General features: G+C 36.1%; 2 protein-coding genes and 1 non-coding gene across 13 annotated transcripts; 2 read left to right on the top strand and 1 right to left on the bottom strand.

Moving 5' to 3' along the window:
• The first annotated feature begins 2,692 nt into the window (after positions 1-2,692).
• On the top strand, positions 2,693-9,007 carry LOC132627103 (protein ROOT PRIMORDIUM DEFECTIVE 1). Of its 3 annotated transcripts, XM_060342215.1 has the most exons (3): positions 2,693-4,801; positions 4,925-4,982; positions 8,335-9,007. In XM_060342215.1, the coding sequence occupies exon 1, from the start codon at positions 2,757-2,759 to the stop codon at positions 4,665-4,667; it is 1,911 nt and encodes a 636-aa protein (XP_060198198.1). In that variant the 5' UTR covers positions 2,693-2,756; the 3' UTR covers positions 4,668-4,801; positions 4,925-4,982; positions 8,335-9,007. The 3 variants fall into 3 exon arrangements, with proteins under 3 accessions (XP_060198198.1, XP_060198199.1, XP_060198197.1); XM_060342216.1 differs by lacking the exon at positions 4,925-4,982 and having other exon boundaries at positions 2,693-4,724; XM_060342214.1 differs by lacking the exon at positions 4,925-4,982.
• Positions 9,008-37,566: 28,559 nt separating this feature from the next.
• On the top strand, positions 37,567-37,671 carry LOC132629613 (small nucleolar RNA R71). Its single transcript, XR_009578378.1, has one exon. It is a non-coding gene; the product is annotated as a small nucleolar RNA R71 (small nucleolar RNA).
• Positions 37,672-59,857: 22,186 nt separating this feature from the next.
• LOC132627102 (protein DETOXIFICATION 54) lies at positions 59,858-64,391 on the bottom strand. 9 transcript variants are annotated; one of them, XM_060342209.1, is made up of 5 exons: positions 64,070-64,391; positions 63,892-63,962; positions 63,675-63,737; positions 62,711-63,583; positions 59,858-60,641 (listed from the first exon to the last, which is right to left on the bottom strand). In XM_060342209.1, exons 3-5 carry the CDS (start codon positions 63,726-63,728, stop codon positions 60,108-60,110), a joined length of 1,461 nt encoding a protein of 486 aa, XP_060198192.1. In that variant the 5' UTR covers positions 63,729-63,737; positions 63,892-63,962; positions 64,070-64,391; the 3' UTR covers positions 59,858-60,107. The 9 variants fall into 9 exon arrangements, with proteins under 9 accessions (XP_060198192.1, XP_060198195.1, XP_060198188.1 ...); XM_060342212.1 differs by having other exon boundaries at positions 64,082-64,391; XM_060342205.1 differs by having other exon boundaries at positions 63,675-63,784; positions 64,070-64,390.
• Between the last annotated feature and the right edge of the window lie 7,698 nt (positions 64,392-72,089).

Here is a 72,089-nt window from a genome sequence, read left to right as displayed (position 1 = left end):
GAACATAGTTTGTAGACTAGATCCAGGATCAAATGGAAACTCTAATCTGAATTGATCAAGTGGAAATAGATGCAAAATTAAGATAAGTGCAGCATGACCTATACCTCTGTTTATAAGGTGGTCGTATCTGCAAGTTGAAAACATACCAGACATCTCCTCCAAGCATTGGGCTATCCCAAGTCCATGTTGCATATTACACATGACAAGGTCTCCGAAACTAGAAACTATAGAACCAATCCATAATGGTATCCCTACAATTGCAGTTTTTCATTTTCAATGTTAATAATATCCTCTTCCTTATTATTGCCTTCATTTTCAACAACAATAGCATAGTCATTAACCTCATCACTCGGAGCGAGAGGATACTCAGGATCGTTAGGAAAATGTGCCTCAATAGTATCTTTGGTCATTGTACGCACCTTGTGTGGTTCCAGAACATCTTTAGACCAATTGGAAAGTTCATCGTGCACCTTGGGTGCCTCGTTGCTGTTGTATACAGATGGCTCAACAAAGTCTTGTGGCAAAGGGAATTCCACCTCCTTTTTGGTTTCAGCCAAAACCGAGTAACAGATCACTTCTTTCACTTAAGTAGCCAACATTTCAGCACCGTAATTGTTAATTAGTATTGATGCATTCTCATCACCACCCTATGGTTTCACGACACGTTGTTTCAACATGTACATTAATATCATGTTTCCTATCTGACTTTTCACCAAACACCTTGTGCGCATGGGTATTGCTTTTGCATTCTGATGAAACAACCTCAAAACAACTTGGGTACTCAGTCATGGAGGGTACCTGCCAGAGATTGGCCAAATGACCTTCCGGCGATTCGAGATGTCGTTTACGGAAGCGAATTAACACTTTCTCAGTAAAATGTTCCCAATCTACCAATTGTTTGTTCTGGAAAAGCCATTGGTACCACATCAAAGCTTTCCCGTCGAAATAGGACGAGGCGAGAGATAACTTGTGGTTTTCTGCAATTTCGTAAAAGTCAAAGTAGCGTTCAGCCTGAGAAATCCATAATTTAGGATTCTCGCCACAGAACCTCTGGAATTCTATCGGGGTAGGTTTACTCGTTGCAAGATTTCCAACCAAATCCTGTAACATTGAACGAATTTCAGCAAGATCCTTCAATCACGAATCTTTCACGCCCTTAATTGAATCTTCGATTGTTCGAGATATTTGGTCCTCCAGTGAAGACCTCTGGATGAAAGCACTAATGTAAGGAACTCAAATCCAATATAACAGTAACCAACTTCTCAACTATATTAATAAGACTAAAGTTATTTTACAATACAATAACTCAAATGGTAAAAGCCCCAAAGGAACATACAAAATTGAAAGTAAGAATAGGGATCGATAGACCGAAGAAGGGAGATGATGAGATACACATACTGAGAAGGGAGATGAGGAGAAACAGACTCTTGACTCAACAATACGCATAAAAACTACTCGTTCTAATCTATCTCTTTATAAACAATTTGCCAATTGGGTCTGGATCCCATATAAAACTCACCAACATTTTATCCGGTCCAATAATACCAACCAAATTAGTTTCTAGCCAATTGACCTTTAGGAATTAAGCTCGGTTCACAACACAAGGGACCAAAGAAAAACTCTCAGGTGCATTTCTCCTTGCTTTGATATGGTGAAGCCTATAAAGGTATAATGATTGGCTAATAACAACAATATACATAATGCAATCTCAGAGTCTTGGAAAGGAGCGTGTACACGGACTTAACATTAACTTTAGTTTAATATTTATATGTCGACATTCTTATCACTGAACATGTTCTTGTAAATACCCTGTTACCTTTATATGTTTTGCTCTACATACTGGAGTGGTTTGACTGTAGTATTGAAACAATTAATTTTATAATAAAATTTCGTATAAGATAATATAGTGTTTGATTGGCTCAAATTAATTATTTCATAACTAAAGTTAGTGTTTAGTGGTGATATTAAATGCTGTTTGTATTAAGTTATGCAAGAATTGATGTATTATTTTATGCAAGATATGATGTGTGTTAGGAAAAATCGTATAGTATTAACAAAAAACAATTGAAATAGAAAAACAATAAAAAATAACTTATCGGATTAACACTGCGTCGTGAAAGTAATCATGATTTTGAAAGCGATTCGACCCGATTGTTGTGCAAATTGTTTAAACCAATCGCTCCCCAAGATTCCACGGCACCCAACAAAACCCCAAAAACTTAAGGATGCTCAAGTTGCATTTCTTGGCATAACCTAAGGACGATCTTTGCAATAGTCTTTCTTATTCTTCTAACCTCAAAAGTCCCCCTTAAACCCTTGCAAACAACATCTCCCAAACCCCCCAAAATCAGCTAAACGCATTTCCTCCTCATCCGTCGAATCCACCACCACTAACAGCGTCAATAATGACAACCACTCTTTGACAATGCTCTTTCCATCAAACATGTCAGAGACCGAACTCTAGATAAATAAAAATTATAATAAAATAAACCTCTAAATGTGAGCTTTCGCTAATTTCATTTTTTCTTCATAATTTCTGTCAAATCTAACTGATAGAGATCAATAAATATTTGATAAATATTACATAACTTTTAACAAACTTAAAAGACCAAAACTATTTAATGCACATTTAAGGGGACTGTTTTGAACCTAACCTCAAACATAAGATACCATTTTTATCATTTTCTCACCTCAAAATCCACCCTTAAACCCTTGCAAACAGCCACAACCTCAAAAAACCCCCCAAAATCAACTAAATGCATTTCCTCTTCCGTCGAACCCAATACCACCGCCAACGTCAACAATGGCGAACACTCTTCAACGACACTGCACTTCCCATCAACCACGTTAGAGACCGTGGGCTCGACCACGTTGTCGAAAGAGAAAAAAACCTTAAACCCCTTCTCCAAATCAAGAATCTCATCAAATCTGAACCTTCAAAAACCATTCCTTTAAACGTCATAACTCAGTCCAAAGATTCACTACAAATCCCAATAAGACCCATTGAGTTTATCAGAAAATACCCTTCAATTTTCCAAGAATTCTTTCCTGCTGGCATAAATATACACCCCCATATTAAGTTAAGTCAAGAAAGTCTCAGTCTTGATGAGGATGAAGAGTTGTTTTATCAAAGTGTGAGTTATAAACAAGATGTTGCTGATAGGGTATTGAAGCTTTTGATGATTGGTAAGGTTACTAAGATTCCTTTATGTGTTCTTGATAAGCTTAAATGGGATTTGGGTTTGTGTGATAGTTTTGTGAAAAGTGTAGTGCCAGAGTTTCCTGATTATTTTCAGGTGAGTGGTAGTGAGTCTGTGTTGGAGTTAGTTTGTTGGAGTCATGAACTTGCTGTTTCTTTTATGCAAAAGGAAGTGATGAAATGTGAAGAAAATAATGAGGATTTGTTAGTTAAGTTTGCTTTGAAGTATTCGAACGGGTTTGAGGTGGATAAGAAGTACAAGAAATGGGTTGATGAATGGCAAAAGTTGCCATATATTTCGCCGTATGAGAATGTGAAGAACCTTCCTGCTAAAAGTGACGAGGCTGATAAGTGGGCAGTCATAATTTTGCATGAAATTCTTAGTCTTTGTGTCGGGAAGAAGGCGGAGAAAGATAGTTTGCTTTTGATAGGAGAGTGTTTGGGACTTCGTTCGAGGTTTAAGAAGGCATTAATGTTGCATCCAGGGATATTCTACGTCTCGAGTAAGAATGGTATACATACTGTGGTATTGAAGGAGGGCTATAAAAGGGGAATGTTGATTCAGAGGAACCCGTTGATGGAACTGAGGTATAAGTATGTTCATCTCATGAACAAGGTGATGGAGGATAAAAAATCGAAAGATATGCAGCAAAAAAGTAGTAAGGATGTGAAAGAAGGTGATGCGAAGGAAACTGATGATGATATGGAAGAAGAAGAAGCAGAAGAGGACGATGATGAGGATGATGAGGACTCTGATGATGTGCATAATGACTACAATGATGACGAGGCGGAAAATGAGGCTAGAGATGTGAAGCATAGCCAAAGATTAAACTTGAGGACAAGTGTTGATGATAGGAAGCCTAGCCAAAGATTAAACTCGAGGACAAGAGATGATGATAGGAAGCCTAACCGAAGATTAAACTCGAGGACAAGAGATGATGATAGGAAGACTTCAGCAACCTCTCCGATGACGTTCTCGGGAAGAAATTCCAACAGAGATGTGGAAAGAAAATCAAGAAGACCATCTCGGAGAGCAGAAAATAATAGTGAGCAAGATGGTCGAACAAGATATGAGGACAGAAGAAGTTCCAACAGAGATACGGAAAGAACATCAAGGAGATCGTCTTGGAGAGCAGAAAATAACGGTGGGCAAGATGCTCGAACAAGATATGAGGACAGAAGAAGTTCCAACAGAGATATGGAAAGAACATCAAGGAGATCGCCTTGGAGAGCAGAAAATAATGGTGAGCAAGATGCTCGAACAAGATATGTGGACAGAAAGCTTCCAATAAATTCAGCGAAGACTTGGGCAGGAAGAAGTTCCAATGGAGACAAAGAAAGAACCTCTCGATCTTCTAGGAGGCCGGAGACTAATGATAATCAATATGCTCACCGAAGATCAAGTAACAAATTAGATCCTCGTAGAAACCGGGGAACATCTGAACAGAGGAGGACCTCCACACCATGAAAAGCTATTTGCTCTGTGAAGGCAGTGCAACCATAGGCTTGCTTTTGATTGTTTTAGGTTTGTCATTTGTCACTCGCATATGCTGCTATAAGGCTGTAACAACATATTGCAGAATCTTGTCTCATCATATTTTGGTAATTTAAGTGGATTTTCCTCTGTGATTCTTAATTGAATGATGTGTATAGACTTTATTATCATGCTTCTTATTTGGTTTCAAGCATGATGTCTCACCTGATGACTTTGCCTACTCTCTATAGGCTGCTCTGTATAGGCTTACGTGAATGTCCTTTATCTTTGTTGCGGTTTCTCAAGATTGTAAGTCATCCTCCGATTAAGTCTTGGATTTCTTATACTCCCTCCAGTTCAAATTAAGTGTCCACTTAGCTTTTTTTACACCCCTTAAGAAAACACTAACTCCTATAAGAAAATAGGTATTTTGACTAAACTACCATTAATTAATAAGACTCTTGCCTTGAGTAAATAGGGGCAAATCTGGAAACTTAAAGTTAATTCCTTCTTGATTATGTAAGTGGACACTTATTTTGGACCAAAATAGAAAAGCTAAGTGGACACTTATTTTGAACCGGAGAGAGTAATGGTTTGAACACTAAATAGATCGATGTGTCGCGTGTTATTGATGTCTAATAAGTTAAGACACTTTTCATCTCCTTAATGAGTTTGGTGTTCTATTTCCTTCAAAAAGTTATCTCTCTTTTGTGAATGTACCCAATCTGCTTCTGTGTTATGGATATGTTCGCAGTTATTGCATTTTAACCTAAGTTACTCAGACTCTTCAGAATTGTTGCCGCACCCGTGTCGGATCCTTCAAAAATACACTACTTTTGAAGGATCCGACACGCACCCGACGACATTTTAGGAGAGTCTGAGTAACTTAGATTTTAACCCATTAAGACTTTGCTCATATGATCAATCATGGAGTAGAAACAAGCACATTTCTTGTGGACAAGATACAAAAAAAATACTCCCTCTGTTTTGATTTGTTTGTCTTAGTTTGACCGGGCACACAGTTTAAGAAAGTAAAGAAGGCTTTTGAATCTTGTGGTCTTAAACTAAAGATATGCATAATGTACCAAAGTTCCCTTTAATCTTGTCGTCTTAAGCATGCCATGTGGGATGTTGAAATTAAAGAGTTGCCAAATTAGGAAAGAGCAAATCTTTTTGAAACAGACTAGAAAGGAAAGTAAGACAAACAAATTGAAACGGAAGGAGTAAGGTTTAGACAAACAGATTGAAACAGAGGGAGTAAGGTTTATAGCACATAGGTGTTACTCTGGAAATGTTATGGACACAAAACATGCAGCTTAGCAATTTATCGTGACCATATGATAAAAGGCAAATTCTAGTATAATTTTAACATCTAATTCTCCCTAGAATTGATAACACAATAAGCACTGACCTTTTCTCTAAATGCAGTACAAACGCCCATCAGGTCCTTTTTAACTTGTTTAGTTACTTTTGCTGCTTTGTTAATTCTTTTTGCATCAATAAAAAATCAGAAAGAGCTTTTCTATCCCTCAAGCAAAAATATTGCTTCTGCTCGTATGTGTTTCTCTATCTCAATTACTTTGAAATCCTTCCAAACCATTGATTTTCAAGTAGAATGGTGAAGCGTTTAACCTTAAGCGAGGGCAACAAACAATAATTTTCAGCTGAAAGGTATCATCAGTTTTCTGGTTTAGGCCAGTCATTTAGATAAAATTTCTAGAAAGCCTGAAGAAGTTGAATTAGTGCAAAAATTAGTAAAATAGTTTAATCCTAAATTGAAGGGTGTTTAGTGAGGAAGAATTAGTTAATGTCAGGGATAGAAACATCTATTAAAGTTCAGTGGAGATAAGGCAATGGTGGATTGAATGACATGTATGTGCAGTTTGTTCTCATGACAACTATAATGATGCATCTGTGGACACCTCAAGGATGGAATTTCACTTTCAGAAGGCAAATCAATGATTGGGAGATACAAAGAGTGGCTGATTTTCTTAACATACCGGAACAATTTAAGGAACTTCGGATTGGAGAGGATGTTTTCTGGTGGTTGGGGAATGACAAAGGAGTGGTCAAAGTTAGTTCAGCCTATTGGATGATGAATCAATCAATTCAACAGATTACCAACTGCCCTGGAAACACATTTGGAGACCCAAAACCCCACATAAAGTTTGTTGCTTTGTGTGGCTTTTTGCCAAAGAAGCAGTTCTTACACAGGATAATCTTACACAGGATAATCTGATGAAAAGGGGGATAATTTTATGCTCTAGATGTTTCCTCTGTGGAGAAACAGCAGAGACAGTTAACCATTTGTTTCTACACTGTAAGTTTACACAACAGCTTTGGAGAATATTTTTAAATCTCAAAGGTATAGCCTGGACCATGCCTGGCAAGGTTTCAGAGGCTCTAAAGAGTTGGGAAGAGGCAGGATTACAGGCAAAGAACAGAAACAGATGGAGAATTGTCCCTGCTAGCATATGGTGGGCAATATGGAAGGAAAGAAACTCCAGATGTTTTGAGAGTATAGAGAATGGAGTGCAGATGATGCTATTTCCATTATTGATGTATTAGATTCAATATAGGATTAGAATAGTAGAGTCTTGGAGTACTTTTGTAGATATGGTTTCAGTACAACCTATGTACTGAAACCATATGGAATACGATACAGTTACCAGTTTAAAAAAAAAAAAAAAAAAAAAAAAAGTCTAATGTTCGGCATCGTGTCTGTATGTTACCAACAGAGTTAAGAAAAATGAGTAATGCCTTCTAAAAAAAAGAGCATTGACCTTCTTTTAAATGTTGAGCAACTACAGAGCAGGTCTGGAGTTAAGTAAAAAGAAATGCATGTGGGAATCCTATCACTGTTGTCTTAACAACTGTTACCTTCTTCGTCTTCAAAAATAAATGTGGCCTTAACTCCGTTAATGTAAAATTGGCCAGATCCTTGAAGTTCATTCTCTCAGTTTGATTTTTGATTTTATTAAGCTTATTGGAGGTGATTTTCTTTCATGTTTAGGGACTGCTTGTTTAACTGATGTGATTGGAATTATTCTCTTGCACTATGCTACTAACTCATTACAAGGACTATTTTAGGTTAAACTCATATGAAATTCTGTTGCTATGATGAACTATTTGGTTTATGATTTTAGCTTCGATATAGTCTTCAAGTTGATTGCATAAATGCAAGGTAAGGCTGCGTACAATAGACCCTTGTGGTCCGGCCCTTCCCCGGACCCCGCGCATAGCGGGAGCTTAGTGCACCGGGCTGCCCTTTTTTTTTTTATAGTCTTCAAGTTGATTGCATGACTCCAATTCATTTGAAAGCTTGTCATTAGTGAGGGATAATATAACGCATTTACCTCAGAGCAAAATGAACCATTTTATAATATTTTGCATTTGCATAAGAGTGAAATGAACCATTCACCTAAGAGTGAAATGAACCATAACTCCTTCATTTTTCTAACTTTTGGACCTTTGACCCTTGCTCATCTTTATCCTCTTAACTTTTGATATAGTAGTAGCTAGCTGCTTTATCTTTTTCTGGTTGAATAACATTGATAAAAACTATTAGCAAATATGATTTGCACATTGGGGTTAAACATGTTTATATTTTTGGCTGATGGGGGTGGTTTTTTCATTCCCTCTTTGATTAATGCTCTTTCAGGCTTTCTCTATGGGGTTGCAGCTAACTCAGCTATCCCTCTTTTCCGGAAGCTTGTTTTATACCTGGTGACTTCTTTTATGAACTCTCCAACTGCTCCAAGCCCGACCTCCTGTCCACACAAAAGGTTTGCACCATTGCCACAGACTGTGGTCGGCAACTCCAAAAAGGAAATATTGAGGATTATTAACTGTTTTTGCTTAGTAATTGTCCAGACCAACAACCAAACAACAAGTGAAAATGGTGCAGTATTTGTTGGAGCAGGTGATGATTGAGTTTTGTTTAAAGTCTTAACACATGCTCTGCTATGTTCAAGGATATGTCTTCTTTCTTCTGAGTGAGAGATTTCTTAGAGGATGCATCTCTTTCCTTTGGTGATTTGTCCTATTATCAAATGACTCTAGTTTGATCTTCATGCGTTGAGCTCTTCTTCAGATAACTTGGTTGCAAAATGATACTCTTACTGTTTGAACGTAAAAGGCACCCATAACTTGTTCCCAGTTTCTTTGAATTCTGGATTGTTTACATAGCACAAGGTTACGTTATCGGTGATTGAAGAAATTATATTTAGCCTTTATTACATTTTTACTTGCCTACTGTGTATCAACTTATTTGTCCTCTGTATGTTACAGGCTTACAGTTATTTCTTGTCAAGTAAAGTATCTGAAATTATGGATGGACTTTTTGTTTTATAAAGGATATGTTGTGATTTCTGTGTTTGGAAATGGTGTGTTTGCCTTTCAACTCTTCTGCTGAATCTCATTCTTATCAGTCAAATCAATGTCAGATATGGATCACGACCCTTTGCATCCCCTCACTTGATTGGTTGAGCATAAGATGATACTGAATTTTTGGCATGTAATTCTTTTCACTTAAAGTTCGCAAAGTAGCCGCTTCTTCAGTCTCATTCATTCATTCTAACATAATATGGTCATAAAGTTTGGGTTGTAACTTGATCATGAGTGAATCTGTTGATGTTTCCACGTTGTAAGGCTGGCGCCCTGCATGTCCTGGAAAAAATCATGTTGCATCCATGAAGTATGGAAAGTGCGATTCTTCTTTCCAGCACTTTCAGATTGATAATCTTTGCTTCAACAAGGCAAGCTTAAGAACGAACTGACAAATTTTTTGCTCTCTATTTGCTTGGAAGATTATGGTGGATGTTCCCATCATAGTTGTATCCTCTTTTCTGACCATTGTGTACACATGCACCCACGCACATACACATACGCACACCCACGCACGTACACGGAGTGTAGTGTGGTGGTTTATTTTAGCAGCACATGTTAAGCTTGTCCGCTAACCTTCTGACAAATTGATGACGAAGCTGAAAAGCCAGCTCTAATGTTATTCTGTGTATGTATTCTTCATATTATGAAGCCTTTTGCATCAACTTTGAGTTTCTTGTGGATGGAATGCAAATTGATGACAGCAGGGGGTGGATTTGGAAAGGCATTGAAATAGAAATAGACCAGAGTGTTGGTTGCAGGGACCACCTAATTAATTATAGATGGATATTGTGCATATATCATCACTATTGTTGAAAGGTAAGTTCTGAAGGACATAGAATTTGTGTATTGGTTATGTTTGTCAGAAGTTAGCTTTTAGTACAAGTTAAATAAAGAATATTTAGCTGTCAGGTGTAGTCTGCGCAACTGTGCATACAAGTTAGAAGAGTCCGCAACTTAATTGACCCACAAAGTGGAATTTTGATCCAAAATATCCACTAAAAAAAAGAGGTTACAATACTAGCTTTTGCGCAGGAATTTGCGCTGCAAAAGGACTTAACAGTTAACGGTGCTGTGAAGTCCTTTTGCGCAGGAAATTCCTGTGCAATAGGTAGTGTTATTTAGCAGCCCATGTTTTTTGAATGTCCACTTTTAGCTCATGTTTTTTCAAATTTTGGATGAGGTAAAGATTCGTCCATTTCATAAGTTTAAGTCATCTTTTTTCAAGTTCTTGAAAAAAAAAAAAACCCAACTCCAAAGTTCATTAAAAAAAAAGGCCTCTCCTCCTTCACTTATTAAGGTTTCTTTATTTTGGGATGAAGAGATTCTTCATGATAATAATACTGTTCATTATAGTATTAAACCACAATACCATGTTAAGTTTTCAACTACCTCGGATTACGAAATATTACTCAATTCCATACACAAAAGAATGAAAAGTAATCGTGAGTCTGAATTGTCTGTAATAGGCAGATATCCAATATCCATTACACTGTAAGGTTTAGTGCTTTATAAGGAGTGGAATATCATTGATATGATGAGTCTTTGAGGGAATATTTGAGGGCGCCGGAAGAATATAGGGGGTTAATCACCCTTAATGTTCTTGAAATGTATGTTGAAAAGATACCTCACAATCGTAGTGAAATCTTGGCAGGACTCGTCAGAAAGTCCCTTAAGTCCAGCCGACTCATGGTAACACTTATATGGACTTGAGTTGTTATGGAGACATTTTGAGTGGTCAAGTGCCACTAGAAACTTTAAGCCAGCAATTTAATCAAATTATGGGAAAATTGGTAATATCCATTTTTAATTCTTTTTTTGTGTAGTAGCACATGGTTATTATACGTATGGCAATAGTAATGTTTTTTTTTTTGTATCTTTTTGGGGGTTATACACCTGATATGAGTAATATTGGCAATCCTCTCAGTTCAGTGTAGTTGATTATTATCGATAGGTATACTTTTTATTAATTAAATAATATAAGTGTTTTGATGTTTAGTATTTATAATACTTGAACTGCCTCTGTAGTGAAAATTATTCACAAAACTCGCCAGTGACACCAAATGTTGATTTCAGTGTGGTTGATCTTTCTTCAAACCCTGACAATATTGATCATTATCAGTAGGTTTATCACCTTGATATTAAATAATCCATATATATTTGATGTTGGTATTTAAAATATGTTACCTATTTTTCATGTAGGAAGAGGCCTTTACTAGATGGTGATGATTATCCAAATCATATAAAAACATCATCGAGTGATAGCGATGATATACAGAATGCAGAGGTATCCGATGATGATAACGTAAATATATCAGATAATGAGGTTGATGTTCATCCTCATAGGCAGGAACAACAGTTAATAGAAATGATGTAAAGTCGGCCACCAGCAAGAACAGCTGGCAGGAAGCCCAATTCACTAGCACGAACCTATGGCAGAAAGCCCAATTTAGTGGCATTCTGACGTGATTCCATATCTTGACAATCTTCAAGGTCGTGCTGATGCCTTTGTCTTCATCAGAGAAGATGATACAATTCGCCAAATATTGTAGAAAGAACCGGTCGATCTTGTAAATAATGAAGTTCACCTTGCAAAAGGCATGATGTTTGAATCCAAAAAGGCATTGCAAAGGGCCGTCAAAATTTATAGCTTCAAGGAAATGAGGGAGTTTAGGGTTGATGATTTAACCCGAAAGATGTGGAGACTAGTTTGCAGACGATAGTATCAAGGTTGTTAATGGATGCTTCGGGGTATTGTTACTCACGATAGTATGTGGATTATTACAAAATTCCACCCACGTCACATTTGTGATATGGAAGAGAATCGAGCAGATCATTTTAATTTAGATATAAATATGATTGCTCAAGTGTTACTTGTTGACGTTGCCGAAATCCCAAGGTAACCTATTCGACCAAGTTAATTATAATTTTGACATGTATTAAATTATAATGGTGTCAAATTAAGGATCCCATTCCGAAAACTCGTATTTTGCGCAACATAAATGTGTCATGTAAAGAGGTCAAAAGCGAGCATAGTGTTGTCAAATCAAGGATGCCATTCCAAAAACTCATATTTTGCGCATTTAAATATTGTGCAATATAAGTGTCATATAAAGGGGTCAAAAGTGAGCATAGTGTTGTCAAATCAGGATGTCATTCCGAAAGCTCATATTTTGCGCAATATAAGTGTGTCATATAAAATGGTCAAAAGCGAGCATAGTGTTGTCAAATCAAGGAACCCATTCCGAAAACTCATATTTTGCGCATTTAAATGTTGTGCAATATAAGTGTGTCATATAAAGCGGTCAAAAGCGAGCATAGTGTTGTCAAATCAAGGATGTCATTCCGAAAACACATATTTTGCGCATTTAAATGTTGCGCAATATAAGTGTGTTATATAAAGCGGTCAAAAGCGAGCATAGTGTTGTTAAATCAAGGAACCCATTCTGAAAACTCATATTTTGTGCATTTAAATGTTGAGCATTATAATCGTGTCATTTAAAGCGGTTAAAAGCGAGCATAGTGTTGTCAAATCAAGGAACCCATTCTGAAAACTCATACGTTGCGCATTTAAATGTTGCACAATATAAGTGTGTCATATAAAGCGGTCAAAAGCGAGCATAGTGTTGTCAAATCAAGGATGTCATTCCGAAAACACATATTTTGCGCATTTAAATGTTGCGCAATATAAGTGTGTCATATAAAGCGGTCAAAAGCGAGCATAGTGTTGTCAAATCAAGGAACCCATTCCGAAAACTCATATTTTGTGCATTTAAATGTTGAGCATTATAATCGTGTCATTTAAAGCGGTTAAAAGCGAGCATAGTGTTGTCAAATCAAGGAACCCATTCTGAAAACTCATACGTTGCGCATTTAAATGTTGCACAATATAAGTGTGTCATATAAAGCGTTCAAAAGCGAGCATAGTATTTTCAAACCAAGGAGTAGTATATAACATGAATGACGAACAACTAACGTTCACATTAAAACGAGTTATTATGTCAATTTTGAAACCAATTTTCTGATATTTGTTCTATTACATGTTTTACCCCAGCAAACATATTCGAAGCAATGGGTAGGACATTGAAACTAGATGAGGATGATTTTAAATACTCAAATAACCTGAACCACAGATACAATCAAGAATTCAATAATACAATGAGAGCTGAGTGGAATCGGCGTGTTAGGGAGGTTGAAATGCTAGAACGAAACTTGAGGGCACTCGAACTCAAACGACCAAAAAGTCGTGCTACGTCAATGCCTCGTGGTACACCACAAGAGTTCAATTTTGCTCTTAACCGTTTTCGCGAATAGAACAAAAGGATGAAAATAAGTTGCCTCAGGGTAGAATTTGGTCAACATGGTTACGTCAGATTCAGATCCAAGTGGGATTCGGACTCTGAGATGTCCGATGAAGATGAATCCCCATGATCCTATTGATATTTTTTTTTTATAATAAAGTAGATAGGTAGGGTCATAATGATGACCCCAAGGGTACTTGGGGGTTTGCAACTGTATAAGTAGCTTTTCATTTGTTATTAAACTATAACATATTCAATGTCGAGTAGTAGAAATGTAGATTAGTCGGTATTCCTTCCAAATGATTCAAATAGCAGTGGTGATGAAAGCTCAAATCATAGTAGCTATTCCGGTGAATCGAGTTATCTTGATAACAATGAATTCAAGATAGACGATTTGAAACCCCACCTTCTTATAGAGCATAATGATGATTTTTGCAATATGAAATATTCAGATCCACGAGAACATTATTGCAGGTTATATCGAGAATAGGCATAATGGCATGCCGAATTACAACGTCTTGTTTGTGACTTGGAAAATCTCAACGCTCAAATCCCAACAAGGTTTTCGATGACCATGCCTCGAACTGATCCATATTCTTGTGAGGTTGCCGTACAAAAGATTATAAAAGAAAACAACAGAATTATAGCAAGACGTTGTAGATTTTACATGCTAAAGTTGACAGAAGAACAAGCATCATCGACGGGTAGAGAACTAGCATCTACAGAAAGAAGATATGTCTTAAGAAAGCCAAAATATTATTCTGAGGAAGATATTGAGGACTTCTATTCTGATGATGATTAGGGGTTATTTTGGTTCACTTGCTTAGTTTTTGGGTCATTTAAGTTCTGGCTCATGATTTAATTTGTATTTTTAATTTATGATGAAGTCATCAGTTTGAAGATAATTAGTTTGTTTTTAATTTGCTTTGATTGTTATAGTCTATTTGATAAGTTATGAGTTTTGATGATCGACATATGCATCAAGGACTAGGTCCCCTGGGAACTGTACGAATGTGACAGCTATAAAGCCGTGGCACTGTTCCGACTTGCAGAGTCACAGCAGGACAAACGGATCATTGCAATGTCTCTATCTATGTCACATGCGTCTCACATGTTGACACCCAATTTTGTCCCGCCTTTCCTCCATAATATCTATTTACGCTTCTAGTATTTTTTGGGCAACTTAAGAAATAATTATTTATATTTTTACTATAATTATTAGCTTTTATTAATACCGACATTTCATTATTCTATTGTAGTCACTAGCTATTGTTTTTTTTTTATTATTACCGTTATTATTATTATTATTATTACTATTACTATTATTACTATTATTATTATTATTATTATTATTATTAATATTATTATTATTATTATTATTATTATTATTATCATCATCATTATCACTTTATTACCAGTATTGTTATAATTTGCATTATAATCATTTCAGCATTTTTACTGCATTATGCACACACATCGCATTTATATCCGCATAATTAAATAATAGCGTTTATTTACTATTGAACTTTAAAAAATGTTATTGCACGGCTATTACGACGTCGTATGATTTTATTTTATCTGAGTACTAATAAATACATACTTTTATATTAGGGGATATTTTAGCACACTTAGTATATAATTAATTAAAATGGGTCTTTTATTTAAATTTAGAAGCCAAACTATTTCTTTCATTCAGCCCATATTTTAATTCATCAACCCAATCCCATAAAACCAACCCACAAATCATTTTAATACCCAGCCCAACATTCTATTCATCTACCCGACCCAACACCCTATTCGTCTACCCGACCAACCCACATTTTAATTCACCCCAGCCCACATTTAAAATCGACCCAGTCCATTAAATCGTTTAACCCGACCCGGCCCAAGCCTCTCATTTCACCCAACCTAACCCTAAAACAAAACAGATCAACGGATTCACCTCCCTCCCCTTTTCTCTCTCTTCCCGCTCCTCTCTCTCCTCATTCCCTCTCTCTTCATCGGCCAAAATGGCGATTCCACATTCGCCTTTCGCCTCCCCCAGGACTTGCATGGCCAAATTGGGGAATGAAATTAATGCCTGTACCTCCCCCATCTGGATTCAACCATGGAGAGAGGTTAAATGTTTGTTTTCTTCTTCTTCCTTTTTCTGTTGCATCTGAAAAAACATTTATGAGTTTTTGTTCGATCGTGAACTCGTTGTTTTCTTATAAGTTCCTTTTTCATATTTCGGGTACAAGTTTTAATGGTTTTGTTCTTTTCTTCGTGGTCTCTGTTGGTTGTCATAGCAAATCTGAACGTTTTGTGTTTGAAAAAATTCAACTAAAATCCTGCCCAATTTTCAGTTGTGAAACCCTAGCAAAACCCTAGATTTCCCCCCTATAAATAATCGTTTTTCGGAAGTAGAAAAAAAGGTCTTGAGCTGCCTGGAACCCCCCTGGAAAGAAGCCTTTCAGTCACCCAAAATTCCCTAAAAAATATATTAATTCTCAGTAGTTGCAATATTTTTTGAATATCGAGTCAAAAAATCTAAATCATTTTTTTTCCTGTTTTTGCCCTTGGTATTTGTTTGATTAGAGTGTATACGAATTCGGGATTCGTGTTTTTTCGAGGTAGATCGAAGACTCGAGGCCTCATTTCGCTGCACTCGAAGAAGGTAAACAACCCTTCCTTAGTTAGCTTAATTTCAGTTTTAGTGATTTATATGGGTTATATGTTCATATTAGTGTAATCTGATCTAGCTACATGTTGATTCGTCACTAGCTTGTTTATAGTTAGTTTAGTAGTTTGTACCTGATTAGTTGTTAGTTTAGCCTATTAGTGAATTTAGTATTAGAAGTCTGTTTGTTTAGTTTCATATGAAGTTCTTAAGTGTCTACATGTTAGTTAATGATTATTATGTGATCATTGCGGTCTAATTCAAGTTAGTTTAGTTTAGCATCTGTCAATATTGGTAAGTCTGATTAGTTATTAGCTTATTGATTAGATCTTATGTTCGGTTGCTATGTAGCAATATTTGTCATGTTTAATGGTCATTTATACTTGCAAAATAGTTGATTAGTAGTAGTTTAAGTCACTTACACCTATATGAAACTCCTTTACCGTTAGCCATCCTCCATATCAGTATAATTCCTCCTTAGTTTAGTTAATCATCAACCTGTTTAGCCTAAATTAATACATGTCCATTTATCTGTTGGCATAGTTAAATGACTTTATGTTAATATAAGTTATATATGGTTAGCCTGTTGGTTTTATATTGATGTTTGCCTTAGTCCAAGGTCATTAGAGATCATGTTAGAGTACGATTACCTTGGTATAGGTGATTTAGTCTTATTTCTAGCCCTTTGTGCGACATAAAGTGGTCATGATTAATCAAATCTTAAGCATATTTAGTCTAAGAGCTTTTGTATGCCTTATGTTAGTTTGGATTAGCCTTAAACTATTCCATCCATTTAATCATGTAAACATGCCATCTGTGTGCTGCAAAACAGATTTAAAATGCCAAGATTTTCCTATTCAAATCCATTTTGATGATCAGTTATTGACAACCTATTGGCTAACCTGCTTATCCTACCTTTTTGTTAATCAAGAAGCATGCTTATATGGTTATGTGTTTAGATCCACATATGGGCTTTAACTTTAAAAATGCTTGACCTCATACTCGCTGAATCATTTTGCTAAGTTCAGTGGAGATTGTTAGTCCAATTGAATTCTTGTGCAACTCATCATGTGCTAAGTCAATTCCTTTATGTCATTTACATATTTCCTAGTTTTCCAAAGTCTCTATGTGGTCCGAATCTTGTCTATGGGGATATTTGCTGGTGTGTTACTGTGATTAGAGACTTTTACTTGATCCTGTTTAGTTATATATCCGCAACTGCACAATCCCTTCCCCTTTCCCCTTTGGCTGTGCTAAAAAATGACATATTTGCCATAAAGGATCTGATTAACTCAAACTTAAGAATGCCACTGCTTGACAAAAGCTGAAATTCAATAACGGGATGTTGTCATGCCCCTATGTGTGAAGATAGGCTAGACAGTGATCTTGTTGAATTTGCCCAAGTGTGGTGTCCATTTTTGCCTATGTTTGTTTGATGTTGCCTACACTTATGTTTGATGAACAACATTGGCATTTCTTGTCAATCTCTACTGTTTTGGTTATTTAGCTCCCTTTAGGGATGTTTGAGATACTTGCTTCGTCCAAGCATTGATATACTGACAGTATACTTTACAAATATAAGGTTACAGCCAAGCTATTGTTGCCCAGATGCCCAATCTAGATTTTTCTATTCTGTTTCTTTCTGTTGGATTTTCAGTTTTTTTATGTTAGTTATGGCTAATGAACTGTATGATTACAGGGTAGAAGGCTTGATTAGTTAGGCTTAAAGCTAGGAAAGTATGGGTTGATGTCATGAGAAATAGGAATTCCTTTTGTGCGATAGAATCTCTTGTTGCGATAAGTTGCGCGCCACTGCTTGGCCTATTCTTGTACTGTCACCTGTTTGGGCCGTGAGTTATTTGTCTCAGCCCAAGTGAATTTAATTTTCTTATTGTTATGTGATGGTATTTGAAATTTCTTTCTTTGAGTTATGAACTTTGCATTATTATTTATCTAGACCCATACTAATCCTTATCTTTCTTTTTATGCATGACTACCGCATACGAGTCCGAGAGACTCGTTCTTCTCCCGCATTCGGAGTTGGGCTAAAAGCCCAACATAATCTCGCTCAAGTCGTCTCTGTCCAGTCCAGTCCGCAGTACCTAAAAAAATATTTTTTTTTGTTGGGCCGAAGCCCAACAGCAGCAGCCGATCCGCAACAGTTCTAGAAAATGGGCTGAACCCATTTGGTTATGCTTCTACTTTTATTTTTGCGTAGTTAATTTGTATTATACGACTAACCCTTTGTTTTATTTTTGTTTTGATAATCTAGATGAACCTTAGTGAAATTAAAGGGTTTAGTTTTAGTAATGGGTAGTTAATTTGAGGAAAACCAACAATTAATTCCATAAGTTTTGTTTTCTTCTTTTTATATTAAAGTTATTTATAATATCTTAATATTTACTTTCCGAATAATTGATTTTCAAAATAGCATGATTACATATTTTGAATTAAAATAATTGTGTTTTATTTTACTATCCTAAAATTTCAAACGTCCCTAATATATAAGTATTAATCCAAGTTATATTTATATATATTTTAGATTGATCCGATTATACATATTTAGCCAAATATAGCTAAATAAAGTTAAAAAAGAGAAAGAAAACTCACCTCATCTTATATCCTATTTATGGAATAAGTCTAAATTTTTTACATCACCATATGCATATAATATAATTTTATCCCAAATTTAAATTTGCTAAAGCCTTCTTTTAAAAGATTTCTACTTATATGCAAATCATTATATTTTGCAAATTTTAGTTCAAATGGCATTATTATTCAAAACCTTAACAACATTTATAAGTTTTATTTTAAATGGCATTTGAAGTTTCCTTTTATGCAAGATTATTATATTTGGTACAAGCCTTACTCTAAATAGCATTTTTAAAGTCTTGGCAATATTTATAAGTATTATTTAAATAGCGTCATTATATTCTTTCTTCAAAACCTTAACAACCTTTATAAGTCTTATTTTAAAATAGCCTTTAAAGTTCTTCTTTTATACAAATTATTATATTCTGTAAATCTTATTTTAACTAACATTATTTTCTTTTAAAAAACTTTGGAAATATTTGTAAGTCATTTTTAAAATTAAACACTATATTTGGCCTTAATTAACTAACCTAAGTTTGGCTGGATAACCGTAGTTAACGAATCCTAGAGGATGCCTAACCCCTTCCCTTCAGGATAATTAAAACCCTTACCTAGAATCATGCTAATTAAGCAGACCATTAATGGAGGTTTAGTTAGGTTTTATCTTAGTTAATAAATTAGGTGTCCTAATTCACCATTAAATTAATTAGGTGGCGACTCCTTAAAATAAATAAATAGGAATCTCCAATATGTTGTACTCTAATTTAACCCGTTTAAAATGGGGTGTAATAGCTTGGCGACTCCGCTGGGGAATTAGGTTCTTAACCATAACAACTTAGGTTAATTAATATTTTGTTGGATGTTTTGTTTGTTTTCTTTATTTTGCCTTATATGCTTTTAAATGTTTTATTCCTTATTTGCCTTTGCTACATAATATGTATTTGCTTTAAATTGGCATTCCGCTCATACTTCCTCCACTCTTGGAAAATTCACACACTTAAAGAGGTTTCGCGGTTCGCGACCGTGCACTACTAAATTACCTTTAGTTGGATCGATCTTGTGGATTTAGTCGATCGGCGGTGCAGTCGACAGCCACGGACTTTCCACTCCCAATTTGTCCACTTGGGGGAGCCTTGTGTCGTAGGAAGCCAACTCTTAGTCTACCTAGGGTAGAGCGAAAACCAAAACCTTGTAAAGACATGCATCATTTTAAACCTAGGAGGCTTAATACTCTTGGTGTATTGAGTTCATTAGTCAACCTTATCAAATGTCCAAATGAGTCTATGACTCTAAGTGACAGTATTCACTATTTATGTGCATTATTTGAAGGACAAATGTGAAGAATATGTGGACCTAATACTCTATAGATAAATATTTCAAGAAAACTGACATTTTGTTACAGGTTGTCGTGGAGCACCCAATTAATGCCGGAGGTTTGAAGACAGCCAAAGGAAATTAGTGGAGATGAAGTATTTGATATCTTAGATTAACTTTGAATTGTATTATTAACTGGCATGTAATACATTTTTATTAATCTTGTAAATTAGTTTTAGGAAGAGTTATGGAATGATACATAAAAGACATATTTGTCCTTAAAATGTTCGTTAGGCCTACCTCTGGCATAAAGAGGTCCCTTGCATTATAGAACGCGATGTATTATGTGCAATAATGTATTTATGTGCAATAATATGTCCTTACCGTATACTGACTCGTTTTCTTTTTCTTTTTTATCTTTTGTTTCTTTTAAACTTATTTTCAAAACAAAAGGTTGACTTGTGCTAAAGGGGAACTGGCGGAGCATCCATATTTCACACGGTCTAAAGCCAAGAAATCAGACTCTGACTCATCACTAATCATCTGGTTAACTAAAAAGACTCGTTCTAAAATGGAGCAAAGTTTGATCAATGCAACCACTTCATCTGAGCCATCTCTTAGTTTACCGATCACGAGTGATCCCACATCCTCTAATGAACCAGAAACACATTTGGAGATCATTGCTCGTCTGGAGCGACGAGTTGCTGAACTAAGTCACATGGTACTTCAAAATCGGTCATTTTTTCAAACTCCGCCACATATGACTCCATCTCATGGGGTTCGTCAGACTTTGCCTATGCCACATCTATTATCAAATTTGGATGAACTTAACCAAGCAAACTATTTTACCACTTCTCATCCAGCTCATTCCGAACCCCTCGCCCACCTAGTTACTCAAAATGCTCCTCTTTTGTTTACAGCCGCTTCTTCAAATGCTCAGTACATACCGCCGGCACATGATGTTACCAATGCGCATCAAGTTCCGCCGGTATATACTTATGCCACAGCTCCACCCATGACACAAACCCAAGGACTATGTCACACAGATGTCGATCATTATGTCGAAGTCGAAAAGGAGGCAAGGGCAGTTAATGATGAAATGATAAATAGAAAGCTTAAAAGTTTGGAAGATGCTATGAGAAGTTTGCGTGGACTCGGTAGTAACCAAAGCGTGAGATATGAAGAATTATGTGCATGAGGTAGAATTTCCACCAGGTTACAAGATCCCAAAATTTGAGAAGTTTGATGGGTCGGGAAATCCTTTCTTCCATTTGAGGTCTATTGTGAAAAGTTGATTGGTGTGGGGAAGAATGAAGGGATAAGAGTCAAACTATTTATTCAGAGTTTGAGTGGAAAAGCTTTGGAATGGTATTCCAAGCAAGATACAACCAAATGACGTACTTGGGATGACTTGGCAAATGCTTTTGTGGATTATTATAAGTTTCATGTTGAGATCGCTCCTGACATAATCTTAATTACAAAATTAAAGAAGAAGTCAACCGAATCATTCCGAGAATATGCTGTACGGTGGAGGGAAGAAGCATCTAGGGTACACCTACCATGGAGGAAACAGAAATGGTTACTTTCTTCATTCAGGCACTAGAACCGGAGTACTATGAACGTTTGGGGACATGATCGAAGATGGCATTAAGACAGGGAGAATAACAAGTCTAGCAGCATCGCAGTCTACTAGTAAGGCCATACAAACTGCTGCTCTCGGAAATGGAAAGAAAAAGAAAAGGACGCGGCAGCGGTAATGGCTCTGGGAAGCACCTCATACCACCATCAACAACCTCCGCGGTACAAGTCTAACGCTCTCCACTCACAATATTTCCAATATTCGTCACATCCATACAACCAAGCTTTGTCATCTTACCAGCCTCAATCACCACAAATTTCCTACCCCGTCTACAACACACAGCCAACATACCGAGCTCCACGACCACCAACATACCAAGCTCCACCATCACAATTTCATCATCCAAACAATGCATCCACACCTCGCCCAAATAGACCTTTCCGCAATTTTACACCGTTAGGAGAGCCATTGGGCGTTGTTTTTGAAAGACTGCAAGCTTCAGGCTTATTATATCCTGTGGAAGGTAGAATTCCAGATCCACTACCTAGAAGTTTTGATCCCACTAAAACGTGTGCATATCATTCGGGGGTAAAAGGCCATTCCACTGATCGTTGTTACGCATTGAAACACAAGGTTGAAGATCTTATTGAAGAAAAAACAAATCATGGTCAAACAACCGGCACAAAACGTGGATAACAATCCACTCTCGACCCATGATGGGGCCTCGATAAATATGATTGGAATAGATGAAAATGATGACAATCCGGCCAAATTTATAGTGCCTGTGAATAGCGTGAAAGATCATGGTCTTATAGCCGTTGCTTCTCCGGCTATAGTGGTAAGAGGTTTTGTGCCTATCGAGATATTAGGAGCTTCATCAACACCTGTGGAGGTAGTTCAAGCGCCAAATCAGTTGCCAGTACTCGATACCAAAGCCGTACCATAGAATTATCAACAAGCTGTGATGGAATGTCGAGGAAAGGAAACGATCATTGACAAGACTAAGACGTCAGGAATGACAAGGTCCGGAAGGTGCTATACCCCAGAAGAGCTAGCTAGATTGAGGCAAACTAAAGAAAGCAATGTGCCTCCCAAAAGGGTTGTGACAGAAGCCGAGGTAGAAGAATTTTTGAGAAAAATTAAGGCCAGCGAATGCTCAGTTGTAGAGCAGTTGAAAAAGACCAATGCCCAGATTCCTATCCTCTCTTTGCTTTTGAGTTCGGATGTACACAGAAATGCACTCTTGAAGATTTTGAGTGAAACATATGTTCCAATCGAAACAACTAGTGAGACGTTAGCTGGAATAGTTTTACACGTGCTTGACAGTCATCGAATCAGCTTCGATAATGAAGAACTGCTACCAGACGGATGTAGTCACAACAAAGCACTCCATATAACTGTCAAGTGTCGTAACATGTTTGTGTCTAAAGTGTTGATTGATGGGGGATCTGGACTTAACATTTGTCCACTAACAAGTATGAAGAAGATCGGATATAATATTAGTGAGCTCAAGACAAGTGATATGAATATTCGAGCATTTGATGGGGATCAAAGGCGTCCTAAATGAGAAATATAGTTGAACGTGATGATTGGACCTGTTGAGTTCATTATGGATTTTCAAGTACTTGATATCTCCACGACATACAACATGTTGTTAGGAAGACCGTGGATCCATCTGGCTGGAGTTGTGCCATCTACTTTGCATCAGACTGTCAAATTTGAGTGGAATCAACAACAAATATGCTTACAAGGAGAATGTGACGTGTCCATCTATCGAGAGCAATCTATCCCATTCATTGAGGCAACAGGAGGGTTTGATGGAACAACTTACCATGCTTGGGAGGTTGTGAATGTTACTAGAGTGGGTGAAGTGAGTCAAACTCAAGAATAAAAAATGTCATGCGCCGCAATCATGGTTGCAAAGGAAATGCTGAAAAATGGCTACTAACCTGGATTTGGGTTAGGAAAGACATTAAATGGGCGGGTTGAGCCTGTAGTTCTCCCTGCACAACAGTTTACATTTGGTTTGGAATATGAACCAACTGAAGAAGAAGTGAAGGAAGGATGAAAGAATAAAGGAAAGAAGATGTTCTTGCCAAAACCCATTCCTAGCATTGATCAAACTTTCTCAAGACCTGCCATCTCCAAAACTTCAGATTTGACCGTTGAAATTGCCTATGATGATATCGTGGAAGGGATCAAGAACTTGTTCATGGAAGATGAAGATGATCATGCTGTGGTAATTGAAGACATTGCTGAAACACCGACCTTATGGGTTGCCAAACCAGGACCTGAGTTGAAGAATTGGACTTGCATCTTAGCCTCGGTTCACCGGGAGTTTCAGTAATTTAAGTTTAAATTTCCTTTTGTAATAGGCCGGAGGCATAAGCTAGAACCTTTTGTTTTTTTGTCCTGTCGCCTCTATGTTTTGTTACGACCTTTCTAAATTATGACTTTGTCATTTGTTGTAATGAACTACGTTTGGCCTGACTTCCTTTTGGATACGTAGGCAGCCCATATCGGGTTCGGCCACTCTTTTCAAAATATTTCAATGTTTGTTTGTAGGTTTGAACTACGTGTGGCCTGATTTCCTTTTGGATTCGTAGGCAACCCACATCGGGTTCGACCCTCCTTTTATTTTAACAAAAAAAAAAAACCTCAAAAGTTCTTATTTTTATTCACGAACTACGTCTGGCCTGATTCCTTTGGGATACGTAGGCAACCCAAGGCGGGTTCGGCCCTTCTATTTTAAAATTTCAAATCGCTTCCAAAAACTTTCATTATAACTTCTCACTTTTCAATTGTTTAGAACCAAGCGCCTTCATAATTATTTTATCTATTAGAGCCACTAAGTATCCCCTTTCGAAGTCATCCAAATCTCATTACTCTTAATTTCAGAAAACGTTCTTTGTTACTTATTACTGAAACTCCTTGGCAAAGCAAAATATGCGGTGGGGCATCGAAGAATGTGGAGGCGATCGAGACAAGAATCAATTCAAGGACCAAGTTCCCCGATGTGCACAAGTCAACCAATTTTCTTTTAAAGCTCACAATTTTTCTTTGATGAGACAGGTTCAATTAACATGAATGTGGCGCATATTTGACTCTTCTTTAAATTTTAATTATGGACGTGAACAAAGAGTTAGCTTTCTTCAAAAGGCAAATATTCTTCAATGTGGATGTAAATTTAGCTTGCGCTAAACGGTGGACGTTCTTCCATGATACGCTCAAATTACACCTATTAATGGTATAACGCGGACGTTGTCAAATATAGTAACCCAACAAGGTTGGGGTCGAATCCCACAAGGAATATGGTGTGAAAAGGTTACTAAAGTCGTAGATGCTAAGTTCTAGGTCTAATGTCTTAATCCGATAATTTCTGTAAAAGTTGGTTTTTTTTGTAACTAATTGCTACTCTATTGCTTTGGTGGAAATTTATGGTAAAAGAAACTAAGGCTGTGTCCCTGCTAGATAGGGTGTATGGCTATGGGTATTGATCTTAATATACTTATAATGGATCATTATATGAATGCACTTAATCTCTATGTGAATCTCTACTATTTCCCAATAGATAAAGATTATGTCTTTCTATGATTTTCCCAAATATAAGAAAGTGACCATGAAGAACGATTAATCATGCCAAGTAAATTCATCTTATTGCCAAGTGAATTTATTAAACAAAGGTTAAAGCTTTGAGTCCTTGTTAGTTATTCTTACCAACCCTAATTATTTTCCCAAATAAATTAAGGTTTATGGCTTTAATTAATGTTTGCAACTATTAATTATGAATGAAGAATGAAGAATAATTAAACTCTAATAATCCATTATGTGTATACCATTCACAAACCCAATCACAAAACACCCATCATTGGGTTCACAACCCTAGTAAGGGAATTTAGCTATTCATGACAAGAACAATAAATAAGAAATTGAAGAATTCATAAATGCTTACTTTGGAAGGAAAGAGGAATTGATAATACTTGAATTGATGTTTTAATCTTAAAAAACTAGAGAGAATTTAATGTTCTAAGTCAAGAGAGAAAAATATAATAACTGACAACTATTAAAACCCTACAATGACTATTTATAAGTTTTGGAAATACAAAAGTTACAGATTTGCACTTTGGTCCCGTCATTACGAAATACGGTCCGTAAATCACTTTACGGACCGTAAAGTGGTTTACGCCCAAGTCATCTTCTCAGTTGTGTGCAACTTCAACCTTCTGAAATACGGACCGTAAAGTGGTTTACGGTCCGTAAACTGCCTAATCGTATTTCAACATCCAACACTTCGACTTTCTGCCAGATGCTCAACTGGTTAAATACGTGATGGAATACGGACCGTAAACTGAAATACGGTCCGTAAACTGAGCTCGTAAATGACCATCTTCTCAACATGCCTTTCTGGTTCTGTTATCCTTTAATACGACCATGGAATATGGCCCGTATTGTAGAATACGGACCGTAAACTGCATTTACGACCTGGTTCTGCACTTCAACTGTTATTATGCCGAATCTGTTCCGTTACCTGAAAAACACTAAAAACCACGTAAAATCACATAGGCTTGCTTAAAAACAAGTAAAATTTATAGACAAAAAGCATCGATTGCGGCGTAAAATCACACCACATCAACACCCCCAACTTAAAGTATTTGCTTGTCCTCAAGCAGGCCATACTACACAACGACTCAATCTAACACCTAGACATCACAGAATAACAATATCTACATTGGTTTTGACTCGGAACTTCTGGCATGCATGTTTTCCTTCAACTGACCACCCCAACTGTCTGTTGTAAAGCAACATACACAACTTAAGAACGTTATGACTAACCATGAAGCTTAAATACATGACATTATATTATCGAACATATTATGATGCACACAAATGCTACTTTCGGCGGTCACTTTATTTTGTTCAATTCTCATCCTTATACCCTCACATAGACCAAAGAATGTCCCAACACACATATATACAACAAGAATGGGACGAAGATGAAAGAGAAGAGAAAAACACTCACACTCACAAAGAATTCATATCTACACATTGATAACGTCCAAATCCACTCCTCAAAGAGAAAGTGTACACGGTCGTATGCAATATATTTTACCCAACTATGAGTCGGGGTCGATCCCACAGGGAACAATATGCTAGGCGATTAAGAAAGTGAGGAAATTTCACCAACTACGCTAAAGCCAAAAGATTGATAATATGTTGGTTTTTGATTAAGATTATAACTAATGCGGAAATGTAAACTAACCTAGAAAGCAAGTAAAATGATCAATGGCCACAAACATGGATAATAGGAGATTACACTCAAGTAACGATCCAATGTATTTCACGATTTCACAACTAAGAACGGGTTTATAATAGATAATGATTTCTAAAATCTCATTGAAAGTTTTCCAACCAAATCAATGAATTTCACTCTAAGCTTTTCCAAGCCTTAGAGTGTGATATTAGGCACAATCAATTTAAACTCAAGTAACTATCCTCTTCCGAGCTCAAGTTATTAGATGGGTTTAATGACCCAAATCCTTGTTAACTAATCTTTCCCAACCTAGATTTCCTCTTCCAAGCTCAATCTAAGTAAATGGGTGAGTCCTAGGGTTAGCTAATCCCTTTGGAAGCATTCAAGAACGAGATTAATTAAAGAAACAATAACCCACTTCAATAGCAATAAAAATCACTCAATACATAAGCACAACAAGAGTTTCAATCCAAACTTTAACAATGTATACTTCCATAAACAAAGTTCAAGTACAGAAATGAAATACTACACACTTAAATATTCAATACAAAACAAGGAATTGAAGAAAGGTTTAAGAATTATCTCATTAAAGTGCTCCAATCTTCTCCTCCAATGGTGTAGGTGAAACCCTAGCCTCCAAGCTTGCAAAATGGCCAAAGATGATCTGATTTCCCCCCAAGTCTTCCTTTTATGTTTCCCAATTTTTTCAAGTCTAAACAATGACAAAATAAACCCCAAAGTTTCAGTTTTGCAAATCTGTCCCGTTTTTGCAAAACTGTCCAGTTTTGACAGTTTTGCAAAAATGTCCAGTTTGGACTCTTTTTGACTTTCTTTTCACTTGGTTTCTTCCGATCACTTCTAGATCACATAATATTGGATAGAGCACCAATATCTCATAAATCAACCGAGGTGCAGCATCTGCGACACAGGATGCGACTCGCGGGATCCACATGCGAGTCGCATGTGTTGCATCATTGTCTTATTTTATTTGGCCATTCTCTGTCAACAGATGATGCACCACCTGCGACTCGCATGCAGTACCTGCGATTCGCAGGTGGTGCTCTGGTTCATTTCAGCTATCTTTACTTGTTTTGCTCTATTTTGTTCCATTTTGATCCATTTTGCTCTTTTATGCTGTCCGGACATCTTTTCCTACAAAACAACATAAAAACACAAAAAGTAACAACAAAAGTGCTTAAAGAGTCACAAAAACTTAAGGAATTAGCATCGAATATCGCGTAATTTCACGACTCATCACACATGCAAATACCATAGGCTTGCCCTTATTTTCTATGTTCTCATCCTAGGCTCGTTCGGTTGTGATCACATTAGGACTTGTTTCGTCTTGTAATGTAGGCTTAGGGACGGGTAGGATACTTTTTGGGTATTGGTGACTCACCCTCCTTGACACTACAACATCTCTTTACCTTGATTCGCCTCTTTTCTTTCTAACCCCTTTATTTTCTTTCACGTTTTCGACCTCGATGTGGTTTTATTCCTATCCAACTAGCAATTCTTTTTGTGTTTCAATTTTCTGTGTTTTTTTTTATATTAGTATCAACTACCACATCGACTCGCTACTAGAAAATTCCACCACCCCCAACCTTTGTTCTCAACATCTACTTCACATTTAATTTACCCCCAACTTAGGCGTTTTGCCTCGTCTATCTAGTAGCATCAAGGAGGAAACGGGTACAAAGATGGATAAATTTCACAACGGGTGAGGTTTTATTCGGCTAGCCAAGAAAAAGGTCACAAAGGCTCAAAAAGGGAAACTAGTGATATTTTCAGCTTTTGGTCAGACTTATTTAGGCAAAGTGACTTATTTACACAAAGAACGCCTAAGATCATTTCACAACCAAACTAACTTTCGGATTTCAAACAAGACCAACCAGGTAAGTTCTAGATTATACATGCGTAAACAGAATTAAACTAACAACTCACACACACATCGGCATAAGGACAATCATTTTTACACTTGTGACCTCCTAAGTAGTCATTCATCACACCCAATACCCCAATAATCACAATGTCATATAAAGAATCAATCATGTCAAACAATAACTGTTCTAAGTATGCATTTTTCAATTTTTTTTGAGGGGTCCAAAATTTTCAACAAACCACAACACATGCCATCAGTTACAAAGTAACACTAAATAAGTCAAAATTATTCTACTCAGCCTAAGTAACATCCTAAACATGCCAGTTTCAACAAAATAAAAACCCCCCTCAGGAAAAGAATTCTGGCAAAGAAAAGCCGAGGGGTTTCCTAAACACATATTTACACTACCCTACTATCAATTAGTCCCACCCCCAACTAAAGAATCAAGCACTGTCTCAGTGCTTCAATGATAAGAACGAGGGAGAAGAAATGGTACCTTGGTGCTGTGAACATCTCATGACTGGCCCGCCGCATCCGACGGTTGACTTGAGGACTCTCCTGGTTGGCACTGCGGCTCAACTAATGACTGAAAGATCGCCTGCTGCAGTTCCTTCTTTTCTGTCTTCTTTAATCTCATGGCCAACTCCTCTGGGTCCTCAGATGACTCACAGACCCGCTTTCCTGTACCGCGAACAGAGGGTTCGGCATCCTCCGCCTCCTCCTCAGAATCTAGCAGATCCAGCATCTTAAATGTACTAGGAAAAATGGCACGTGGTGCTGGTACTGGTGCGGCTACCATGCCTTGCACTTTGAGTGCCTCAAGCTCTCTCTTCAGCTTTTCCAACTCACTCCTCAATGTGGCAGACTCCCCACCGGGTGTGGGCTGCTCTCGAGTCAACAATCTCGCCTCAAAGCTGTCTAGTCTAGCCTGATACACCTCGTGCTTTTGCTCAAACTCCGCACGGATTTCTGAGCTCGTCTCAGTAACCAGCTGCTGCACTATTCTCACCACTTTCGGCTTAAATTGTTGCAATATTTTTTTTACCTGCCGTTCAGTCCTCACTGCTTTGACTGCAATATGGCTGTAGTTAGCATGGCTGAAACGCATCAACTCCAGCTCTGGATCAGCAGGCTCAGCTGTCGCAGCAGCAGTGGTAGGCCCCGAAGGAGGGCCCTGTGTGGCCGGAGGTGGTGGTGGAGGTCTCGCCTCAGAAACACCTAGTGTGGTTGCAGCAACCTGTGTATCGACAGTATCTGGAACACCTGTTGTGGGAGCCTCAGGCCCGGTAGTAGCAGCACCAATCTCGGACCCTACAGGATCAGTCCCATAAGCACGGCTCGGACTCAACTCTAGCTGAGTGTCGTCGTCATCACCGGACTGATCTGCCTCCCGGTCCTTTTTTCTTATCACCTTATTTTTCCTCCAATCCCCTACATGTGCAACTGTGATGGTACCGTCCCAATCTGGAAGCTGAAATATCCTTGCCCGTCGACACAATTCCATGATAAGGCACGGAAATACCATGTTCTGGTTGGGCTTGTGTGCCCGCACATGCAGCTCCTCAGCTATTAGCTCCCCAATATCCATCGGGTACCTTGACATCAAAGAGGCAATAGTGACTGCCTGACTGGTGGACAGGGTATTATCTGCCTGGGTTGGAGTGATCCTGTACCGCAGCAACGTCCACCAAAATTTAGCCTCTGTGGACAAACAACTTTTAGTGATCTTGACTTTCCCATCAGTAGTCCATTTTTGCTCATGTGGCTCCGATGTGATAATTGCCGCAGTCCATTCCCTGACGGATTTCTTGTCCTTCCTGTCTCGTTTGTCTAGGAACAGGCTCAGATCAGTAGGAGCCACAAAATCATCACCTAACAGGACCCTGTTGATGGCTTTGGAGGAAATATCAACCAGCGAGTTCCAGACTGTCACATTCTCCATCATGGGAATCTGATGCCAAGCACGAATCGACTTCTTTATCGACATCAAGACGACCCCATATGATGCATAAAACTCCCGCACAATATGCGGAGCATACTCTCCCGGCTCATGAATTAAACCATCTAACTTGTACCCTTTGATGGTATCATCCAGTTGTGGATGAGCTGAAATACCATCGAAAATCAGCCGCCGTTCTTCAAATATTTTCCGCGACGGTTGTCCACCAGTTTCGGTCCCGGCCATCCATTGGTCATACAATTTCTTTGACCCTTTTACTGAGAACCGCAACTTTTCTTCCTCCAGCTGTTTGGTCCGGACGACCAGTTTTCGACCCTTAGGCGGCGTACCATCATCCGGATCATTATCATCAATAGGCACCGCTGAGTCACTCTCCGGATCCGTTTGGGTGGCAGCCCCCCTGTTTGATGCTTCCGCGTCAGAATTCCCCTCTTCAGACTGGGAGGCTTCCGACACAGACTTGGACGGAGTCATAGTTGAGGGCTGTGATGATGTTACCGCTGTATCTTGCGTGGGGTCCCCCCTGACCTTGGGTGGCGGTATAACCTCGGCGCACTCGGATCCTGATTGTTCCGCTTTCTTTGTGTTCCTTTTTTGACCCATTCCTGCAAAAGACAACAACATCTTAGTTACCATGGAACATCCAACCAAGGATAAGACAATTTGACTGTGCACAAAATCTATGTTCTGTCTGTGGTCGTAAACTTAAAAGACGAACCGTAAAATGATTTACGGTCCGTAAAGTACGATCGTAAACTGAGCATTTTTCTTGGAGAACATTCTGTTCCTTCATGTAATCTTAAATACGGACCGTAAACTGAAATACGGTCCGTAAAGTTAGATCGTAAACTACTCATTCCTTTGGATAACATTCTGTCCACTCGTACATGCTTAAATACGGACCGCAAATTGAAATACGGTCCGTAAAGTGTAGTCGTATTTCGCACCACAGACAGATACATATTCTGATTTCAAAATTTCATTTCACATCTCGGTTTCACATTGTGTTCGGGGATTAGGTTACTCAGACTTCACCCATTTTCTACCAATTTTGCATAATTCCCACAAGAGTCAAGTTATTGGTGGGCAGACCAAAACTTCAAATATTGAAATTTAAAGTATGGAATGCCCTCCAACCCATTTGGGTTTTATTAACAATTACCCACGAGAATGAAAAGAAATTGAACACCTCTATCCCCTCACAAGATCATTAACCAAGGTAATTAAGCACTTAATTACACAAACCCAGCCTAAACAATCACTTACCACCAAGTTCAAATTCACAGATGTAAAAGAGAATGGGGAGTGTCAATCATACCTTTCAAAGATGAACCATAGAGCACTATAAGCACAGATTTTGAGAGAACTCAACTTGAATCACAAACAATGTTAAACCTAGGGTAGAGGGGATACGAATTTTTGGTGAGATGGGTTTGTTTGTGGGTGGGGTTTGTGTATTTATGGTGGTTAGGAAGATGGAAGGTGATGGGTTTATGGTGGGAGATCGTGGGGATGAAAGGGAGTTAATGGGTGACCGTTCTCTTCCCTTAATTTGAACGCTGGCCTTTATTTCGATCGTGCCCTTTTTTTTTTATTCTAAATACGGTCCGTAAACTAGTTTACGACCCGTATTTAGAGTGGTTGATGAGGGAAGAACACTGCAATGTCTCATGTTGGTTTACGATCAGGTTTACGGACCGTATTGTGAAATACGGTCCGTCCTCCATGGTCGTAAACTAGCATGTTACATTACAGTGCTCACTGTTTGGTAACATTGTTAAATACGCCCTAGTTTATGAGCCGTATTGTGAAATACGGTCCGTAAACTTCAGGCGTATTTTGCAATGTTGCGAAACAGTGTCTTACAACTAAACTTACCTGCTTTTCAGCAGAATTTTTCTGTGATATATTCCTGCACCAAAACAACCATTACCTTATAGGTAAAAACAAAGAGAAATAAACATTACACTTGGGTTGCCTCCCAAGAAGCGCTTGATTTAATGTCACGGCACGACGGTGGTGACCAATCACTCCTTATCTTGGTACACCAGATCATTGTTCGTTCCGAGGTGTTTCAACCTGTAGCGATCAACAATCCTATCCTCCGAAATCATTCTGTGATAGTGCTTCAATCTCTGCCCATTCACCTTAAATGTCCGAGTACCATCTCTGGACTTCAATTCAACCGCTCCATGGGGTGAAGCACCTACCACCTCAAACGGACCAGACCACCTGGATTTAAGCTTACCCGGTAGCAACTTCAGCCGAGAGTTAAACAGTAATACAGAGTCGCCCTTGTAGAACTCTCGCTTCAGAATCTTCTTGTCATGGTATTGCTTCATCCTTTCTTTATAAAGTGCTGCACTCTCATATGCCTGGTACTGAAACTCATCCATCTCATTTAGTTGGAATAACCTGAGCTTGGTCGCCTCCTCCCAATCCATATTCAATTTCTTCAGCGCCCACATAGCTTTATGCTCAAGTTCAACCGGCAAGTGACAAGCTTTCCCGAATACAAGCTTGAAGGGTGAGGTCCCAATCGGAGTCTTGAAAGCAATCCGGTATGCCCATAGAGCATCATCGAGCTTGCGGGCCCAATCAGTTCTATTTGCATTCACTGTTTTCGCTAGGATACTCTTGATCTCCCTATTGGACACTTCAACCTGTCCACTTGTCTAAGGGTGATAAGGCGTTGCCATCCTATGCTTGACACCATATTTCTCCATCAGTCCCGTGAAGGCTCTATTACAAAAGTGAGATCCACCATTGCTGATTATCGCCCTCGGAGTACAAAAACTGGTAAATATGTTCTTCTTAAGGAACCCCATAACACTCTTGGCCTCATTATTAGGCAAAGCCACCGCTTCTACCCATTTTGACACATAGTCCACAGCAACCAAGATGTATTTCATGCCACCTGAACTCACAAAGGGTCCCATAAAGTCAATCCCCCAGACATCAAACACTTCTACCTCCATAACCAAATTCATAGGCATCTCTTGCCTTCTGCCAATATTCCCTTGCCTTTGACATTGATCACAAGACCGCACCAATAAATTAGCATCATGAAAAATGGTCGGCCAGTAATAGCCGCACTCAAGTACCTTAGCTGCAGTCCGATTTCCGCTATGATGACCCCCAACATGAGAGTCATGGCACGCCTTTAGAATCGCCATCACTTCACTTTCCGGGACACAACGCCGAATGATGTTGTCAGCGCATGTCCGGAACAAATAAGACTCGTCCCGATAGTATTGTCGAACATCCCGCAAGAACTTCTTCTTTTGGTAGGCTTTGATCTCTTCTGGGATTATACCTGTTACCAAATAATTAGCAATATCAGCATACCACGGTGCTACCTCCATTGATACCGCTAACACTCTTTCATCTGGAAAAACGTCATCTATATCAAGCTCATCAGAAGGTCTCCCAGTTTCTTCAAGCCGAGAGAGATGGTCAGCCACCTGGTTTTCGGTGCCCTTGCGGTCCTTCACCTCAAAATCAAACTCCTGCAGCAATAGCACCCATTTGATCAGTGGCGGCTTTGCTTCCTTCTTTGCCATGAGGTATCTCAAGGCTGCATGATCAGTATAAACCACAACTTTGGACCCCAACAAGTAGGCCCGAAATTTCTCGAAAGCAAACACAATGGCAAGCAGCTCTTGCTCCGTCACTGTGTAATTCATCTGTGCAGCATTCAGTGTTCTGCTAGTAAAATAGATCGGGTGCATAATTTTATTGTGCCTCTGCCCAAGCACAACACCTATTGCAAAACCACTAGCATCACACATCAGTTCAAATGGCAGGGACCAGTCAGGAGCAACAATAATAGGAGCAGTAGTGAGACACTCTTTTAACTCCTCAAACGCCTTCTGGCACTTATCATCAAACAAAAATTTAGCCTTTTTTTCAAGAAGCTTGCACAATGGATTTGCAATTTTGGAGAAATCTTTGATGAAGCGCCTGTAGAACCCAGCATGTCCCAAGAATCTTCGGACACCTTTGACTGAGATAGGTGGAGGAAGTTTTGCAATCACATTGATTTTTGCTTGATCAACCTCGATTCCCTTTTCAGAGATTTTGTGACCGAGGACGATTCTTTCCTTCACCATAAAATGGCACTTCTCCCAGTTTAGCACCAGATTGGTCTCCTCACACCTTTTTAGCACTTGACCCAGATGGCCAAGACAATCTTCAAATGAATCACCCACCATAGAAAAGTCATCCATGAACACCTCCAAGAAATCCTCTACCATGTCAGAGAAGATTGACATCATACACCTCTGAAAAGTGGATGGTGCATTACACAAACCAAACGGCATCCGGCTGAATGCAAATGTCCCATAAGGACAAGTAAAAATGGTCTTCTCTTGATCCTCCAAAGCGATGTTGATCGGATTGTAGCCCGAATAACCATCAAGGAAACAATAATAGGAACGCCCTGCTAACCTATCAAGCATCTGATCAATGAAGGGCATAGGGAAATGGTCCTTGCAAGTGGCTGTATTGAGCTTGCGATAGTCCATGCAAACTCTCCATCTGGTGACAGTTCTGGTCGGGATCAACTCATTCTTTGCATTCGGCACAACAGTGATGCCGCCTTTATTAGGAACACATTGGACCGGGCTCACCCATTTACTATCAGCAATTGGGTAAACCACGCCCGCATCCAGCCATTTGATGATCTCTTTCTTGACGACCTCTTGCATATTTTCGTTCAGTCGCCTCTGATGCTCTACACTCGGTTTTCTACCTTCATCCAACTGAATTTTGTGTTCACAGATACCAGACGGAATACCTCGAATGTCTGCTATGGTCCAACCAATAGCACGCCTATACTCCCTAAACACCTCTAAAAGCTGTAAAATCTGCTCCTCAGTCAACAGGGCTGAAACAATCACCGGTAATGTATTGTCCGGACCAAGGAACTCATATCTCAGATGTGATGGGAGCTGCTTAAGCTCCAACTTAGGTGGCTCAATGATCGAAGGCTTTGCTGGAGGAGTTGTTCTATTTTCCAGATCAAGATTCAGCTTCTTTGGGTGGTATGTGTATGAGCCCAACCCAACAAGTGAATTAACTGTTTCCACATAGCCTTCCATGTCCAGCATCGAAATTCATAAGAATACCAGCTAAAGTCTCACCCAAACTCTCTTCTTCCATCTTGAACTCCACTGCTTCATCAAAAACATCGAATGAATCAATTACCGAAATACTCTCGTAAGCACTTGGTAACTTCATCCCTTTGCTAGCCTGAAAAGTCACTTCTTCATTGTTGACTCGGAACTTGATTTCATTTTTCTCCGAATCCATCAGAGCCCTCCCTGTAGCAAGTAAAGGTCTCCCCAGAATGATAGGAATGTCCCGATCAACAGCACAATCAAGAATCATAAAATCAGCGGGCAACATAAAATCACCAACCCGTACAATTACATCATCAACCACCCCAACAGGTCTTTTGATAGACCTATCAGCCATCTGCAATCTCATTGTAGTCGCCCTTGGCATCCCCAAACCTGATTGTTTATATATAGCAAGGGGCATCAAATTTATACTCGCCCCATTATCATACAAAGCACGAGCAAAATCATGGTGCCCAATAGAACAAGGAATGGTGAATGCCCCAGGATCTCCCTTTTTCTGCACAGTTGTAGTTGAAATGATGGAACTGACAGTGTGAGTCAAACTCACGGTTTCATGCTGCACCGTTTTCTTCTTAGTCAGCAGATCCTTCAAATATTTCGCAAAACCGGGCATCTACTTGACAGCTTCCAAGATGGGAAAATTTAGAGATAACTGCTTCAGCTGATCATAAAACTTTTCAAACTTAGCATCTTCCTTCTTCTTTACCAACCTCTGAGGAAAAGGAGGTTTAGATTTGAATAGCTGCATCAAAGGGCGGAGAGCCCCTTTTACAGCCTGCTTGCTTGTGTTATCAGCTTCCCTCACCATCTCTGGAATACCAGCAACCTTCTTGTCAGTAGGAATCTCATCAGCAATAATGGGTGCTTCAGACTGCACCTCATCCTCTTCATCTATCGGCTCAAGATCAATCACCTTCTCAGTATCCCCTGTATTATTTTACCACTTCTAGTAGTGATGGAAAACATACGGTCTACACCGCCTCCCCCATTCTTGGGATTTGGGATAGTGTCACTTGGAAGTCCTCCCTTTTTCGGAGGGTGCTGCTCTCTAGAAATATCCCTCATCTGCGACTCAAGCTTTTGAATAGCCGTTGTATGGGAACCCACTATTTCTGTCAGCCCAGATAAAGTCCTTTCAGACTTAGATTGATTTGCCAGAATCTTCTCAAGCATTGCTTCAACCTTCGAACTACCCTGCTCTGTTGACTGCCCTTTTGGTGGTATATAAGGATTTGAACTCTTGTTCCCAAAGTTGTTGCTATTGTTGTAGCTCCCTTGGTTCGCACCACCATAATTATTGTTGTAGTTCCCAGAGTTGTTGTAAGCACCTTGACCTTGCTGAGGTCTCCATTGATTCTGATTCTGATAGCCACCTTGGTAATTCTGTCTTTGATAACCCCCTTGAGAGTTATTAACATAATTGGCATCTTCAACCTGTATAGGTGGCCCATCAAGGAACGGACCATCTTGAGCATGGTACATCCCTTTTGGAAAAACTGTATCATCCTCACAAACATTTACCTTCTTGATTTGAGATTCATCAAACTTCTTCGTCAGCAAGGAAATATTTGTTGCAAGTTCTGCCAATGTTTGCTGGGTGTCTTGATTCTCCTTCACTATATTCTGGATCATAGCACTACCATACGGTACTATATCAGCATTGTTTGAGTGCCAAACCTGATTATGAGTTGTCAGCTTGTTAAGTATGGTGGTCACTCGTCGAAAGGTTTTGTTCATAAAACACCCATCAGCTGCATTGTTAGCTACTGACTGTGTCACTGGATCTAACCCTCGGTAGAACTTCTCCATCAGTATATTTTCTGGAAAACCATGATTCGGGCTCTTCTGCAAATACTCTTTGAACCTCTCCCAGGCTTCATATAGTTTTTCCCCGGTCGCTGCTTGAATTCATATATCTTGTCGCGAATCTCAGCCTTCTTGCAAGGGGGGTACCACTTTGTAAGAAAAGCAGCTACCATCTCTGCCCATGAAGTAATCGAATTTCGGGGCAGCTTCTCGAAACATGTTCTTGCCTCTCCAGCTAAGGAATATTTGAATAACCTCAACCGAATAGCATCTTGTGGAACATTGTTCTGGATGTGATTAGCACACACATCCACAAAATTCTGCAAATGACGTTGAGGGTCATTCTCGGTAGAGTTTCGAAAGTATCCCTCAAGTTTCAACAGCTGGTATAGAGATGAGTCAATTTTCACAGTAGCAGCTCCAACTCGAGGCTGAACAATAGCAGATGAATAGTACTTCTCTGGAACAAGATCAGCGAAAATATTCTCATCATCAGATTCATTCGCCTAATTGTTCAACCGATTCCCCTAGTTACCAGCACGTTGATTTTGCTGATTTTGATTCACGTTCACCTGGTTTACACAGAGTAGCAACCAAGGTGTGATGGAATAAGCAAAAGACTTCAATCAAAGCAAACACAATTTAGTAATTTCAAAATCGTATTCCCCGGCAACGGCGCCAAAATTTGTAACGCTCAAATTACACCTATTAATTGTATAACGCGGACGTTGTCAAATATAGTAACCCAACAAGGTTGGGGTCGAATCCCACAGGGAATATGGTGTGAAAAGGTTACTAAAGTCGTAGATGCTAAGTTCTAGGTCTAATGTCTTAATCCGATAATTTTGTTAAAAGTTGGTTTTTTTATAACTAATTGCTACTCTATTGCTTTGGTGGAAATTTATGGTAAAAGAAACTTAGGCTGTATCCCCGCTAGATAGGGTGTATGGTCATGGCTATTGATCTTGATATACTTATAATGGATCATTATATGAATGCACTTAATCTCTATGTGAATCTCTACTATTTCCCAATAGATAAAGATTATGTCTTTCTATGATTTTTCCAAATATAAGAAAGTGACCATGAAGAACGATTAATAATGCCAAGTAAATTCATCTTATTCCTAAGTGCATTTATTAAACAAAGGTTAAAGCTTTGAGTCCTTGTTAGTTATTCTTACCAACCCTAATTATTTTCCCAAATAAATTAAGGTTTATGGCTTTAATCAATGTTTGCAACCATTAATTATGAATGAAGAATAATTAAACCCCAATAATCCATTCTGTGTATACCATTCACAAACCCAATCACAAAACACCCATTATTGGGTTCACAACCCTAGTAAGGGAATTTAGCTATTCATGACAAAGAACAAGAAATAAGAAATTGAAGAATTCATAAATGCTTACTTTGGAAGGAAAGAGGAATTGATAATACTTGAATTGATGTTTTAATCTTCAAAAACTACAGAGAATTTAATGTTCTAAGTCAAGAGATAAAAATATAATAACTGACAACTATTAAAACCCTACAATGACTATTTATAAGTTTTGGAAATATAAAAGTTACAGATTTGCACTTTGGTCCCGTCATTACGAAATACCGTAAATCACTTTACGGACCGTAAAGTGGTTTACGCCCAAGTCATCTTCTCAGTTGTGTGCAACTTCAACCTTCTGAAATACGGACCGTAAAGTGGTTTACGGTCCGTAAACTGTCTGGTCGTATTTCAACATCCAACACTTCGACTTTCTGCCAGATGCTCAACTGGTTAAATACGTGATGGAATACGGACCGTAAACTGAAATACGGTCCGTAAACTGAGCTCGTAAATCACCATCTTCTCAACATGCCTTTCTGGTACTGTTATCCTTTAATACGACCATGAAATACGACCCGTATTGTAGAATACGGACCGTAAACTGCATTTACGACCTGGTTCTACACTTCAACTGTTATTATGCCGAATCTGTTCCGTTACCTGAAAAACACTAAAAACCACGTAAAATCACATAGGCTTGCTTAAAAAACAAGTAACACTTATAGCCAAAAAGCATCGATTGCGGCGTAAAATCACGCCACATCATTCCAGTCTTCATGAAATTTTGATCGCAACAGTGGACATGAATTTATCTTCTCAACCAAGGGCTTTGAGCGTAATTCTTTCAAACCCAGCTATTTACATATTCTTACCACTAACAGTTGTTTTAGCTCGTGGCATTTATCGATGGATCAAGGGCACATGATCGTGGAGTTAACCTTCTTCAAAGTGGATACGAACATGGTCACCTGTTATTGGTTTAAATTCCTCAATTTTGTTATCACTTTGTACATATTTATTTATTTCAAGTCGCTAACAAGTTCTTTTTATAATGTCGTATTTAATGAGATAACAGTATCGAAATCTTGCATCATATGTCAAATCGTGGGGACAATTGTAGATTTAACTTCCGGACATGGATTAGGATGTGGAATTATATCTCTTCTCGAATGGTTTTGTGGATGTGGACATAAACGTGGATATACATGTCAACATTACAAATTGTGAGAGCGGACGTGGATTTATATTTCAATATCGTGGATTGTGTGGATGTGGATTTATTTTCTACATTGTGGATATTGTGGACGTGGTTGTAGATATATCTTTTTGCATTATGAGCATTGTGGACGTGGACGTGTATTTATCTTTCTTGCATTATAAATTTTGTGAAAGTAGACGTGGATTTACATTTTCGCTCTAATGACTTCGTGGATGTGGACGTGGATTTATATTTCTACATTATAAAGTTCGTGGAAGTGGACGTGGATTTACGTTTTGCATTGTGGATTTTAGGGAATAGACGTGGATTTAAATTTCAACACAGTGAATTTCGTGGACGTGAATTTATTTTTACATTATAGATCTTGTGGACGTGGAAGTAGATTTATCTCTTTGCACTTAAAGTTTGTGGAAGTGGATGTGGATTTATATTTTTGTACCGTGGAATGTGGATATGGACGTGGATTTATATTTCTACATTATAAAGTTCGTGGAAGTGGACGTGGATTTATGTTTTGCATTGTGGATTTTGGGGCATAGACGTGGATTTAAATTTCAGCACAGTGAATTTCGTGGACGTGGATTTATTTTTTACATTATAGATCTTGTGGACGTGGAAGTAGATTTATCTCTTTGAACTTAAAGTTTGTGGAAGTGGATGTGTATTTATATTTTTGTACAGTGGAATGTGGACGTGGACGTGGATTTATATTTGTGCGTAGTGGATTTTTGTGTATGAGGACATGAATTCATTTTTCTACATCATGAGTTTTATGACGCGGGCATGGATTTTGTGGATAAGGACGTGGATTTATATTTACGCACAGTGGATTTTGTACATAAGGGCTTGAATATGGTCATAAATTAGCTCCCCTTAAAATGTGGTGTCATCATGGTTTTAGCTTTCCTCAAAAAACAAACGTGGATGTGGATTTAGCTTTCGTTAAAGTGGATGTCGACTTAATTCTTCTTCGAGTTGAAGCATAAATCCAATTCATCTCCGAAGCATGATGTATATTTAACTTTCGAAATACGGTTTGCAAGTGTAAACTTCCTCAACCCTATCTTATTTACATATATTTCTTTATCATTAACAAATGTTTTTAGCTTGTGGCTGTTTGAAAGTGACAATATTAAAGTTGGCATCGCACATCAACTCGTGGATCATAATCTTAAGTAATGAACTGGGGCAATTGCTGAAAGTTGAGTTAAGCTCGTCAGCAAGAGTTTAAGTTTCGCAGGACCTCTAGCGCAACACAGAACTATTTCTTCGGCAGCGAACTGGGGCAATTTGTTGGGAAGGATAGTCAGACTTCCCGACAAGGGTCAAGGATCTACCTCGAACACTCATCTCTAACCCCAAATATTCCGCTTGCATTCCAGCACATTCAATTTTTAGAATTTCCGAGTTCTATCATAATACCCAGTGTCATCATAATTCGACACTGGGAAAATATTTTGCAAAGATGCGCGCCAATCGGGATACATTATTCATAGGAGTTGTAGTTATCCCATAACTACACACGGCCTGATTCTCGTGCAACCCGAGATATGTAGGCGACTCGGAGACCGGAGTTCGGCCGTAATCCTCTCAAATTTTCTTTACCCTTAGTCCTCCAAAATCCTTTAGCCGGGACAAAATAGGCTACTGAGTCAACGTCTTTGCCCGAAAATTCTTTCATCATTACCGGGCAAAGCGGGACAAGTTGTTGACACCCAATTTTGTCCCGCCTTTCCTCCATAATATCTATTTACGCTTCTAGTATTTTTTGGGCAACTTAAGAAATAATTATTTATATTTTTACTATAATTATTAGCTTTTATTAATACCGGCATTTCATTATTCTATTGTAGTCACTAGCTATTGTTGTTTTTTATTATTACCGTTATTACCATTATTATTACTATTATTATTATTACTATTATTATTATTATTATTATATTATTATTATTATTATTATCATTATCACTTTATTACCAGTATTGTTATAATTTGCATTATAATCATTTCAGTATTTTCACCGCATTATGCACACACATCGCATTTATTTCCACATAGTTAAATAACAACGTTTATTTACTGTTGAACTTTAAAAAATGTTATTGCACGGCTATTACGACGTCGTATGATTTTATTTTTATCTGAGTACTAATAAATACATACTTTTATATTAGGGGATATTTTAGCACACTTAGTATATAATTAATTAAAATGGGTCTTTTATTTAAATTTAGAAGCCAAACTATTTCTTTCATTCAGCCCATATTTTAATTCATCAACCCAATCCCATAAAACCAACCCACAAATCATTTTAATACCCAGCCCAACATTCTATTCATCTACCTGATCCAACACCCTATTCGTCTACCCGACCAGTTAATTCACCCCAGCCCACATTTAAAATCGACCCAGTCCATTAAATCGTTTAACCCGACCCGGCCCAAGCCTCTCATTTCACCCAACCTAACCCTAAAACAAAACAGATCAACGGATTCGCCTCCCTCCCCTTTTCTCTCTCTTCCCGCTCCTCTCTCTTCTCATTCCCTCTCTCTTCATCGGCCAAAATGGCGATTCCACAGTCGTCTTTCGCCTCCCCCAGGACTTGCATGGCCAAATTGGGGAATGAAATTAATGCCTGTACCTCCCCCATCTGGATTCAACCATGGAGAGAGGTTAAATGTTTGTTTTCTTCTTCTTCCTTTTTCTGTTGCATCTGAAAAAACATTTATGAGTTTTTGTTCGATCGTGAACTCGTTGTTTTCTTATCAGTTCCTTTTTCATATTTCGGGTACAAGTTTTAATGGTTTTGTTCTTTTCTTCGTGGTCTCTGTTGGTTGTCATAGCAAATCTGAACGTTTTGTGTTTGAAAAAATTCAACTAAAATCCCGCCCAATTTTCAGTTGTGAAACCCTAGCAAAACCCTAGATTTCCCCCCTATAAATAATCGTTTTTCGGAAGTAGAAAAAAAGGTCTTGAGCTGCCTGGAAGCCCCCTGGAAAGAAGCCTTTCAGTCACCCAAAATTCCCTAAAAAATATATTAATTCTCAGTAGTTGCAATATTTTTTGAATATCGAGTCAAAAAATCTAAATCATTTTTTTTCCTGTTTTTGCCCTTGGTATTTGTTTGATTAGAGTGTATACGAATTCGGGATTCGTGTTTTTTCGAGGTAGATCGAAGACTCGAGGCCTCATTTCGCTGCACTCGAAGAAGGTAAACAACCCTTCCTTAGTTAGCTTAATTTCAGTTTTAGTGATTTATATGGGTTATATGTTCATATTAGTGTAATCTGATCTAGCTACATGTTGATTCGTCACTAGCTTGTTTATAGTTAGTTTAGTAGTTTGTACCTGATTAGTTGTTAGTTTAGCCTATTAGTGAATTTAGTATTAGAAGTCTGTTTGTTTAGTTTCATATGAAGTTCTTAAGTGTCTACATGTTAGTTAATGATTATTATGTGATCATTGCGGTCTAATTCAAGTTAGTTTAGTTTAGCATCTGTCAATATTGGTAAGTCTGATTAGTTATTAGCTTATTGATTAGATCTTATGTTCGGTTGCTATGTAGCAATATTTGTCATGTTTAATGGTCATTTATACTTGCAAAATAGTTGATTAGTAGTAGATTAAGTCACTTACACCTATATGAAACTCCTTTACTATTAGCCATCCTCCATATCAGTATAATTCCTCCTTAGTTTAGTTAATTATCAGCCTGTTTAGCCTAAATTAATACATGTCCATTTATCTGTTGGCATAGTTAAATGCCTTTATGTTAATATAAGTTATATATGGTTAGCCTGTTGGTTTTAGAGTGATGTTTGCCTTAGTCCAAGGTCATTAGAGATCATGTTAGAGTACGATTACCCTGGTATAGGTGATTTAGTCTTATTTCTAGCCCTTTGTGCGACATAAAGTGGTCATGATTAATCAACTCTTAAGCATATTTAGTCTAAGAGCTTGTGTATGCCTTATGTTAGTTTGGATTAGCCTTAAACTATTCCATCCATTTAATCATGTAAACATGCCATCTGTGTGCTGCAAAACAGATTTAAAATGCCAAGATTTTCCTATTCAAATCCATTTTGATGATCAGTTATTGACAACCTATTGGCTAACCTGCTTATCCTACCTTTTTGTTGATCAAGAAGCATGCTTATATGGTTATGTGTTTAGATCCACATATGGGCTTTAACTTTAAAAATGCTTGACCTCATACTTGCTGAATCATTTTGCTAAGTTCAGTGGAGATTGTTAGTCCAATTGAATTCTTGTGCAACTCATCATGTGCTAAGTCAATTCCTTTATGTCATTTACATATTTCCTAGTTTTCCAAAGTCTCTATGTGGTCCGAATCTTGTCTATGGGGATATTTGCTGGTGTGTTACTGTGATTAGAGACTTTTACTTGATCCTGTTTAGTTATATATCCGCAACTGCACAATCCCTTCCCCTTTCCCCTTTGGCTGTGCTAAAAAATGACATATTTGCCATAAAGGATCTGATTAACTCAAACTTAAGAATGCCACTGCTTGACAAAAGCTGAAATTCAATAACGGGATGTTGTCATGCCCCTATGTGTGAAGATAGGCTAGACAGTGATCTTGTTGAATTTGCCCAAGTGTGGTGTCCATTTTTGCCTATGTTTGTTTGATGTTGCCTACACTTATGTTTGATGAACAACATTGGCATTTCTTGTCAATCTCTACTGTTTTGGTTATTTAGCTCCCTTTAGGGATGTTTGAGATACTTGCTTCGTCCAAGCATTGATATACTGACAGTATACTTTACAAATATAAGGTTACAGCCAAGCTATTGTTGCCCAGATGCCCAATCTAGATTTTTCTATTCTGTTTCTTTCTGTTGGATTTTCAGTTTTTTTATGTTAGTTATGGCTAATGAACTGTATGATTACAGGGTAGAAGGCTTGATTAGTTAGGCTTAAAGCTAGGAAAGTATGGGTTGATGTCATGAGAAATAGGAATTCCTTTTGTGCGATAGAATCTCTTGCTGCGATAAGTTGCGCGCCACTGCTTGGCCTATTCTTATACTGTCACCTGTTTGGGCCGTGAGTTATTTGTCTCAGCCCAAGTGAATTTAATTTTCTTATTGTTATGTGATAGTATTTGAAATTTCTTTCTTTGAGTTATGAACTTTGCATTATTATTTATCTAGACCCATACTAATCCTTATCTTTCTTTTTAGGCATGACTACCGCATACGAGTCCGAGAGACTCGTTCTTCTCCCGCATTCGGAGTTGGGCTAAAATCCCAACATAATCTCGCTCAAGTCGTCTCTGTCCAGTCCAATCCGCAGTACCTAAAAAAGAAAAAAAAAATTGTTGGGCCGAAGCCCAACAGCAGCAGCCGATCCGCAGCAGTTCTAGAAAATGGGCTGAACCCATTTGATTATGCTTCTACTTTTATTTTTGCGTAGTTAATTTGTATTATACGACTAACCCTTTGTTTTATTTTTGTTTTGATAATCTAGATGAACCTTAGTGAAATTAAAGGGTTTAGTTTTAGTAATGGGTAGTTAATTTGAGGAAAACCAACAATTAATTCCATAAGTTTCGTTTTCTTCTTTTTATATTAAAGTTATTTATAATATCTTAATATTTACTTTCCGAATAATTGATTTTCAAAATAGCATGATTACATATTTTGAATTAAAAGAATTGTGTTTTATTTTACTATCCTAAAATTTCAAACGTCCCTAATATATAAGTACTAATCCAAGTTATATTTATAAATATTTTAGATTGATCCGATTATACATATTTAGCCAAATATAGCTAAATAAAGTTAAAAAAGAGAAAGAAAACTCACCTCATCTTATATCCTATTTATGGAATAAGTCTAAATTTTTTACATCACTATATGCATATAATATAATTTTATCCCAAATTTAAATTTGCTAAAGCCTTCTTTTAAAAGATTTCTACTTATATGCAAATCATTATATTTTGCAAATTTTAGTTCAAATGGCATTATTATTCAAAACCTTATACATATTTAGCCAAATATAGCTAAATAAAGTTAAAAAAGAGAAAGAAAACTCACCTCATCTTATATCCTATTTATGGAATAAGTCTAAATTTTTTACATCACCATATGCATATAATATAATTTTATCCCAAATTTAAATTTGCTAAAGCCTTCTTTTAAAAGATTTCTACTTATATGCAAATCATTATATTTTGCAAATTTTAGTTCAAATGGCATTATTATTCAAAACCTTAACAACATTTATAAGTTTTATTTTAAATGACATTTGAAGTTTCCTTTTATGCAAGATTATTATATTTGGTACAAGCCTTACTCTAAATAGCATTTTTAAAGTCTTGGCAATATTTATAAGTATTATTTAAATAGCGTCATTATATTCTTTCTTCAAAACCTTAACAACCTTTATAAGTCTTATTTTAAAATAGCCTTTAAAGTTCTTCTTTTATACAAATTATTATATTTTGTAAATCTTATTTTAACTAACATTATTTTCTTTTAAAAAACTTTGGCAATATTTGTAAGTCATTTTTAAAATTAAACACTATATTTAGCCTTAATTAATTAACCTAAGTTTGGCTAGATAACCGCAGTTAACGGATCCTAACCCCTTCCCTTTAGGATAATTAGAACCCTTACCTAAAATCATGCTAATTAAGTAGACCATTAATGAAGATTTAGTTAAGTTTTACCTTAGTTAATAAATTAGGTGTCCTAATTCACCATTAAATTAATTAGGTGGCGACTCCTTAAAATAAATAAATAGGAATCTCCAATATGTTGTACTCTAATTTAACCCGTTTAAAATGGGGTATAATATCACATGCTCCTCACTTGCCCCCTATATAAACAACATGTTGGCATTTGTTTGGCCTAATAACTCAAAACATATTATTTTCATTGTTGAAAAGAGTATCCGCCACTGCTTTCTTAGAGCTTTCAAGATCAAGACTAAATAACTCCAAGGACCAGATCCCAATACTGAAGATGTCTTAAGTCCTAGGTTATTTTAGTCTTTATCTTTTGGTCTAAATATTGTAAATCTGCACTTCGTTTAAGAAGGGCTTTTGTAGATGTTTGGTTTATTAAGCTTTTTATGTAGACACTTAACTATAGTTAGTTATGGTGAGTTGAAGTTCAGCTAGAGGTAGTTGAATTAGTTTGGTTCTTGGCTAGAGTTAGTCAAGTGAGTGCTTGCAATAGAGTTATTGTAAGGGAAGGAATTAGTGGGCAAATTCCTTGGTTGCAAAAGGCCTGTAATCTGAAAGACGTTGCTCAGTTAGTGAAGTTGGAAATCCTACCAGTGTAGGTCGTAGTTTTTAATCCCTTGAGCAAGGAGTTTTCCACGTAAACATCGTGTCTTGTTTACTTTCTGTTTTTTGCTTAAGGGAACTGATAACGTACCTGGTCCCTTATCTGTTTTGGTAGACGCTTAGTTTCTATCACTATTATTAATTTATATAAGCTTCTTAGAGTTAATAATACATAAAAAGTTCAACAATTCACAATTTAAAAAAACACACAAATAAATTAGTATATAAAAGGTGCCGATTACATAGTACAATGAAAACGTACAACTAGTAAAAACAAAATACATAAAAATAACAAACTAAACCGAAAATACATAAAAACAAAATACATAGAAATAATAAACTTAATAAATAAACGGAAAAGAGCCTAAAATACCCTTAAACTATTAAATTTGGTGCAAAAATACCCTTTCATCCACCTTTGGGGTCTAAAATACCCCTGGCGTTAATCTTTGGGGCCTAAAATACCCCTGGCGTTAATCTTTGGGGCCTAAAATACCCTTATTTTTAACGGACCCATTTCAAACCCAATTAACAATTTCATTTATTATGTGGCAGCCTCTTATTGGTTAATAAAATAATTAACTTAAACTAATTAATCCCCCATTTAACCCGATCAAACTAATAAGTCCTACCAGCCCAATTAAATCCCCTTTTGTCCATATCAAAAGAAACCCTTAAACCCATTCAACAAATAAGCCCGACTCTCCAACGGTGCCGATATTTGGGTGGTGATTCAACATATACATGAAACACTAAAAGAAACAGTGTGTTTCTGTTCCATGGTCGTAATTTCAGCTGAAAATGACGTATTTAATTTCCTTTAACAAGAAATCTCATGTAGTCAAATTCTAGTCAAATTCTGTTAAGCCTTCAAGTGTTTCAACGTAAAGGCTTATCAATCTAACTGATCCTTTTTGTGTTGAGTTATTTATTGGTGAATCATGAATGTATGAAGCAATATATATATATAGTAATGTAAAAAAAGAAAATAGAAAAGAATATTACTTTTATAGGGTGGTGTTTGACTAATTCTACTTTGAAAGTTTGAACTAAAATAAAATAGAAACGATGTGTTTCTGTTTCATGGTCTTTTTCTTTCAGTGTTTCATGTATTGGTTGAATTACTATCCAAATGTCAGCACCGATTGAGGGTCGGGCTTATTAGTTAAATGGGTTTGAGGGTTTCTTTTGATATGGATAAAAGGGGATTTAATTGGGCGGTTAGGACTTATTAATTGGATCGGGTTAAATAGGGGATTAATTAGTTTAAGTTAATTATTTTATTAACCAATGAGAAGCTGCCACGTAATAAATGAAATTGTTAATTGAGTTTTGAAATGGGTCCGTTAAAAATAAGGGTGTTGTAGGCCCTAAAGATTAACGCCAAGGGTATTTTAGACCGCAAAGGTTAACACCAGGGGTATTTTAGGCTCCAAAGGTGGATGAAGGGTATTTTTGCACCAAATCTAATAGTTCAAGGGTATTTTAGGCCCTTTTTCGATAAATAAAATACATAGAAATAATAAACAACAAGAAGATAGCACAAATAATCTCCCAAAATTTCAGCTTTTCTTTCAAAGCATTTTTCTCGTGTTGAGTGTCTCTAAGGTTAGCTTTAAAAAAAACTTTATTTTTCTTTGGATTCTTTTAGCAAGAACTCCAAAAAGTCAATTTTTCTTGAGCTTCCATAAGCTTAAACTGCAAGTCAAACTTCACGGTATCTCTAGTGATACGTGAAGTTGCGGCATCTCTATCAACATGAGGCTTTTTAAACTACACCGCCACTGTTTTATCCACGGAAATGCCATCTTCCCATCGAAAATGTTTGCAACCATTCATATCCTCTAAACATTACAAGAAAATCACTTTTTGAAAGTAAAATATTAGATAATGTGAAAAAAATCTAAACCCTAAAAACTTGTAAAAACACTTACTCGACGACCCGGATTATCTTGGGTCCTTGATGTTCTTAACTTACAATAATAACCGCATTCACAAACATCGGATTTTATAGCAAAGTTTGACGTTTTGGAGCTTTGAGATATGATTTTCGGGGGGCTAAAGTATGTTGAAAGAGTGAAAATGGAGGAGATGAAGAGTGACTTGAAAATGGTCAAATGTTAGGGTTTATATTAACCCGTATTGTGCAGGAATTTCCTACGCAAAAGGTACTATGATAACTTTTTTTTAGTGGGTATTTATGTTTAAAATCGCACAAAGTGGGGTTATTTAAGTTGCGGACTCAAGTTAGAATGTCCTTCTGTTTTATATGTTTTACCACTGCACTCAATAATAGCATTTTCTATGTTACAGGATCCTTTTGACGTATACGCGCTAACCCACATCGAACAGGTGTGACATGGAAATTTCGTGCAAATTCTTCAAAATATAATAAAAATCACAAACAAACAAAAAAATGCACGCACTCGCACTATATGCATATACACATTGGCCAAAAGGCCCAATGCCCATAAATTTGTACAAGTAACACAAAAAACACAGGTTATTTTGGATGAGCTGTTAAAAGGAATGAGAACATTTGCAGTTATTTTATAAAAGAATGCATGTCATTCTCTCAATGACATTCTGCTTATTAGTAAAGTAGAAGCATGTAATCTTGCTTTGCTTTTTAGTGTATATATTGGTGAAGAAATGGAATTTCTTCTTTTACTGGAGTTGTCCTTTGCATATTATTGGCCAACTTTGGCAATACTCATTACTCACTAAGGTAGTAAGTGGCGCAGTACCAAAACTGAACAAAGCAATGAAAAGAAAATTTAGTGCTGCAAAGTAAAAAAAAAAAAAAAAAGACGAGGAGAACAAAGTTATTGCTTTGTCTGTCTGTAAGCATAGAGCTTATTCAGTCGTACACCTGGAAAGACCACATTACTTTCACTCCAGTATTCTGAGTAGTACTATTATTCTGCTGTTGATAAATTTAGGGTTTGATTGGTTTATCGCACATAAATACTTAGTCACATAGGTGTTTATATCAAATTATATAAATTTAATACAGTTGAATAACTTAATGAGGTGAGATGCATATTAATTAATCAGTGTTTAAGTGTTCTACTTACAAACACTATATAAGTCATGCATTTTGTTTGGTGTAAACATAGAATGGGGTAAGTTTTTACCCTCGTTAACAAAAAGATTTAGAATAAAATTTTGTAATAATACAATTCTTGGTTGGTTGGAAACAAAATAGCAACATAGCTTAGTACAATATTTAGTTAGTTTCTTTAAATTCTATTTTGCTTATATCCACATAATTCAGGCGAGAAACTACGTATTAATTATTTCATGCAGGATAAAATGTGAATATAATTAATTATTCCACGCATGATAGAATGTGAAAATAAGAATATTAATATATTAACAATACATGAATAGCTAGAACTATAAGAGTAACTAAAGACAGGTTATTCGCACAAACGCCCTATTTCGAGGTGGTCTTAAATATTTGCCCCTCAAATTTGTAGTCCATAATTCTTGCCCTTCAACACTTTAATTTGGCGTGTCTTAAATTAAATTTTGGCCGGCATAGTTAGTTTTTAGCTTTGGCATATGTATCATAACATCCCACAAATTATGCCGAACAAGACAAATCTTTCAACATTCAACATAATCTGAAAAAAAGCATAAGTTTAGATTTTTCTCGGCATATATAGTTAGCGTTTAGCCTTTGACATACGTATCATCACATTCACACAAGTTATGGGGAAAAGGCAGAACTTTCAACACACAACATAGTCTGAAAAATACTACATAACTTATGCCGCATAACTTAATTCCTACAAAACTTGTGTCGAGCAAGGCAAAAGTTTAGTTTCCGAAGATAAAAATGTCTCAAAATTTATGTCGATCGAAGCATATCTAAATATTTTCATTAAATAAGTAGCTCAGAAGAAAGTTAAAGACCACATATATGAGGGACACAAATTAAAACCAGCCCGTATGAAGGGAAATCCGTGCAAAAATTTGATTAAAGACAGATAAAAAGCCTTAATGTAAGCAATCCTGACATAATAATTTTTTGGGCAATTTGCATGATTGCCTTCAAAGGCCCTGGTCTTTAATTTTCCCCCTCAAATTGCTGATATCCCGAGGCTCTGGGTTCAAACTCACGCTCAGTAAAAAAAAAAAAAAGGCATAAGTTCATATGAAACTATGCCTATTCGATATGTAGTTACACAGAAACTATGCCTATTCGCTATGTAGTTACATAGAACCTATGCCTATAGGCATATATAGTTTCGAAATTAAGGCAGAACTTCATTTCCATGAACCTTTGCCGGACAAGGCATAAGTTCTATTTAACTTCGCCCCAATAGGCATAGGCCTTGCGAAATTATTATTATTTTCGACTCTGATGGGGATCGAACCCAGAATCTTTCGTGCGAAAAGGATACTTTAGCCCACAAATTTTCATTACATGAGAACTAGGGGCAAAAATTAAAGACCAGCGAATTGAGGGACAAAAATTAAAGACCAGTAATCCACGTAATTTTTTCATTAAGCTCTCCCTTCGGTATAAATCCGTACATAATTTTTTTTGTGCGGACCAGACGACCTTTTGGTGCTGTATCTAAGAAGATTATTTCGTTTTAGATGAGGATAAATTCCTAGATCTTGCTTTTAATTATTGTGTACGACGAATTACTATCACAGTGAAAATTGTGACTAGACAGCTATACCATATACTACTACCACGAAGTAGATTGCTGAGCCGTTTTGCTACTTACTACTTAGATACTACTAAAAGACAGGCAAAATCGACGGACTGTGTTAGTTTTTCAGTGAAAACCGACGGAAAATCGACGCAACACGGTTCGTCGTTTTACGTTACGCCAGAGTCTGTCGGTTATGTTAAAAAAAAACCGACGGATTCCATCATTTTTTTTTTTTTTGAAAATAAAATAATGAAATGCAACAACTTGGAATCGAACCCGGGTATGTTCCTTAGCATTAAAGGGCTCTATCACTAGACCACTCATGTTTACATTGATTTAATTTATACTGTTTTTTCACTCTAATCTGTTGATTTTTTATTAAAAAAAAAAAAACCAATGCACTATTTTTCGCTCGAAAAATAACCGACGCAGTCCGTTAATTTTCTTAAAAAAATAAAATTTAAAAAAATTATTGAAAAACCGACGGATTGCCAGTTTTTTAGTAGTGAGAATACCAGGTAATTACTCTCGAGATATAAATATGCTATGATCAAAAGCTTTCTGTTCCTACCCTAACGTTGTTCAAGGGAATACTTATATCGAAGTCCTTTAATTTGTCGTTGCATGCTTTGATAAAAAACAAGAAGTTTAGACCATTAATTACATGTAACTGTTGGGCAATTTGACTCATTAAATTAACACGTTCCGTTTGGGAAGTGGCACAAAACGTAACGGGTCCTGCCTATCAGTTACATTTGGTTTCGAGGCTTAGATAGTGGAATAAATTGGATAAGGGTTTTTATAATTAACTAGTATCGAGAATCTGCTGGTCCTGAGTAATTTGGACTCTACCCATATAGAAAGTCCACTAGGGTTGGGGGGTGGGGAGGGGGCGTGGGGATGGGTAGTGATTCTACTAAAGAGAATTTTATTCGCAAGTTTCGAATCTCAAACCGTTAATTAAGGATTAAAAAAGTCTATATCATTCCATCACATCCTTTAATGCTAAGCGAATAGGTGGGGGGGGGGGGGGGGTCACGTGAGAGAAATAGACCCGAGAAAGTATTAACCTACATCTTGTTTTTACGTCATAAGTGAAACACATACAAATTAAACTACGTTCTAAGTGATTAGTTTTTATATAAAAAACAAGTATCATCATCTACAGATTTCGTGTAAGTAAAGGTGTCAACCGGTTCATTGTAACCGGTTTTAACCGGTAACCGGACCGGTTAAACCAGAACCGGAACCGGTATAACCGGTTAACCGGTTCCGGTTAACCGGATATTAGTTTACCGGTCCGGTTCCAAATTTTTTTTAACCGGAACCGGACCGGTTAAACCGGTTAAAATTAAAAAAAAAAAAAAAAAAAAAAAGGAAAGAGCCGTTGGGCCTCGGTAATGGACCGTTGGCAACGGTCCATTTGCAAAAATGGTCGTTGCCAAACGGTCATTTTCTTAATTTTTGGCCCCCAATTTTTTTTTTTAACACTTTAACCCCTCCCCCACCCCTATATAAACCCTTCTTCATTTTCATTTCAATTCACTCTTCTTCATCTTTCTCTCAAATCTCAATCTCTCAATTATAGTTACTTTGCAATAATTAGCCACAAAGTCTTATTATAGTTTCAACTTTCAATTATTAATTTTACAATTATAATATTGTTGGTGAAGTTGGTGATTTTGCAACAATCCGAAGTAGCTTTGGTGGATTTGCAATTCTAGCCGCCTTCGCTTTGTTGGAAATTAATCCGGCAATTTGGTACCTTCGTTCCAACTCTATCTTTAATTTTCGCAATTTAATTCTAGCAATTTATTTTTTGAAATTTAATTTACGCAATTTAATTCTAGCAATTTATTTTTTGAAATTTAATTTACGCAATTTAATTCTAGCAAATTTAATTTGTTGTAATTTATTTTCTTGTGATTTATTTGATTGTGATTTTAATTATTTCTATTTAATAATGTCAAAGAGATTAAGACGTGGTGCCGGTAGTAGTAGTCGTACTGTTAGGGGTGCGCTTAATGAGGAAACATTTGTGGAAGAAACACCTAATTTAGGTATTGATGTTGGTGGAAATAATCCACTTTTAGGTCATGAGGCAATGCAACAACATTTTACCGACACTTTTAATGAAGACTTAGATGATGATGATGATGAAACACAACCCCCGAAAATCCCATAGGAGATACAGGTCCTGCACAATCACATACACAAGACAAACCGCCTAGAACTCGTAAGCCAACAGCTAAAGTTTGGAAATTTATGACTAAGGATAGGGAAAACCAATCAGTTACATGTACCCTATGTGGACAAGTATTTAGTTTTAAGCAAGGAACTGGTAAGGATGGTGGAACGGGTACACTAAATGCTCATATGAGAACCAAACATATGGATATTTGGGGAGAACAAACGGGTTCAAATGTGGGGGGGATTCAAATGACGATAGACCCACGAACCGGTAGAAATTTTAAGTATGACAAGAAAAAAGAACGCGTAGAAATAGCTAAAATGGTAGCTTATGATTGTTTACCATTTTCCTTTCCCTCGGGTTTGGGGTTTGTTACTTACATTCAACGTTGTTATAACCCATTATTTGAGGGTATTCCTAGAAGTACTTGTAGAGCCGATGTTATAGATTTATTTAAAAAAATATAGATTTTATTTGCGCCATGTATTTAATTCTTTAAATTGTAATGTTTGTCTTACCGCTGATTTGGGTCTTAGTATTAACCATTTAGATTTTTTTGCTATTACATGTCATTGGGTTGATGACAACTGGGTTATGCAAAAAAGAATTATAGCTTTTTTATACGACGAAGGAAAAGGTCGTCACGATGGAAAAATTTTAGCCGATTCAATGTCTACTATAATGAGATTTTTTAACATTTATAGAAAAACACTTTGTATTGCTTTAGATAATGCTTCTAATAATACAAAGGCAATTGGTCTTTTAAAAAGAGAAATAAACCCTCCTCTAAGAAATATTTTTCATGTAAGATGTAGTTGTCACATTTTAAATTTAATTGTTAAAGATGGTCTTATGCATTTTGATGATTCTGTTCAAAAAGTTAGAAATGCTGTTGCGTTTCTTTTTTGTAATGCTAATAGGGGAAGAATTAGAGATTTTAAGAATGCTTGTGTGGAAAATAACCTTAGACCTAGGAAAATTCAAGTAGAAATTGAGACTAGGTGGAACTACACTTACATTATGCTACAACAAGCATATGAGTATAAGATTCTCATACAACAAGTTCACAACAAGTATAATATTGATAGTGAGGATTGGTTAACTTTTAGGCATTGGGAAGATATTAAAGAATGTATTGAACTCTTAGAAATTTTTTATAATGCAACTCTTGCTTTTTCTAGACAATTCTATCCCATGGTAACCGAAATTTTAGCCTACTTAGCGGAAATAGCTAGAGTTTTACAAGAGTATAAATATAAACCCGATTATCAAGTGGCTATTTTTGAAATGATAATCAAATTTAAGAAGTATTTTTTTCCCATCCCAACTTTATTTATATTGGGTTCCCTTTTAAATCCTTGTTTAAAAGTGTCTTATACTAAAAATTTGGTTAGTCAAATTTATACATTTTTAGAAATTGAAGAGGGAGTTCAACCATCTTTAGCTGAAGTCGATCTCGCTATTGATGATGAGTTTAGAAAAGTTTTTACTCATTATTCTAGTTTGGAAGAACGTGCTACACCCGTTGCTCCACGCCCTACTACTTCTCAGAGTAGCAAAAAGGGCTTGTCGGGTTTAAAAGTTTTACATTCACAACCAACTTCTTCTTCTACTGCAAACTTTGATGAATTTAACTTTTATTTGATGCAGCCAAATGTGGATATCAAGGATGACTTGGACGTCTTAGCATGGTGGAAGAAGTACAAGGCAAGCTATCCGGTACTTTCAAGAATGGCTCGAGATATCCTTACGGTTCAAGTATCAACCGTGGCTTCGGAGAGCGCATTTAGCCAAGGAAGACAACAAATTGGAGACCATAGACATTCATTATCCGGCTTTAGCTTGCAAGTACTAGTGTGCATTCGAGATTGGATTAGATCGAAGCGACGCAACCAAAACTCAGAAGTGGAGCAAGGCGAAGAGGAAGAAATTGAAGATTTGATAGCTAGTGGACCGGACCAAATGGAAGACTTTGAAGATATTTCCATGACCGAATATGATGTGGGGGAAATTAACGAAATGGTTCAAAATTGGTGATTTTATTATTCTACTATTTTTGTATAACTCATGTATTATTTGCAAGTTAAAAAAAAATACAACTTGCAAATAAATGTTATCCAAGAATGAATAAAATATATGGCTCATTGAGCTTTCTTCTATTTACTTGTGTTCATATTTTTACTTTTATTAAGTTAGGAATATAAGTATATATAGTATATAAGTAAGTATATATAGTATATATAGTATATAAGTAAGTATATATAGTATATAGTACATATATATACAAGTATATATAGTATATATAGTATATAAGTAAGTGTATATAGTATATAAGTAAGTATATATAGTATATAGTACATATATATAAGTATATATAGTATATATACTATATATATTAAGTTATACACATATATAGTATATAAGTATATATATTATATAAATATATATAGTATATATATTAAGTATATATTGTATATATAGTAGATATGTATATATAGTATATATATTAAGTTATACCTATATATAGATATTAAGCTATACCTTATATTAAGTTATATATATGTGTACGAAAAGCACTATTCTGTATTGCTGACTTGCTGTTAGTCAGTAAATATTTAAACTTTAATTATAAAGTTGTATAACATATGTAAATATAACTACAATATACAAATAAATACTATAATATATATATATATAATACAAAAAACAAAAAAAAATATTTTAACCAATCCAAACCGGACCGGTTCCGGTTTGGACTTTAAAACCGGTTAACCGGAACCGGTTAGGCGGTTCCGGTTTTGGAACCGGAACCGGCCGGTTTCCTAACCGGTTCCCGGTCCGGTTCCCGGTCCGGTTCCGGTTGGAACCGGTTGACAGGCCTAGGTGTAAGTGGGACAAGCTTTTTTTCTGTCGGCTCTTTTGTATCCTCGACACCTAAAGGGCTGGGTTGTAACTCGATCGATAAATCTTCATTCCATGTCGAGAAAAGACAAATGTTTAGGTTATAATATATAAATTCCTTTTTAAATGAATTCAAAAGTTAAAAGCTTGATTTAAATCTTTGCTATACTCAAACCCCAAAACAAAATAAGTACAGTAAATGATTCTGAAATTTCATTTGTTCCTGTAGATAACAAAGTCAATGATTTGTAGGGTTTTCTTAGCATCCATTAATTATACCAAAAAGATGACTAAAGTTAAAATTCTTATTGCAATCATTTGCTTTCGCATGGATTTGATGGTAGCATTTATTCGATTACTTTGAATCTCATTCCCTTATAAATTTTATTTGAACCTAGATTACTTCATTAGCGGTAATCTTTAAAGCCTTGAACAGTTCAAAAAAGGATAAACTATTTGTTGTGTTTTCGAACATTTAGCCTTTTGAAACAGTAATATAGTACCCTTTTAGAGATAATAAATATTAGGTTATTCTTTAAAATATTCCATTTAAAAGGCATTATATAAGTGCTTTTACCTTTTCATGTTTCGTAATTCTTGAAGTCATCTCAAAAAATAAAAGTTTACGAAAAAATAAGAATCAGGAAACAGTTACATTGTTCAAAGATTATTCTGTATCTATTCCGCTAGTCATCAATACAATCATAGTGTACACACTATTCTAAGAGCAAGAGTATTTTCTCTTATTAGAAGGAAAAAGACACGTTAGAAAGACAAAAAGAGACCTATTTAAACAAATTAACTCTTGTTTAAATGATACATCTATATTTCAATAAAGTGTGTCTTTTTTTCTCCTTTTATCTTATTTGAATTCCTTTGATTGACCCACATAATTGACCTATATTATTATTTTTTTAAGAAAAGAAACAAAAAGAAAATGAAGTCATCCCCACAAAGAAATAAATAATCTAATTAAAGTAAAACAAAACAGTATCGAGTATCGTCCACGATTATTTCATGAGCTATTCTTTTTCATATTTCAAAGTAATTTAACTTTACGCGTATCACTAATAATCCTCGTATGTTTTGTGATATCTATCGTCTACTGAGTAGACTCTTACTCCCACATCTAAAAGCAACCCCTCTAAGGTGATAGTCGAACACTTGTGCTTTAAAACAGCATGCACTAGGACCATTTTAAGTAAATAATTTTTTTTATTATTTCTTAAAATGTTCATTTAAAACACATGGTAAACAACTTCAAAATCAAATCTGTTTAAGCTTTAGTGGACATAGTTACTCCACATCTGTATGGTTATACTAGTTGAAGTGGCAAATATCTGATAAAACAATTAAGGTGTGTATAAGATAATTAACTTGATAAGATAATCCAAAGAAAAACAGAATGACAGTCTCTCTTGCTTAGCTTTAGTAGATAGAGTGACTTCATATCTATAAGGTTGTACTGTAGTTAAAGTAGCAAACATCTGATATAATAGTTGAAATACCACGTATACTACTTGATCACGATAGTTGTAAAAAGAAAGAATGGCACATTGTTAGAGAACTGGAAATAGCACTATCCAAAGAGCCTTTAAAGTGATACTTTTTTGAGGACCTATATTGAGTTGTCTGTTTCATATTTTGCAAATGCCCCCACACACCAATAAACACTAAATCTTGTGATCTTTCTCCATCCTCTACTTTCTCCTATAAATGGCACCTGTTATGGGATCCGACTTCTTATTCTCTCTAACAGACATACAAATAGGAAAAATAGATTAAGATTTTGTAGATAAGCACGCTCAACAGTATCCTCCTCCTTATGTTATGTGTAATGGCTTTATGCCTTCTTCACTTCATGAACTTCAGATATTTTTTTGATATTTGAGATTTTCAATCATATTTGTATATTATTCTGCTTTAACTTTTGAGCTTAAGTGGAACATCCTGTTTAGTGATTCACTAATAGTGAAGAGTCATATAGTAAAAAATAAATGGAGGAAGATGATTAGTGAAAATTCATATAATCATTTCATCTTGCTTGACATATTAGCATAGAGGATCCTAATTTTGACTTTTTACTGTGACTTCGGTCTAAAAAAGAACAAGAATATATATTCATACACATCTTTGTTAGTTTTTGTTAGATGATGTAGAAATATTCATAGAATCAGAGTAAGAAACGAAATTTGCATTTGAAAGGAAATACAAGCAGATAAACTACTTTTTCCCTTACGAGAAATCAGGCTCAACCCAAAATTACGGTGAACTCAACACTTTTTGAGAAGATTGATTCATATAAAGTCATAATATGAAAATATATATATCAATTAAAAACTGTCTATATTGTTTAGTTCAAAAGAAACACCTCTGATACGTACTCATTGGACCTACATTCTAAATAAATTACTAGAGAAACTAACCTTCAAATAAAAAAATCGACCCAAGACAAGATTTTCTCCAATCAAAGTATTAAAAAACTCTTATAGGTACTAATTAGTCTGTTGTTCTACCCTTACTCCCTATTAAGCAACATTATTGGTCTCAATAGCTAAGCAAATTAAGTATTCAATAGTATTCAATTAAATAAAACGAAATCATTAAAGTAAAAGCTGACTATAAGGGCACCAAAATATAAGAAAACACGCTACATAAAATATGAACCACTTGTATGGGCGAGCAACTCAAAGCAAAATGTAATTGTATTAGAACCTGAAATTATGGAACATTTTTTGTATGGGACACCATGATATTCCCTTTGCTTTTTTTTTTTTTTATCCCCTTCACAAACCCATGCCTTGAAGAAAAGCAACTAAACAACAACAAGAGAGTCCCTCCTAAAAAAGAAAAAAACTCCTCCAAATAATATTCCAAACTCATTGAATTTGTTTCCTTACATTTCTTTATGGAACATCATCAAACTTGTCCTTGTCATTAACCCATAAGGACACTTTCTTCATCATCATCACTAGTGTCATCTCTATGTCCCGTCATCTCCAAGTTGGTCAGCCTCTTTGCTTTCAATGCCTCACCTTCCCAATCTGTGCAACAATGCACAGCATAAAGAATTGAGATAGCACACGCTGCTTGAGCCGATAAGAGACCGTACCATAGACCACTGAACCCAACTTTTAGCCAGAATGCCAACCCTACCGCCACCGGAGTCCCCACGAAGTAAAACGAGCCAAGGTTGATCCGGGCGCCTATAACTGGTCTAGCCGTTCCTCGGAGTATCCCACAACCGGTTGTCTGTGGACAGTTTCCGAGCTCACATAAACCTATTATTGGTAAAACTGATGCAACAAGTGCTTGAAGCATCTCGTCTTTTGTAAATAAGCCTCCCCATTTGTTCCTGAAGATCACTGTCCATATAACATTGATAAATCCAATCACAAATGCACAAGCTAATGCAACTACTGCAGCTAACTTGGCTTTGTATGGTCTCCCAGCTCCTAACTCGTTCCCGACCTGAATTTGAAATTAAATTATTAGAACATTACAATAATAATCGCACTTTCCCTTTTTAACGAAATGGTAACTCCGCAACATCCAAGGGGTATGAGAAAATGGTATAACATTAAAGTTGGGAGATGTCAAAACATTAAGATGGTAGTAAAATCCCAACCATATAAAATATGCAAAGAGATACAAATATCTAGGCATGAAATCTTTGGTCAACTCTAGTTGGTTAAATGGCTGTGTCATATATTAGGCAATCGATAGGGAAGTTAGAAGAAGTAACGGGCCGTAGATGGTGGCTCCTAGCACGATTTCTGTAACCATTCACTGAATCGGATGGATAGGGATGTATATAAAGTATGATGTGATCAAGTAACTGACAAAAAGCATACAATCTTTAGGAAGATTATGTGATGCCAGACAAGAAAAAATTGTCTGTTTTTCTCCGGTTTATGTTAGTTAAAATAGGAGCCTCTCCCTTTTGTATGTTAGTTACTATATGCAAACAAGAACCAATATTTCCATAACAACAGTCTCATGTATATAATTGATGAAAAAGCTAACAGGAGGAAATCGAGTTCATACATCACACAGAATCAAGCAATGTCACCGTGCCTAGCAAAAGATGGTTCTAATCCAAGATCACATACAGTGCAACTCCCAAGGGCCAAATCTTAAAAAGGATAGCAAACTTAAGTTCATTGTGGGGTTCCTTACATGTCAATATGCACAAATGTCGCCACATTTCACTCCCTTTTAGGATCTCTTATCACCAAACACCCCAAAATAAATGTTCTACTACAGTAAAATCAACTATACAAACCAAAAGATGAGCAGTCACTTGATATAATGAGTGGCAAAAGTATAAATGGCCCAACTGTTCTCCACTTCTAAAGTACTTGCTTAATCATTAAAAAGGGTTTAGGAGAATTAACCAATAAGCATTTGTAATGTATTTGAGTCAAAGAGGTCAAGTCATGCAGCAAATTAAAGCAAGTTGTTCCCTAAACCACTCATCCTAGGTAATAATCAGACTCGAATCTTTTCGCAATTAAGTATGTCAATTCACAACATTATTCACAAGCACCAATATGTTATAAGATGTCAATTCACAACATTACTCACAGGCACCAATATGTTATAAGGATCAACCAGACAAGTTACAAAGTATTGAAACATATCCATTCATTAATATTTCTCAGCAACCATTACAAAGACCATTACGAACTAATCATCACTTTGTTTATGCTAGAATAAATAATTGCAATAGCAGGAATATGGCTATGTCATCCATCCATAAGTTAAGGCACACGAACGGGGATTTTTCCTTGGTGGGTCTGATTCGCGAGAGCTCAGCAGATTTCATGACTAGACAGTTGGTTTGTCACAAAATTGCATAATAACTGACTCCCTTTTCATCTCATGGCAGACAGATAATTGACTTAGTTGAGTCAGACTCCCAAGAGAAGTGGTCCAGGGTCAGTCATTAGGATAACTACTCCCTAATTTTTCACAGCATAACATGAACTGGAAGGATCATAGAAGAAAGAGGTTTTCTAGCTCCATACAATGCACTTTCTTTTTTAGTCTTTTAATGCACCTTTCTATGTCTAAAACTATTTCCTCAATGACATGCTAGGCGTAACCACAAGTTCTAAGAGTTCACGATATGCGCCAAAAGTTAAACTCCATGTTAAATCAAATACCATCAAATAAGATAAAAGGGAAGGAGCATGAGTTATATTTCAAACATTGGCTTTCTCCAGGAAGCAGTACCATAAACAAACTGTAGTATTAAAATAGAAGTTCTTATCATGTTAGCATTAAGGGGTCGTTATTAGCTTTGATATTATTTAAATCCATCAAATAGTATTAAGTACTATTCATATTCTAATACACCCTATTCATTTAATACAAAAAGCCAAATAGTTGATAAAAAACAATGCCAGCATAACTAATACACCGTATTCCGTACCATTCTTATACACGCTACCAAACGACCCCAAAGCGTGCTTCCTATGCTACACATAACTAAAGCAATCACAGTTTCAGCAAAAAAAAGGTGATGGGAAACTTACCCTGGCAGATACACAGCCAGCCAAGGCCATAGGAACAGTGTACATAAGGCTAGTCGTCTGTATCATAATCCCAGTGGCAGCAACAGCAAGCCTTGGATTAGGCAAATATCCAGCCAGAACAGTCACAATCTCATACCACCACCACTCCAAACAAATCCCTATACAACTAGGAACTGCCAACTTCAACAGTGGGCCCAACCCACCACAAATCCCTCCAATCCCGGCAGTCCATCTCCACTCCCACCTCCCATAAACATACACATACCCCATCATCAACACCATCATATGCAGATTAGTCAGTACTGAAGCAATAGCAACTCCTGGTACCCCTAACCCCATCACCACCACCAAAAAATAATTCAAAGGCACATGAAATAGCACTGCCACAAAAGTACACCACATCTGAGGCTTAGTCACCCCTTGTGACCTTAAATAAACCCTTAATGGCTGTAACAAAGTGTTTGTTGCAAGATCAGGTAGTGAATAAATACAGTAAGTTGCAGCCATTGCTGTTATTTCTTTGTCTTGACACATGAAAAGCATGATTGACTCAAGGTTGACCCATAGAACACTTATAGGAATAATGGCCAACAAAAGTATGCAAATCATACGTTGTAGAGATAGTGAGAGCAAGTCCCAGTTTTTGCTACCATAAGCTTGGCTACAAACAGGTTCAAGACCTGAAGCAAGACCAACAAGAACAGAGTAACCAGTTATGTTTGTAAACCCAATGGATAGTGCTCCACCAGCAAGTTCTAAACTTCCAAGCCTGCCTAAAAATAGAACAGATACAACTGCTCTAACATAGACTAAGCAGTTCATTGTTGTTATTGGTAAAGCCATTCCCCACAGCTCCTTCAATTCCTCCACCACCTTTTTTCCAAGAATCAAAATGCAAGTTTAGCACAACAAGACTAGACATATATAAACAAATAAAATAAAATTGTAATTAAAAGAAGTAAACCTGTGAAGGAGTAGGGAATTTGTGGGAGAAAAAATCAGGGTCTTTCTCAGCCATTGATGAAGCCTGAGAAATGAATAGTCAAGAAAACTCCTTAGAATAGCATGCACTGTCTGTAAACCACACAAAAAAAAGAAAGATGAACATCATTCAAGATTTCAACTTTTTGTTTCTATATATACTTCTCTTCCTTCATAAATAGCTGGAAAAAAAACCCCACCTTTTAGTTACCCTATACTATCAGTTTCCCAAGCCAAAACAGGTTCTTGGTAGATACAAGATCACTTTAAACTGTAACGCAAAAACAAATAAGTAACAAAGAAAGATGAAGAATACACAAGTTTGCTTCTTTTTCTTTCTTTATAAATAAAGCAAAAAAAAAAAAAAAAAAAAAACACCTTATGTTATACCACTGTGCATCGGTTTCTGAAACGAAAATGGTTTGAATTTTCAAGATTTTCACAGAGAAAAGAGGAAATAAAATCGATGGGTTTCTATAGGGTGGTGAAATGTTGTGTGTATTTATAATGGAAATGGATAAATGTTTTTGCTTTTTTTTTTTTGTGTTTTATTTATAGTATTATGATACGCATGTAGGTTTTTGGCTAGGATATAGTAGAAAGTATGTAATGGTAATGGCGGCGACTGTGACGAAAGACTTTGAGAAGACACATGAGAAAAGGAAAGTACTCTCTGCACTCTATATATTTGGGGGAGTGATAGGGACCTTCAACGTATACATATACATATACATATAAAATATAATGAGATTTTTGAGCTTCCTTTCTTTACAACTTTCGCTAATGCTGCTCCACTACTACTTTTTTACAGTTTTATTTCATTGACAGGTGTATTATGTTGTGTGTGTGTAAAGGGCGAGATAGAGGAACTCGGGAAAGGAAAGGTCCACCAAGTTCAGGTTTGAGGGAATGGGGCTGGGGGTTGGTGCTGACGCTTAGGAAAGTTTTTTTAAAAAAAAATTATTTTTTGTATTTTTCATATTTATATCAGTTTTGAGTTTGATTAATTCAAATTCTTCATGTGTAAGATTTATTAAAAAAAAAAAAGCAAGTCTTTCTCCGTTTTCGTAACTCAAATTCAAAGTTTGAATGATAAAGAAGAATTTTTTTTTCCATTTTGTTAGCAGGAGCGGCTCAACAGTATTTGTGGCCTAAAGCCAACATTCGATGAGAGGCCTTAAACAATATAGTCGAATTCATATTTTCTAGTTTGACATATTTAAATTCTAATAAATTATTAAGAAGATAATCTATACTAGGAAGTAAAACTAATTGAAACAACAAATATTAGATAAAAATAACACTTGAAAATTTAGACTAAGAGAATCTGATTTAAAAAAAAAACAATGGTTTGATTCCAAAATATCTTTTGGCTGCTCAATAACTCCTCTTTGAAACAAAAGAAGAAAACATAAAAGAATGCAATATATTTTGTCAAAAATACTCTTAACCTATGATTATTCAGAGAATAATAATATATATTAGATTGGAATTCATAAAAGCAAGAAAGAGAATATACGAGTGTATAAATGTTATATAAGAGATTGACATTCTGGTCAAGTCAAGAAAGAGCATAGTATAAAAATGTATTTTATCTGTTCACTTTTACTTGTCCACTATGAATTTTGCACAAAGAAATCATAAATGAAGTGCATATTTTACCAAGATACTCATATTAATTTGTATATAATCTTAATGGACTTGAAAAATGATTTGAAATGAGTAATTAACAATAAGGGTATAACAGGAAAAATAAATTAGTTTTATCTAAATAAGAGAAAATGGACAAGTAAAAGTGAAAATCTATTTTTGATATTCATTTTAAAAATTATGCTTTTCTACTTAAAAGTACTCATTATTTTTAAAAAAAAAATTATATTAATTAATTAACCTAGTATTGGCAAAAAAGATGGGGCCCCCCAAATTTGGGGGCTTAAGCTTTAGTTGCTTGACCCTAAGGCCTTTGTTAGAATTCACTTGGACAAAATTAGCTGAGCGTCTATCTATTTTGTTTAACGCAATGTCTGAAAAGGTTGAAATGATATTTTTAGAAGTTGAATCGAATTTAAATCAAATAAGTAGTCGTATGAGTTAATAAATTTTAATTTTTGCTTACTTAATAGATATTAAGAGTTTAATATTTACTAAAATGTTGTTTAAAAAAGTTCCACTTTAACTTTTGAAAAAGTCGACATAATTTTTTTTTCTAAATTAGGAAACTCACGGTTGTTATCCTTCAGTGCGCTCTAGGTAATCCCTACTTCAATGCTATAGCTCACAAATCACACTGGAAAGACGCACTTGACAAGCCCGTGCTATAAGATCGACCGAGAAAGCATGCTGGGGTCTCGAATCTGCGACTTTCCATTTGAGTGATCTCTTGCTCCTCGATCACCCTTGCGGGTAAAGTTGTTATAGTTAAGGTGGTGTTTGTTTTGAAAAATTGAAAACCTGAATTTGCAAAACTCATATTTATTTTTTTGCTTGTTGCATATTTTTACAAACAAAATTGTATTTTTTTTTTAAAATTTGAATATTTTAAAAAAAAAAGGCGCTATTTTGTTTGTGACAAGTGAAAAAAGTAAACAAGCTCAACTTTTTTCTAAACAAACTCCCATAAATTTTAGGAATTTAATGAAAACATGACTTGGGTCTTTTTCTTTTTTTTTTCTTTGTCAAAACGAATGATTTTTTCATTACGATAAGTTTTTGTTCAAATGCAGCTGTAGACTTGGAATAATGATTTCCGATTAATAAGTAAGACGAACTTTTACATTTCTTTGAAGAATGGTATTTATTGTTTTCTTTTAGTTAGCAAGGATTAATATTTTATCTAGCAAAACGTTGTATTACAATTAGGCGTTACATATTTTTGTGCATCCATCAAATGTAGTTCCTACTTCGTAATCTTTTATGGTAATTATTTATGTTCATTTTTGGCCACTAGAAAAGCATCACGTGATGAACTTATATTTCTTTAGTATTTTAGTATTTTGTCCAGGAGCTAATTACATAGACCGCCCTTGATATACGTCCAAACCACAGCTACTTGATTTTTCTTTTTAAAATAATGCACCACAATTCTACCTCACTTAATTGGCTCTCAAACATATTCCTCGCATTACGAGAATGAAGGGTGAGATAGCTGAAACTTCCCCATATTTAATTAAACATTTTTTTTAGTAGACTTATCACTCAAAATCAAATTAGTCTATATCAATGTTTTGAATGCCGCTAGAATCTAGACGTGTTAATTAATAAGTAGGAGCAAATTTTGGAATGACAAGAAAAGAGAAAAGTTAGCGCTTTGACACTCATATGATCTATCTTTGGCTAGATTTCGGTCTTACATTCTAAAAAAGAAAAATACACTAGTTAGTAGTTAGTATTCAATGGTATAATTTAATAATGTTCTAATTAATAGGTAAACGAGATTATTTTTGTATTAATGTGATGATAAGTATTTTAAATTGCTTCAAATTTTCTTATTTATACAAAGCCCAACTTCTCCTCCCCTTAGTCTTCATTCTCCCGCCAGTACTCCTCATCCCAGTCTTTCTTATAACAATATAGAGCGATGTTGACATCTTTCTAGAACATCTCTTGAGATGTTTGAACATTTCGAAGGGATGTTTGTTACATATTTTAGAAAGATTTTTGAAATATTTAGGAGATGTTTTAAATATCTCTCGGTATGTTTTAAATTCTCACTCTCACTCTCATGATTAGATACTTGTAGAACCCTCATTTCATCAAAATCCACCGTTCTTTTTCTTTTTCTCACATTTCAAAATAGGACGAGAAAAAAAATGAAAGGACGAGGAAGATGAAAACGGAAGGAAGAGATAGAAGAAGAAGAAGTAGGAGGAAGAAAGAAAAGGGAACAAGAAGAAAAGAAGGAAGAAGAAAAAGGGAAGGGAATGAAAATTTGAAATATTTTTGAAAGTGGGTAGTCGTTTTAAAGAGTTATTATATTTACCTCAAAATTATAATAGTTATAATCTAATCCCAAATGAGTTAATCATCATTTAATTAGCGTACTTGGTTAATATTCCTTTTCTTCATTAAAGACGCGTGACTTTTTTGCCCTAGTAGTCTAAAGTAAGTCACATATTGAAAATATACATTTTTAATAACGGGAGCTTGTTTGGTTAATTTATCATGCACCTCAACTATTTTTAATAAATAGATGTTCTCTTACTAACACGTACATATATCAAGTAGTTTGATTTACTATCATTTATCAATACATAAACAAATTAAATTTAAGAGATTATCTAATATTTTTTTCCTTGCTGAAATTTGAATAACAGTCTCGATTTTATAATTTTAATCCCATTTCTTTGACAATTATATCACACCCTTAGATGCACGTATTTGAATAAATTAAGTTGATTGTACAAGTATTAAACATGTAGTTTCAAAATAAAGACACGATAATAAAATAAGTATCTTAACCGCCCTCGACGAGTTGTAGAGTTACGCCAACATCTAAATGACTCACTAGAAAACATTTAGGTTATGTCTCTAACTCTCTATTATGTTCACTTGACTAAATTTGGAGGTAAGTAATGGTCAAGATTATAGTGGAAGGATTATTCTTTGAATAACAGATATTGTAATTAATATTTGTAGACACATAAATTTGATTGGGTTAAATTCATATAAAATTTGAATTAAATTCATGATAATTTGTCCTGAACAATTGATTCGGACTGCACAATTGAATAAGTCCATTTAATTAAATTCAAGCCCAAGGTCCATTTCATCTTGAGGCCCAAAACTCATGCCACGTGTCAAGTGACATGACATCCCAGTCAAATTCAAGACCAACAAAATGATGCCATGTGCTCAAATGATGTGGCAATCCTGGACAAATACAAGAACCAATCAAAAAATTGTCAAGTGTCCAAAATGACATGTCTTGACCAATCACAAGCAACCTTATCACATAGCATTGTGATAAGCTTGATGATTTACATCAACCAATCAGAATGAGGCAAAAAAGTTCACCTAAACTTGGTTTGCCTACTCCCTACAACTATAAATAGGAGGTTTACGTAACTTTCTGGGGGACATTCAGCAAGCATTGGAGAAAAGCAGCTGCATCGACTACATAGTTCTGGAGTGTTCAACGGAGTTCTTCCCGAAGATCAACCAAACTACGAAGTACTGCTCGACATTCCTAGGGATTGAAATACATCTCTAGAAGATCCAAATCATCCTGCAATTCGAGAAATACGCTACCGAAGGCCCTCGAATCACGGAGACGTTTAGGAGAGAAGAATCAAGAGAACAACAGAATTGTACTCACAAGATTCATTTATAAAATTACATTTTTCTTTTATTTTTTATTGCAGTTAATTTTCGGCACTTGAAAATTTGTTGCGAACAATATTCTTGTAATTAAATCAATAGATATTTTCTTTTATGGTTCGTATTTTCATCCCCATAGTAATCAAATAAATTGAATTGTTAACGTGAAAGTGCAAAAAGTCAATGGGGTTCATGGTAGAAAAGGAGTATGCAAATCTTGTTGGTGAGTTATTCATTTGAAAGTTTAGTGCCATTACTTAAGGACCTTAGACCTTGGTAGCACTAATCAGTGTGGATTTATTCATGAATACGTCACTCCTTCCATCATTTAAGCTCACTAAACGCTTATATAGCTGTACATACCTGTTTTTTTAAACAAATTCATAAGTCACATATTAGACAAGGCCGAACCACAGGAATAAAAGATAAAATGTCTCTTTTGTTTGATGGGATGAGTACGAAGAGTACTAATGTGATTAACTATTGAAAATATCACATGTCAAGCTTATGTTGTTTCGATAGTTAGCATCATCCAACTTAAAATAAAGTAATTAAGATGAACAAATCCTATAAAATGGGAGATAGAATACTACTCTTAAAAAATACGTACGTAATAGAAAACAAATTTGTGCTCTGAAATAATAAAAAGGTAATCTATAGTTGAATAAACCAATTATAACAAAACAATAACAAGTAGCCATGTATCACTAACTTTAAAATACAAATTACAGTGCTCTACGAAGTATGAGAAGAGAAGAAAAGAAAAGAAGATTGCTTCATATGATTAATTTCTTAAAATTGTTATTAGAAAACAATAACAGATAGTGTTTTAGCATAATTGTAAAGCATGCTTGAGTTTGTATACCTTAGAATATGTAGAAGCGCTGAAGACTGGGAGTTTGGATTGCTTTTCAATTAGCTTGCTGTGAAAAGAGAGAGGAAGAAGAACATACATGATTCATGAGATCAAAACCATAAATATTAGGTAACTAAGATGTAACCATAAATTTTTTGTAATTAAGATTTCATATGCAATGGTGAAGTTCAACTGTTCAAGTAAGTAATTAATCTCGTTCTTTATAAGGAAACTAACAATTAGAATCATGCCTCTATAAATAAAGGTAAAAGGGTATTGTCCGAAAATTTGGTACAATCATAACCTTACGAGTTCTAAATTCACAATGAGATTTTCGATCCGAGTTCAATTGAATGGCCAAATTCCTAAAATACATTCATCAAAATTTCCCAATTTCACCTCTTTGATCCGTGTTTTAAGTGTGATAATCCATGAGAATTCAAGACATAAATCAAATTTGGTGTTTAGAACATTTACCCAATAATCATATATTAAAATTCCTTCAAAAATTGCTTCCAACCGAACTTTCAAAATAAAAAATGGTGAAAATAACATGATTGCCTTCAAAAACTAATATTTATACCTGCACCAGGTGACTATCGCGATCACGCAAAGAGGTTCTTGATAGCGAAGCTCAACTTTTAGCTCCTATGCATTCACATCATTTTTCACGACCGCGAAGCACCAGAAAAATTACTCCCAGTAATCGTGACATCAAGCCTCGTGAACACGTACGATGCATTAACCATCACCAGCAAAATCTGCATCAGCCGTCTTGGTTTCTTCCAAAATACCCCCAAGCCTCTAAGGTCCCATTCCGAACAAACCAAAAACAAGAAGTCCCAAAACATCATACCAACCTGTGGGAAGTCGCAAAACATGAAATGGAGCGTAAGATCTCAACATGAGGAGTTGAGTTGTTACAATCTGGCTTGGTTTAGTGTAATTTTTTTAAAATGATTTGCCTAGTTTAGTTTCTTACTAAATAAAAATCCAAACAACAAAAACTCCAACTTTTTTTTTTGTATGATCATTTGGTATTTGAGAATCGAGATCCACTTACTTGATTATTTTAAATTCACGCAGCTACTCATTAAAAGAGGAAATACTCTATACCAAATATTTTTCCATTTTGAACTCATAATCTTTAATTAAGGTGGAGGGATTATCCAACCATCTCATACCCCTCAATATTAGAAGGAAAATTACCACTCAAGATTCTATACGTTACAATAGGAGAAAAATGAGATCTCTTGCTCTCTTACAATTTGAATAGAAAAAACTTGCCTTTAACTTGCTCAATGCTATCATATTAAACAATGACTATGTTTTGGCATCACTGATAGTGGCTAGTTAGGTATTTAATGGAACCTCTACAAAAGAATAGAAAGAGCATCTCACAATAGGTAGAATGCTTATAATTCTGCACAAAGAGAACCTAAGGGTACAAACTTTATCTTCGTTGTCGAGATCATTAAAAGAAATTAATCAGAATAAAATCATTTAATAATTAAAAAACATAAATTATTTTAATAAAAAATAAAAAAATATTTAATTAAACATTCCCCGTGGAGACAGCCCCCATTATTTCCACAACATCAAATTTAGTCGTATAATTATTCCAATAATTTTAGTAATATAGAAATTTTTTCTTTTAAAATCACAAAGGTGGCTACACAAAACTATATGTCGTACGTATGTCAATTACATTATATTTTCTTGAATTATTTAAGAAAAAAGTATTTCTGGTCATATATCCACTAGAATAAAAGGAACATGATAGACCATGTTTTAGCTAAATCACTGGACTTAAAAAAGAATAGATCAATAAATGTTTGCCCTTTCGGTATCCGAGTGTTCCATATACAAAAAAGTTCAGTTTTGTCACATTTGAAAGAAGTAATTGGACAGAATTACAACAAAACACAACGAATAAAAAATGTATTTCATGTATTATGCTACTAACCCCACTGAAAGAAACTTTGATGTTGTCTTAGGGGTATTTTAAGTGCAAGTAACATTTAATTACACCATGTTTGATTAAGGCAGGACATGTGTAGTATAAATATTTTGTTATTTGGAGAAAAATATGTAAAATCGTAAATTTGTGTTAGTCTTTATCGAAAGTTGCTCGAGTTTTTGTTCTCTTTCTCCCAAATGGGCACATTTAATTTTCTTTCCTGAAGAATTAACATCAAATTGATAGGTATTTTATAAAATTATCTT

Source organism: Lycium barbarum, chromosome 2 (assembly GCF_019175385.1).
Source record: "Lycium barbarum isolate Lr01 chromosome 2, ASM1917538v2, whole genome shotgun sequence".
In the NCBI taxonomy this organism is placed as follows: Eukaryota; Viridiplantae; Streptophyta; class Magnoliopsida; order Solanales; family Solanaceae; genus Lycium; species Lycium barbarum.
Note: the sequence above shows the minus strand (reverse complement) of the source record. Positions and strands in the feature narration are given on the sequence as shown.

Coding starts and splice junctions, on each gene's coding strand:
- LOC132627102 (XM_060342209.1), bottom strand. CDS start 63,728: ATGGCTGAGAAAGACCCTGATTTTTTCTCCCACAAATTCCCTACTCCT. Junction 63,584..63,674: donor AATTCCCTACTCCTTCACAG/GTTTACTTCTTT, acceptor CTTGGAAAAAAG/GTGGTGGAGGAATTGAAGGA. Junction 60,642..62,710: donor CTGGCTGTGTATCTGCCAGG/GTAAGTTTCCCA, acceptor TTTCAAATTCAG/GTCGGGAACGAGTTAGGAGC.
- LOC132627103 (XM_060342216.1), top strand. CDS start 2,757: ATGCATTTCCTCTTCCGTCGAACCCAATACCACCGCCAACGTCAACAA.